A 72,089-nucleotide genomic window follows, 5' to 3' on the forward strand; every position below is an offset into this window, starting at 1 on the left:
CTCATGGGAACATTTCTGGAGCTGCCTAAGGACAGCCATGGTAGCTGGTAAGTCAAGCTATCCCTGTGACCAGAGCAAGGGGAAAGCATAATAAAATGAAGATTTAGTTTGTATCGGCATTTCCCGTGCATTAAATATAAGAGAAGTGTCCCCAAATGAATTGCAGTCTTTTTGAAGATGATGCTCTAGGAAAAAGAGCAAATATTGACACTTCAATAATGTTTGCCCAGCAATCAGCGAGCTGTATACAGCACTCAGGGTATCTATGTTACTGGAATCAATTAGGAAAACGGAGAACTGATATCCTCCAATGAGAAATATATGGTAACTGCTGACATTATAGATAATGTCAGCTCTGCAAATCATCTCTGAAGTCACAGGTCTACCTGACACTATCATCAATGCTTAAGCTGATCTATCTGAGAACATAGATCTTACTGTAGTTATGCCGCTTGCTGCTCTGACCAGACACTGTCTCCTCCAATGTGCAACTTCCATCCCCTGCAACTTATACTTCCTATTCATTCATTCATTCATTCATTCATTCATTCATTCAACAGACTTGTTGAGAACCTATCTTGTGCTAACCCTATTTTAGGATAGACAAAATCCCTGGTTCCATGGAGGGGGCGAGGTGGATAGAAACAATGAAAAAGTATAAAGTAAGATATTTTCACATAAAAATGAAAATGAATGAGTTGTGTGAAGATTTAAGTAAAGAACATTTCATTTAGGGGATCAGCAAATGCAAAGGCCTTGAGGTATATTCACCTGCCTTCTCCTTCCTCGTCCAGTATTTTCAGTTGTTCTTTAGTCTCCGATTGCTTCTCAAACTGATCGCTCCTTGTTTCTTTCCTTTTTTCCCACTTTCTTCCTCTTTCTTTCCTTCCTTCCTTCCTTCCTTCCTTCCTTCTTTCTTTCCTTCTACTTTATTATTTATCCATTATTTATACTGTCAGAAGTCTTTTAAGGAAGTCTTAGGGCCATGAAGGTTTTATACCATAAAGACTTCTCTTCTCAAATAGATTTTTGTTGTCATTGCTGTTCAGATGCCCCTCTGTCTCTCTTCCCAAATAGATCTTAAGTTCCTTGAAATAAAGACACTCAAGTGTCTTAGGTTTTTATGGATGTCCCAAAGTGACCAATATAGCAAGGGGCATATAGGAGAAACTCAATATAATAAATGGTGGCTCAAATTATAATGCTTATACCTAGAGAAGTTGAGATAAATTTGCCCACCCAGCACATTTTTTGACTATATATTCCTGATCTCCCTCCTCTTTGTTATATGTATTCAGTTTATCTCCAGAGAACTAAAAATATTTAAAGTACTCTGGGGAAGAAACCCTTAGGTGTTTCTTATGTTTTTTGTTTAGCTGTGTTTGGTGTATCAATTGTCATCCTGTAAAGTAACTGATAAAGTTTTTATTGATAAAGGCAGTCCAGTAACAAGCAGTTCTTAGGCAAGGAGTATGTCTGTACAGTGTAATCGGGTGGATAATGTTGAAAGATAAAATTCATTAGCTTCTCTTCATAGGGGATGATTCCAAAGAGCCATCTGATGATTTGTGTTGTGTTTGGGAAAAGGCCCAATCCTCAACTTTTGGAGCCAGTGAAAATTTTGTTCTTCATGCTCCTTTTTTTTTTTGAGAGAGGAAAGATTTCATGCCTCTGGGTGAGATGGAAGAGGGGTGGCTAACGCAAATTCTCAATCTGTGGATTTCAGGATCATAGCTTCGGCCAACTAACCTAAAACTAGTGTAGATGAAGAGTTTTGATAGCAGCGGGTTGGTGTCATAGTGATAGGATGGTTGCTAAGGATGTCATTATCACTCTGATTGCAGGAATCCAGTGAGTTAATTGGCATGACCTCATTTAAGTCCTCAGGGCCTACCTGTTCACAAATTACAAAGGAGACAAAAAGTGGATCTTTTTATAGTGTCAGGAGGCAGCACCTGTTAACATTTAACATAGCATTTGAAACAAGCTATAACACACATTATTTATCTACCTGTTACCGTTTTTTTTCACAAGGTGTCCTCTTTCCTTCTCTTTACTACATAGAATTAAAAACATGCCTTTCTTACTTTTTTTTCTTTTTTTTTTTTCATTGCTCTATTTTTCCCATTTCCTCTAGAGAAAGGGGGAATTTTTTTTTTGGTCTGAAAATCAGCCATTAAACTGAAGAGGGCTCAAGGAAATGAACTGAAATGTCTTGTAGGAAAAAAAATAGCACTGTGAAGATGAAAAAGAGCCCAGGATAATGGAGATTGATCGCTCGGTCTATCTATGGCCTCAAATAAAACTGATTGAATTTAACATGTTAGGTTACAGTTAAAAAGCTTAGTTGTTTCAGTCAGGGTAATATAGTTTCAGATTTTCATAGGGAACCATTTATTTATTTTTGCATTTGTGAGTCATTTAGTCATTCCCCTGTGAGTGAGAATACATTTATTTTCCAACTCCCTGCTGTTAGGCGTTCTATTAATACCACACTAGTTGAAATAAATGGAGCAGTAGAAACTGTTTGGTGGTGAATTTGTTTTTCAGATTTTTTTTTTTTGATACTGCTATTTTGGTAAGTTGGCTTCCCAACCTCTCCAGTGGTTTAAATAGTCCCAACTTTTCACCCTTTCCCTCTCTAGCCTCACATTTGATTGTTGCTTTTGCTTCAATATGGACAACTTCAAGGCCACCTGAAGCCTTATAACCCAAGAAATGGTGTGTGGTAAACTAATTCTAATCAAATGACAAGATTTGATTAGTTTTTTTAAAGACAAGTTTATCTCCAAGCATTTGCAATGTACCTCAAAGGGAAATCCAGCTTAATAAAGAGGGGAATTGGTTCTACATATAAGGAAGTGGCCAGGGTCATGTTTTCCTGGATTCTAAAGGGGATTTTCAAATGTACTTTATTGTGTAAGCACAATACGGGTTTGCTCATGCGCCTTTTCAGTCAAGCTGAGCAAAGACAATATCCTTGTTTTTCTGGGCAACTAATTACTGTCAGTAATTGTTGTTTGTAATGAACACAATGTGGGATAAAGGCAGGGTTTTGGGTGGCTGCGGGGAGCGCCCAACCGGTTTTGAACCAAGTCCAGCCCTCGGAGGCTGATTGGACAGAGCCGCAGAAGGGCTCCTTGGGGGACCTGTTCAGAAAAGCCCCAAAGGGGCTTTGGAGGAAAGCACGTGGATCTACACACTTTCCAGCACTGGCAAACGTCAGGCAAATAATCGAATCGCTCTTCCTCAGTTTTCATTTCTTCACCTGCACTGACGAGGATGGGGGAAGGGAGATGGATGGAGAGGGGGTCGGTTGTAGGTGGTCCAGCCCTGGCCTAGAGAGGGGGAGGGACTGGACAAGGACATTCCATTCCGTTTGCTACTCTCACAGAAGCCTCGGGAAAGAACAAAGAAAGAATGACAAGGATACAGACATGCTGGGCACGCACGTTCCCAAATACACACACGCAGCACTTGCAAGAGGGAGTCAATAGAAGCAAGGATAATTTATGCCTAGGCTTGAAACACTGCAAGAAAACCAACACAGAAGTGTAGCATGGGGATGGAGAAAGGGATGACGAGTGTCCTTTTCGTTTCTAAGTGATGGGTGATGTTCTAGGATCTTACATTATACTACCTATGCCTGAGATCGGTATACAAGGGCATCACCTGAAACTGGCAAATGAGGAAACTGAGGCTCAGAAAAAAATTTAAAAAAAAGAAGTGAATCCTCCAGGGACACAGATCAACTACTGAAGCTCAGCTATTCAGGGAAGTAAGGCCTACAGCTCAGGTCTGTGTGGTGAGCTGGTGGTCATGACACCACAGGACCCTGCGTAAGTGGCAGCAGCTAAAACAGCGCATTGGAGGAAGGAAGACAGATCAGGAGCGCAGGTGCCCCCCAACCCCCACCCCCACCCCTTCCGTCTAATTCACAAAGAGATTCACATCTTGGCAAGGCTCTGGACTGTCTCTGATTCCTTTCACTTGTTTTATGAAACCAATAAAGTCAGTGAAACATTTTACTGGCAGTTCCGGGTGTGTTCTAATTGGCCTGTAGTTGGAATTCCCGTTATTGCCAGGGAAAAAGAAGCAGCCACTCCGATTTCCTGAAGATTACTTAGGGATAGATTGATGAGGAGGGAACAGGAATGGGGTAGAGACTCACCTTCCTAAAGCCATTTTCTTCTTTCATTTGAGGGAAAGCTTTTGCCCCAGTTTCCTGCCTACCTTCCTAAAAATTTGCACCCAGGTCCCTCCTCCACTCTCATTTTCATCACTGTACTCAAATTCTCTAAAGATCACCTTTCAGGGCCTACCTCATCCAGAGGTGACTCATCACCTGAGACAGGCCTCAGCTACATTCCATCTCTGTCCATGGTCCAGGCTGGCTGCTGGCTGGGAGAACTGGAACTCCAGTGTTTTCCCCATCCCGGCTTCCCTCAAGGTTAGTTAATGAAACTGAAAAGCAACTTGCTGCCTGTGCTGCCCAGGGCCACGGTGACTTTGCATTATGCTGGGGACAATGAGGGTAGTGTTTGCTGGCTATGGCGCTCACAAGCAAATGTCACCGAATACATTTGGAAGGAGCAGACCTCGTTGGACACTGTCATGCTGTAGGAACCAAAATCAATTGGAAAAGGAAGACATAATGTAGAAGAGATTTATTTCTTAAGCTTAGTGTCTGCACTTGGACCTCAGTTCAAATCTCATCTAAAGTAGGTTTTCAATTGTAATCAAGTTATTTCACCTCTTTCGTGCCTCAGTTTCCTTATCTGTAAAAAAACAAAGCAAACGTAGACTTATAATAGTACCTAATTTACAAGTTTATTATGAGGATTCAATTATATTATTTGTGTGAAGCAATTAGCACAGAGCTTGAAACATAATGAGCACTTGTCAAAGTCAGCTTAACAAGCCTCACTCCCTACATGTTCCCTGGATCTCAATTTGTAGAACTTAACTAATTAATACTTTATAGGTAGAGTCATTCTGAGGAAATGAGGATCAGAAAGATTGATCTTTCGACTTTTGTTGTTGATGTTTTTTTGTTTCTTCTAAATGCCACCAATTGAAGCCGTTAGAAAGAATGACTATTGCAAAATGAAACTTTTATAAAGTCTTACAAATGTTGACCTTCCTATTCTGTTTAATCTTATGATTTGGTACAATCCAATGTAATACCTTGGGAATGATGGGGTTGTCATTACTAAATAGACATTGTCAAGTGCCCATGTAGCCCCCACATATTTTTAATGTTTTAGAAGCTTTGTGGTCAAAGCGAATATACTCCATTTTGGTGGGGTGTGGAAACACCCAGTCTCAATTTAGACATGACTCCATTTACCGCAGGAAGTTAGAGCAAGCAGGAGGCATCCAGCCTGCTTGTGGGTGTCTGGGCAGATTTTTCAGGGGGCAGTCCAGCTGCTGAGCTATGAAGCAAGTCTGTTCTGGCTGGCAGGTGGCAAATAACAGCCCAACCATTTGCCATCACTGGAGGGGTTAACAGCGTATCACCAGATGACACCATGAGAGGGAGGAGCCCAGGATTAGAGAATTCAAAGCATGTCAACTTCCTGGCAGGTGGGTAACATCAGAGATGTCTTTGGGGAGACAGCAGGGCCACAGGCATTGGGTTCGTTCCCAGGACAATGGGTTGAGATTGTAGAAAGAGTCTAGTCTAGGTCCTAGTTCTAGAAAAACTAAATACTAGGCAAGCTATCAAGACCAGGGCTTCAGGCCTAGGGTTAGGAACTAGCTGCCAATACTGGAGAGCAGGCAGGGATCAGATCTTAATGACAACAGTAGGAGCAATAATAGCACACACTTATATAGTACTGACCACATAGCTGACACCAATCTATATGCTTTAGCTGTGTCAACTAATCCTTACAATAAGCCCAACGGGTAGGTACTATTATCATTGTACCCATTTTTTAGAGGAGGAAACTGAGGCTTAGAGAGTAACTTGCGCAAGGATACACAGCAAGTAGCAGAATTGGGATTAAACCCAAGCAATCCAGATCCAGGGTCCATATTCAACCAGTGCAGCCAACGGCCCCTCAAAGCAGGTGCTTCTTTAAGGTTATAGGGCCAAGACCTTGGCAAAGGCTGAGTCTGTGGGTAAGCCTGGAGAGTCTCCAGCTATGGGGTGGGTGGAACCCAGAGTGTAGGAGTTAGGTTTGGCCTGACAGTATGTCTCAGTGTCCTTTGGAGAAAAGCATCCCAGCTCTTCCCAACCAAGGGCAGTTTATGTTCTAGTCAGGAGTTCCTCTGCTCCAGTTCAGACCTAGGAATTTTGGCTCAGTCCTCAGGCCTTTCTCACCCAGAGATCCCCGAGGAAACCAGATAATCTCTGGCACTGATCTGTAGAATTTAAGGCTGCTCTATTAGATTCAGAGGCCCATATCTGCCATGTGGTCAGACCATAGTGGAGTTTTAAGAGAGAAAGTGAGCAGTATTTGTCTGCTTTCCAGTGTATAAATCCTTTTCTTTGAAGAAGAGAACTTGAATTTATTGAGGACCCTCTATGGGCTTTACATAAATAATTGCTTTGAATATTTGCATGAGTTAATTTTCCAGGCTAGTATAAAAGTGCCATAAACTGGGTGTCTCAGAACAATAGAAATGTGTTGTCTCACAGAGCTGGAAGCTGGAGGTTTGAAATCAAGATGAAGGCAGGGTTGTGCGCCCTCTGACTCCTGTAGAAGGATGCTTCCTTGCTTCTTTCTAGCGTCTGGTGATTTGTCAGCAATCTTTGACCTCCCTTGGCTTGTAGATCCATTACTCCAATCCTCCATCTTCACATGGTGTTCTCTGTGATCATCTGTCCGTGTCCAAAAATCCCCTTTTTATAGGGACAACAGTCATATGGGATTAGAGCCAATCCTAATGATCTCATTTTAACTTGACTATATCTACAAAGACTCTCTTTCCAAACAAAGTTATATCCTGAGGTTCTAAAGGTTACAAGTTTGGGATGGGGGGGGGGGNGGGGGGGGGGCGGGGAAGCACATATAACAGCCCTATTCGATTGGAACCTGCTTCTCTTTCCAGACAAGGAAAATGAAGCTCAAGGTCACTCAGCTAGTAAGTGGTGGAGAACAAGGATCAAGTGAAGTCTAATTCCAAGGTCTACACTCTTCCTATCCACATCACGCTGCCTTCTCAGGAGAGTAAGCAGTTTGCTGGGCTCCTTACGTGACACAGGTACCCTTTAAGAACCAATGTGTCTGTTTATGACATGTCTCTATCTTGCTAGTGACCTGGAAGGTCTGGTACCTATTCAATGCTGGTTCTTTAAACAAGCCTCTTGTCCCTTCTGCTGAATAAACATGATGTGCACCCCACGTTATCCAAGGGAATCATAAAGAACATGTGTTGGGTACCTCTAATGGTAGATGCTACATCTCAAGAGGTCTGCACAGTCCGGGGGAGTTTCTCTGACTGTTTAAACAGCAGATGTCTTATGATATGTTTTATCCTGGAAAGGTTTACTTGCTGTACAAAGAGTCAGAAACTTGGAGAGAGAATCCTATCTTGGCACCTGATGCCTCCAAATGAAATCTGTGGCTTGGGGTGACTCACTTACCCTCCCAGACGCACCACCTGGGACCTGGAGGTAATGATGGCCAGCTCCTTGGGGCATCATTTGGGCAGCTTCAGAAATAGCTGAAGACTTTGGCAAATGGAAATGCTGTGCTGATAGCAAAAAAAACAAAAAACAATGTTAACTGAAAATAATTGGTATTTATAGAATGCCATTCTTAGGGATCCCACATTTCTCATGGCTGCTCTCCATTCCCAGGCCTCAGGAATTAGAAGAATTGGCCTGGAATGTTGTTAAAATTTAACTCCTCCCCGATCTTCCTTACCGTTCTGTTTTCAGTTAGAATCACAATTTGAATTCTCGCTGGAAACTGAACACTGGGTCAAGGGGAAGATTTGGGATTATTAACTCCCATCCATCTTCTGAGAGTCAATGTGTTTCTGCATCAAATTCTTCTTTCGATTTTCTTCTTTGATAAAATGTCTTCAGCATCCAGTCTCCTCTCCTTTGGGCTTTCTGTCTCATTCAAGGTTATTTAATTATATTGTTTTCACTATCCCTTACTGTCTGGCTTTTGGGTACCCGTGTAATTATCAGATTAGCTCTTATGCAAAATCCTTGCTTTTGGTTTTTCTTCCAATATGCTAAATATACGTCTTGTGGCAAAGAGCTGGCACTAGTATATTAAGTAGCTCAGAATAGAGTGGAGCCAGATGCAAAGGGGTCTCATCTCACTTTTTATTATTAGAACTCCAGAGCTAGGGAGACTCTTGCTCATGTTGAAGATCTGCTTGGAAAAAAAAAACACATCAAAACACTATTTTGCAGCACAGGTCTCATTTATTAATAAACAGCACAGATTCCAAATAAAGAGGGCAATGCCATCCCATTACAATAATTGTTCCCCATAATGAATAGGAAGATGACTAATTAAAGTTATTTGAGGTGCCACCTTTGACGTTCCATCTGACCTTTCTACTTGCTTAGGGTTCATGCCCTTCTCAGGGTCTCTATTTGTTTTAAAAGAAGACCAAGATTTGGAGCTGCCGGACTTGCATAGGAATGTTCTTAGCCTGAACATTTCCTGGCAATCAGCTATATCTGGTCAGAAACATGGAGCTGTTGGATCGAGTATTTAGTCCTCAAATGATGGTCACGTTTGTGCGAACAAAGAGAAAACAATTTCACTCTCACAAATGCCACTGTTCACTCACTCATCTGCAGGAAACTTGTTTCAAAACCTGTAGAATCACTTGCTAGATCCCACTGCTGTATATAAAAGCATATAAATAAGCCAAGAGAATCTACACGGGAAACTGTTTTCTTCAATTCTAGTTTGCTTTCTGCTGCTGGACTTCTTCAAGAACTTGAAAACATACCTTCTGACCAGACCACTTTTTAAAGTAGAGAGAATTGTTAGAGGGACTCCAATTGCTGTTTATTTATTATCTTAAATATACAGGGTTGAGACAATTAGTGAAGCACTCTCAACCTTGTAAGGCCCCTGTTTTATTTTATTATTTTATTTCATCTTATTTTCTTTTGTTTCTGCCTTGGTCCCCATCCCCTACCCTCCCCCTCCCTGGTCCTCCTGTCATCGCCTTATCAAGAGTGGTTTACATAGGTTCTCCTAATCCACATTTCATATGTTTATTTAGAAAATTGTATGTCTCATTTACATATGCTTTTTAAAGTTATGTAGATAGTAATGTGGTATAAATCTCAATCTCTTTCTTATTTTTTATTGAACAAAGTGCTTTTGACACCTATACATTTTTCTCATTGCTTCTTAGTCCTGCAGGCTATTCCAGTACATGCATATACCATTTCTAACTCTTGCATGTTGCACATTTTACTTATTCATTTCCCGGTGGATAGCTAGTAGATACCTAGATTCCCTAGTGGATACCAAGATTGCTTCCAACTTTTGGCACCACAAGTTATGCTACAATAATCCTCTATCACCATGTTTCCTTGTGGATCTCTGAGCAACAGATTTTCTAGAGTTTATACCCAGGAGGAATAGAATTTCTGAGTTGTGAGGGTATGCACCTATTTTATTTCCCTTTCAAATTGCTATACAGAAAGAATGTTTGCACCAATTTATAATTTCACTACCAGTGACGGTAAAACTTCCCCACATCCTTGCCAGCACTTTCTAATTTTTGCCCATCTGGTGAGTATAAAAATGGTATCTCATTTAAAAAACTTTGCATTTCTCTGATTACTAATGATTATGTATATCTTTTATATACTTAGTAGCTGTTTCCATTTCCCCATCTGTCAATTGCCTGTTCATGTCCATTGCCCATTTTTTCTTCTTTTGGATTTCCTCTCTTTTTCTTGCTCATTTACAAAGTTCTTTATATATCTTATACATCAATCCCACATCACTTTTGCAAATACCTTTTCCCCAATATTTTGCTGATTTGTCTATTGAAAAATGAAAGTCTTTAAATTTTATGCGGTCAAATCCACCCTTTTTTCTCCCATTGCATTAGCCATTCCTATATAAAATCCTTGCTTGATTTTTCTTTCTTCAGCTATGCTCATTCACTCTGCTAGTCAACCTACCCATTGAGTTCTTGATATTCTGAACTCTAACAGTTCTCCAATTGGACATTTTGTTTCACATTCCCAGTGGTCTACTGGCTCCATTACTGCCCGAGACTATGCCACCTCTGACTGACATGCGCCTGCTTTCCGGCAGCAGTGTGTGAACAGGGATTGGCCAAGACAACAAACATGGAGCAGAGGAAGCTGTTCCCCCATCATTCCCTTTCCTTGATCTCTGACCCATTTTCCAACGCTGTCTTTGCCGCTTTTGGTCTTCCCAAGGGCTACTTGCAGTTAGTGGTAAATTACCAAGTTTCTGTGTTCCGTTAGCTTCTTATACTCACATGTTGTGTCTCCAAGTTTGAGTTGCAGCGGGGAAGCCAATAAGCTGTGCTAACTCGCTATCTTGTCCAGTGTTAAACCCAGAGAACCATTTTGTTTTTCTTGTTTGTTCTAGGACTTTCATTATGTAATCTCATTAAGCTCTGTTTTCTTCTTCTATATGTAAATTGAGTGTGGTAATGTTCTCAACTTTATAGGAATCTTGGGAAAATTAAAATCATAAGATTGAGAATTATAAAATACTTTTGCTGCGCCTGGAAATGGTTCTGATTTTAAAAATTCCCAAGAATTTGTTTTCTTGATGCTAAAACATTAGAAAAAGAGGCTCTATCCTGGTGCTAGGTTTCATTTTCACGTCAGGAGCCTACGGGGTGTTCCATGGGAGGCATAGAAGTTAGAGCCTAGGCTTTGAGGACAGATGGACCTGAGTTTAATTCATGGATCTGCCAGTTATTACTCTATCTTAGTTGTCTTTGTATCTCCAGGGCCTAGCACGGTGCCTGGTAAATCTTCAATAACTATTTATGAAACATAGTTATTCAGTATCTCTAAGCCTCAGTTTTCTTCTCTTAAAAAATAGGGAGAATAAATTGCTAACATAAAGCTTGGCAAAGAGTATGTGTGCAATAAATATTAGCTCCCTTTTCTACTTCCTTTCCTTTGGCCTCAGCCACTATGTTACCAAAGTAGCTTGTTATCTGAGCACCCAAGGAAGCCTGTGCTAACTTGCTGTTATTACCTCATAATGTCACCTATATTACCTATTCTTAGAGCAGAGCAGGGCGGATGATTTCCTCCAGCTGTTATTCATATAATAATTTCCTAAAAGTAAATTATGAATGAGCCCAAATTACAAAATGGATCCTAGAGTCTGAATCAGGTTAGAAGACACATTAAAGATAATGAAATACTTAATTTGGAACAGGTTTTGAAATTTGCAAAGCTAGAGAATTGGCATGGTCTGATACAGAATTCAAAATTCATCTCATTCATAATTTCCCAATGTTGCCTCTTGAAGGGACACTGATGAAAAATATCAGATGAAAATCTAACTTGGTCTTATTTTTTTATTAAGTGATGTATTCTATTTGCTTTTTATATCAGAATTGGTTTGGTTACTGAGACTACCATCTAGGTATAAGATGCAAAAAGGCAAATACTAGAGAAGTTTAAGTCTTGACTACTTCTTCAAGAGATTTTGTGACTAATTATGAGATTCCACTGTAATTTTTTTCTCCCCCAGATGTTTCTAAAACGAAATACGGGAGAAATGAGAGCAAAGCAGAAGTTTTAAAACAAGTCATCCACATCCTTGGCTCAGTCAGACCTTGGTCTTAAATTAACATCATTGCTTCCAGTTCATCTTAGTGTCTTAAGATCGTCTACTAAAGTATGTGGTTGCAAGCAAAAGCAATGGATTCTGGCTAACCTATTTTTTTTATTAATTTTTTTTTCCTAACTTAACAAAATAGGAATTTATAAAGGGCTGGGGAACCATTGAGGAAGGCTCATAGAGTGAAGGGAATACTGAGGAACTGGACTAAGGAGGGGGAAAAAGGAACCAGATTGCTGTAGAGTTCTCAGTTTCAAGATATACTCAACCACCTCACCAGCCACCACTGCCAAGATGGGTACATGCCACCCTCAAGGTATTTAGGAGGGAGGCTCGGACTGACCTGGCTTTGGTGACCTGGCTTTTCTGTCACTTATTTAAGGGAAGCTGAAGAGTCTTTATTTACAGTCTCACCCAGATTATACACCTTGAGGTAAATATACTTTCCCCAAAGGGAATTGGGGTGGATTCTAGATAACCAAGAAAAAAAAGAACTGTTATCCACTATATGTGTATCTCATTCCAAAATGCAATTTAAAAGAATCTTTTAAAACCAGAAAGCTTCTCCATGAGTCCATTTGTGAATTTGAAATTCAAATGTCAACCAGTTATGACTTAAATTTAGTGTTTTTTTATTTGAGTTATTGGGACTAATTTGAGAAAATACCATAATCTTTATAGATTGGATTGAAGATGGGAGTAATTTCTGTGAAGAATAATTTCCAGTGGAGAAAAAAGAATTGTACTTGTAGTGGTGAACAAGTTGACCTTCTGGGCTTGCCTACTAATCTACTATACAATCAACCCTGAGTAATTCAATTTACTCAGCCTTGCAAATCATGGATAGATAGGTGATAGATAGAGAGATAGATAGCCAGCAAAAATTCCTCTGGGCCTGCAAAATGTGCTTGGCTGTCATCCGTATTGCCAATACTCTTCTTGACCCCTATGTCTTCTCTCATGGACACACAAACTCCAATATACTCAAGCATACTTAAACATCTCGCCTTCATGGCTTCCAGGGATCCAACCCTTCTACCAACACACACACAAAGCAAATGGAGATGGGTGGGGGCAGCATGTGGAGGGAGGGGAGTGATTGTTTTCTCATGAGGCTTAACATAATTTCTTTTCCACCCAGAGCATATGGCAGGAGGTGATTTTTTGCAAATAAATTAAACTCTGTGCTCCTCAGGGTCAATAATACACTCCCATTTTACTGGGGACTCTGAAGTATTGACTGTCTTGTGTCCTCATTCCCTAGAAGCTACGTTGAAGAATTTAATGTTTTTGAAGTAGTTAAAGAAAAACAAAACAAAACTTGTTCATATCTTTTTAACAATTAGTATTTTGCTAATATTTTTTATTCATCCTTGACCATTCTGCAAAATGAGATAATGACTAAGACCAGTAATCCAATTTTCTAACGAGGCACAGAGGAGGTACGTCTGTGACTTTGAGAACAACGGGTTTCAGAATTCATAGAACCTTCTAGCACAAGCTGGCCTAGCATAGGATATATGAAGTGTCCTCCAGTCCACCATTTATGTTTCCCTGGTAGCTAATTTCTAAGACTTTCAGGAGAATCTGTCTTCAAACTGATCTCATGCCTATCTTTTAAGGTCCTTTTTTTTTTAAAAAAAGATTTTATTGGGGAGTCAGGGGAAGGGAAACAGACAAATTGCTGTCCTTTTGTTCTTCAGTCTAGTTGTGGAGGATGTTGCTTCACTGGCCCATGTTGGTATTATCATTGTGCTCTTCCCAGGTGAGGCAGATCGGTCGCCGGCCTCTGGACGGCCGCTCATGGCAGCTCTTGGCAGCTCACACCAGCTGCCGGCCACTCATGCTGGCTGCTGGCCACTCACGGTAGCTTATGGCAGCCAACTGCAGCAGGGGCTGCAGCCTACGCCATCGCTGGCAACTCACCGCAGCCCAGCTCCAGGTTGAGCTGCTGTTGTTCACCATCTTAGCTGTAGAGGGCAGTGTCACTGGCCCTCATGTGGGATCCGAACCGGGGCCCTGCTGCTCAGAGCTGGCGTCCCAAGCCAGCTCTTAACCAATGTGCCACTCGGACAGCCACTTTTAAGTTCCTTTGTAACTAGTTATGCCTTTAAAATTAAACTGAAATATTTCGAGCACTCTGAAAAAGAGAAAATAAATGATCAGACATCTCTGTACTTATTTAAGAACCTAGATATATATTTAACTCAAGAAAAACATATTTTGGAAGGCCAGGTTTGAACTCTGTTTTAAAACAAACAAACAGCAACAATAAAGTACCTTTACGAGTTGTTGAAAAAAGCATGGTGATACAGAATAAGAAGTAGCAGGCTTGGAACTCCAGGTCAAAATTCCTCTTGTTACATATTTCCTCTTATAGGTTCAGTTTTCTCATCTATAAAATAAGGAAAATATATACAGTGCAGGTTTTGCAGTAAAAAATGAGACAAGGCTAATGTATGCAATGAACTTGTGAACTCCCTACGTACAATATGAATTCAATAAATGATAGCTATTAGAAAAGAGAATCCAAGCCTAGTATGCAGAATAAAATTCTTTGGGATTTAATGTCTCTTTGCTGTCCTATAGGAAGTAGGTCACCAAATAACTTTTCCTTTGCTGAAAAGCAGATGGGTTCACAATAAATCTGCAGTGCATCGAACACCCTAAGACAACTCTCTAGGAAAGGGAGGCTTTTGCCCTCCTTTGCAAGGTTAGTCTCTTTTCATTTTTTTCCACAAATTTCTCCCCACCCACCACCCACTTTTCCTTTGTATCTTTAGTTACTTCACAGCTTTCCTTTACAGCGTTTGTTTTATTCCTTCTTTCCACCCATGCAAGAAAGATAAGCTTATTTGGTGATATTTCTCATTCACTAAAGAAAGTGCTAAGTCAAACAGCTACAGGTTTTGAAGAGGTGACACTCCTCCTATCAGGAGAGCCAATGGCTAATAGTCATCACGGTAACTTTAAGTACAGATCATTATTATTATTATTGAGCTTATAGAACCTTGGCTGTTTGCCCAGCATGTCCTTGCTAACTCAGGGTCACAAAAAAAGAGTAATTTTCTGCCACAGCTCAATAAGACATGGGATGTGCATGATTAATACGGCCTTCGCATTTGGAATCCTGAAATAATGGCCCTCCAAATTAAATTAAAAATGGGCTAGATTGCTTTTCAGTCAGAAGAATTGCCATTCCCCTGTACCTTTCTTCTTGCTCCCCTCCAAAGTCTTTATTGATTTCATTGTTGCCGGATCTGATAACATCAGTCCTATTGTTTTGGAGGAATTTAAGATGCTTACAAAGACTAACGAATTAACAGAGGGAGGTTGGAGAAACAAAGAAAATGAGGTGATTTAAACACACACACACACACACACACACACACACACACACTCATAACAGAGGTTGCTTCTGTGGTACACTTTCTTTAATAAAACCAGAGCAGGGTTTTTTGTTCAGTAGTAACTTTCTGGGTAAATGTGTTCAGTCAGGACATAGGACCACTGGCCCTTGGACGACTCAAGTTCATTTGCCCCAGAGCCACCACGGTGCCCACACAGACCATTCTGATAATTAAATTCCCAGAAAACCTATTCTGAATCACCCAATAATTGACTAAATTTGTATTTGGATGCCATCGCTGATGAGAATAAAGCACCACGCGCTAATGCTTTCAGTTTCACCATGGTTTTATTACCTTGTTGGACCACCAGGGACCTGGTACATCCCAGGGGGAATACTTTTCAATTTAATTAACCTGCAGACATTTAGCTTAAAGAGTCGTAAATGTAGACAAATACTCCCCTTTCCCTTATTTGTTTCTTATGGAGAATTACAACTCCTAATAACATAATAATAGAAATCCAAACTAAAACTACACAGCCAGGGAGGTGATTAGACAAGGAGGCAGGTGGAGACTGAAGCTGCACAGGGCTAGCTGGGTCGTCTGTGCACTAGATATGGTGAACTAGGGGACTCCTTTGCTTTAAAAGTACTAACTCTGAGACAGAGAAGAAGGAATGAGCTACTCTCATAGGTAGGATTTCGGGAGCTTCAGGAAATGGACCCTGCTCTGCACAGCCTCCTTCTTAAAAAGCACACTGAGCCTTTAACCAGACACAAAGCCATTGTTTCTATTGTTACATAAAAGGCTTGGAATGTGAGGTCTCCCTGGTAAGGCAGGGGATGATGTAAGCTCTTAACAATGAGAGGCAAATGACTGATGTCACATCCTCTCCTGAGAGTTGATTTTGATGATGAAAAGAGGGGAGAAAAGCCTGGACTTGGAAGAGGGATGGGGTCCAGGGTTTGTCAAACTTCACGCTTTTACCTAGGGCTATTTTGTTGGTGAAATATCATCCCTTCATTATCTGAAAGGAAGGCTACTGGTACGTGGGTATATAGTAAGCATTTACTAGATGCCAGGTTCTCAGAGAGGTGCTTTCCCACACAGTAGCTCTCATAATTATCACAGCACTGCTGCAAAATAGGATTCTTAATCCTCTTTTGCCGGAGAAGAAATTGAGGCTGATACGCATAAATTAATTTATCCAGGATCACCTGGCTGCTAAATGGGAGAGCAAGGATTGGAATCAAGGCCAGCCTGATTCCAAAACCCATAGACTTTGTACTCCCACCGTGATAGCTCCTAACAAAGCTAGATCTAAAGCTTGGGGATAATTTTTTTCCCCTAAAATACAAACCAAGTCAAAATTTTGCTATTAACCTTGGAATATTTTGGTGAAAAGAATCAGAAGAATTAAGTCCATTTTACAGCTGAGATTGAAAAAGAATACACGGGGACCAACCAAAATTTCTACTGCAAAGCAGAAAGTAATTAGGATTCAGTGTTCCGATGTTATACCCAATTGCCTATTTGACCTCTCCTTTTGGGTCTCCCTTAGGTACTTCAACTCAATCTGTGCAAAACTGGGCCCATCATCATCTATCAGCCCATTACCCATACCCATTTCCTGCCCTAACCTATTCCCTCTGACATTTTCTTTCTTGATTACTGGACACCATCATTCATCTTCAGTGCCTTAAGACAGGAATCTAAAAGTCCTGTATTTTCCCCTCTACTGTGTTTCCTTATTCTGTCTTCCAATTCTAATCAAGCCAATTGAGTAGGCCTTCCAGATTTCTCTTAAATCAGTTTCCCCTTTCCTTTTTCCTTGTATCCATCTTGAATGTCAACTCCTTGGTTCACGCCCCAGTGATCTATTGTCTGTGTTAATGCTATAATCTCCTAAATGAATTGGCCCCATTGCATCCTACACTCAACAAGCTCCCCCAGTCATAATCAAACTGATGACAGATTGTTTTTTCTAAAACCCAAAGCCTGGTACATAGAAAATGCTGAATAAATGAAACAATGACAAAAAAAATAAACAATAACAAATCTACTCTCAAATACAAATGCTAGAATAGCAACAAATCAGCTAGAAAAAATACAACCTGTTTGCACTTCCTTGATTTGAGATAAGATATACACACAGTGAGATATAAATCTTAAGTGTAAAGTTCAATCAGTTTTGCCAAAATATGCACCTCTGTAAACAGCACCTCAAGCAAAATATAGAACATTTCCTTCATACTGGAAATTTCCTTCATGCCCTTCCCTGGTGATTAATGTTACTGAGCATTTTTTCACATGCTTATTTGTCAACCATATATCTACTTTTGTGAAATGTCTGTTTGTGTTTTTTGTCCATTTTTAAATTTTGTTGTTTGTAAATGTGGATTTATAAGAGATTTTTATAAATACGGATGAGAACTTTGTAAGATACAACAAATGTGAATATATTTTCCCAGACTTGCCTTTTTTTAAAAAAAGATTTTTGTTAAAATATAGCTAACATACAATATTATATTAGTTTCAGGTATACACATAGTTATTCAACATTTTTATACCTAAAGAAGTGATCATCGTGAGAAGTCCTGCAACCAGCTTACACAGTAGCATGCTATCATGTAGTACTGACTATATTCCCCATGCTGTGCTTTACATCCCCATGACTTATTTGTTTTATACCTGGAAATTTGAACCTCTTATTCCACTTCTCCTTTTCCCCCCTTTTAAAAATTTTCAATTACAGTTGACATTCAATATTATTTTATATTAATTTCAGGTGTACAGCATAGTTGTTAGACATTTGTATAATTTAAGAAATGATCCTTCTGATTAGTCTAGTAACCACCTGGCACAATACATAGTTATTGCCGTATTATTCACTATATTCTCTGTGCTTTACTTTACATTCCCATGACTATTTTGTAACTACTAGTTTGTACTTCTTAATCTCTCCCCACTTTTCACTCACCCCTAATCCTCCTCCCATCTGGCAACCACCAAAATGTTCTTTGTATCTAAGAATTTGTTTCTGTTTTGTTTGTTTATTTTGCTCTTTAGATTCCACATATAAGTGAAATCACACTGCATCTGTCTTTCTCTGTCTGACACTCCACTCAGCACAGTACCTTCCAGGTCCATCCATGCTGCCACAGATGGCAAGAACCGATTCCCTTCCATGGCTGAGCAATATTCTATTATATATATATATTTGTACCACCTCCTCTCTATCCATTCTTCCATCGATGGACACCCAGGCTGTCTCCACATCTTGGCCATTGTAAATGATGCTGCATGAACATATGGATGCACATGTCCCCTCGAAGTAGCATTTGGATTTCTTCAGATAAATACCCTGGAATGGGATTACTAGGTCCTTCTTTGTCTCTTGTTACAGCTTTTGTTTTAAAGTCTATTTTGTCTGATATAAGTATTGCTACTCCAGCTTTTTTTGTTTTTTCCATTTCCATTTTCATGAAATATCTTTTTCCATCCCTTTACTTTCCATCTGTGTGTGTCTTTCATTCTAAAATGAGTCTTTTGTAGGCAGCATATATATAGGGTGTATTTTTTTCTTATCCATTCAGCTCTCCTACGTCTTTTGAGTGAAACATTTATCCTTTTACACTGAAAGTAATTGTTGATAGATATGTAGCTATTGCCATTTCATTATTCACAATTTTGATCTTTTCTTTTCTTCATCTTAAATCAGTCCAAGATCCTTTGGTGATGATGAACTCCTTTAGTTTTTTCTTGTCTGGGAAACTCTTTATCTGTCCTTTGATTCCAAATGATAGCTTTGCTGGGTAAAGGAATCTTGGCTGTAGGTCCTTGCTTTTCATCATGTTGAATATTTTGTGCCATGTGCCAATCCCTTCTGGCCTGCAAAGTTTCTGTTTAGAAATCAGCTGACAATCTCACAGGAACTCCCTTATAAGTTACTAACTGCTTTTCTCTTGCTGCTTTTAGAATTCTCTCTTTGTCTTTAACCTTTGTCATTTTAATTATAATGTGTCTAAGTGTGGGTCTATTTGGGTTCATCTTGTTTGGGACTCTCTGTGCTTCCTGGACTTGTAAGTCTATTTCCTTGTCCAGGTTAGGAAAGTTTTCAGTCATTATTTCTTCAAATAGGTTCTCAATCCCTTGCTTTCTCTCTTCTCCTTCTGGTACCCCTATGATGTGAATGTTGTTATGCTTCATGTTGTCCCAGAGGTCTCTTAAACTATCCTCATTTTTTAAAAATTCTTGTTTCCTTTTGCTGTTCTGATCACATGTTTCCTAGTATCTCGTCTTCTAAATCATTGATTCTATCCTCTGTTTCATCTACTCTGTTTGTGATTCCTTCTAATGCATTCTTCATTTCAGTTATTGTATTCTTCACTTCTGACTGGTTCTTTTTTATGGTTTCTCCCCGTATATCATTTTTAATGCTTTCTATTTCATTGTTGAAGTCCTCACTAAGTTCCTTGAGCATCCTTATAACCATTGTTTTGAACTCTGTATCTGGTAGTTTGCTTGCCTCCATTTTTTTTAGTTCTTTTTCTGGAGTTTTAAAATTTCAGACATATTTCTTTGTTTCCTCATTTTGGCTGCTTCTCTGTTTGTTTCTACTCTATTAGGTAGATCTCCTATGTCTCTCAATCTTGGCTGGATGGCATTATATAGTAGGTGCCCTGTCTAGTCCTGGCACAGTTTCCTTGATCACCTTCTCTGGGTGCTCCAGGAGTGTCCCTTGTGTGGGTTGTCTGTGTCCTCCTGTTATAGTTGAGCCTTTATTGCTATTGGCATGTCAGTGGGTAAAATTGACTCTCACACTGGTTGGCTATGGGATTTGGCCATGTCCACAGCTTATGGGTTGCTGTGTGGGGGGGTTTACCCCATTGTGTGAGATTTGCCAGGTTCTGGTGCCTGCTGAGACTGCCCTTTGTGTTTGCCACTTGTGGGGCTAATTGGGTGGTGCTCTGCTGTGGTCTGAAGCCAACCTCCAAGTATGTTGGTTCTGGAGCCCCTTGGGAGGGGCTCTGGTACGGGTCCAGGTTACCCACTGCCTGTGACTGGCAGGGGACTAGTTGGTAGGAGCTACAAAGCAATCCACAGTTGTTCACTGCCTGTGCTGGACCTGGAGGCATGTGGGAGAGGCCATGCTGCAAACTGAGGACAGCTGACACCAATACTGAGCCTGGGGTAGCTCCACAAAATCCAGGATAACCTGAAGCCTGCTGCCACCTGCTGGGTTCCTTATGGTTCACACCCTTATAAAGCCTCGTGCAGTACATGAGTTGGGTGAGGCACGATCTCAGGGAGTCACTAGAGTGGGAAAAGTTGTGGTCAACAGGTTAATGTAGACTCTGGTTTTGTGCCAGCACTGAGCCTGGAGCTACTTAACAAAAGTCTCAGACAGAGCACACTGAGGCCAGCTGCTGCCTGCCTGGGTACTGCAGACTTCGATAGTTTTTTTTAAAAAAAAGAGCAATGGGAGTGGGGCTGGCTGCTCTTGGAGTAAGTGCTTCTGGTGTTGTGCAAATTGAGTGGGGCGGGTTCTCAGAGAGTCAGCAGGGTGGAGCAGTGGAGCTCACCAGGCCAATCAGATTCAGATTTGGCCTTTGCAGGGAGGGCTCAAAACAGGTAAAATGGCATCAGCCTGCCAGCTGCAGGGGAGAAGGACCCCACATAGGAAAAATGGTGCTGTCCTCCAGTCCTCACCCGAGTCACACACCCCAGTCTGCCCCCCATATGTCTCCAACTCCCCCTGAGTTACCGTCCCTCCACCAGAGCCTAAGGTGAGTGCCTACGAGTAAGAGAGTCTGTGCACGGGCCTTTTAAGAGAACAGCTGGGTTTTCTGCATCCTTCTGTCCCACTCAGATGATTAGAATACCACTGTTTTTTGCAGTCAGATGTTGTGAGGGTTCTTCTTTCCAGCACCAGTACCCTGGGCTGAGGAGGCTGGTGTGGAGCTGGGGTCTCTCACTCCTCCAGGGGAAAAAAAAATCCATGGCCCAGATATCCCTCCCAGCTCTCAGCCACTAAGAGAGGTTCGGGACAAGCCCATTTCTGGTCTCCACCCTTCCTACCAGTTTCTATGTGGCTGCTTCTTTATATCCTTAGTTATAAAACTTCTCTTCAGCCAGACTTGAGATGGTTCTCCAGGTTGATTGTTCTATAATTTTGTTATAATTTTAATGTGCTCATGGAAGGAAGATGGCACAGTGTTTATCTACTCCATCACCTTGGATCTCACAAATTCACAGACTTACCTTTTCACTTACTTAATTTCAGTGTTTAAGGAGGGGGAAATTTTGAATTTTAATGAAGTCCATCTGATCTTCTTTTTTTCTTTTATGGTTAGTGTTTTTTGTGTCTTGTCTAAAGTCTTTGCCAACATGAGGATTCAGTGATACTCCTGTTTTTCTCCTAGAAATTTGCAATTGTAGCTGTTATGTTTAGGTCCAGAAGCCATTTAAAATTAATTTTGTGTGTTGTGAGAGGTAGGAGGGGGTCACAGTTTTGTTGTTGCTGTTTGTTTTTATTTTCTCAAGTGCATATCCAGCATCATTTTTTGAAAATATTTCCTTTCCCTATTGAATTGCCTTGGTCTTTCTCACTTCCTCCCTCCCCCTACATGCACACACATACACCATTCTGCAAATTCTGATTACTACTGAGTCTTCTAAAGTGGCTAAGACTTTGACTCCAATGGTATTTTAAATTTTTTCATGAGTTTCCAACAATTAAAAATTTGAGAAGTTTGACATTCAAATCCAGAGTTTCTACTTCTATTTAAAAATGGAAAGATCAGGTAACACTCAATGACCATGGCAACAGTAGCCTGGAGCAGAGTAATGGCTGTTTTCTTTAGAGAGAATATGTGCCTTTCTTGAAAATCAGCTTACTTTACATGTGTCTATTTCTGGATTCTGTTGCATTCTAATCTCCTAATACCAATTCCACACTGTTGATTAATGTAGTTTTATAGGAAGCTTTAAAACTGGTAGTGCAAGTACACCAACTTTCTCAAAATTGTTTTGGCTAGTCTGCCCTTTGGATTTTCCTGTAAATTAAAAAAAAAAATTCTATCAATTTTCACAAAGAAAAGCCAGTTGAGATTTTGATTGAGATTGTGTAGAATCTTTAGATGTGTTTGAGGAGAATTGACATCTTAACAATAGTGATTTTTCCAATCCATGAGCAATGGTATATTTCTCTATTTCTTTAGGTTTTATTTATTTTCTCATAGATGTAGGTCTTGTACATCTTTCATTAAATTTATTCTTATTCATTTGATGCTTTAGATACTATTTGAAATATTGTTTTTTTAATTTCATTTCCAATTGTTTACTAGCATGTAGAATATATTTACAATGTTCTACATAATAATCATGTAAATATATGAATAAACTTAATTTTGTTTTTTCCTTTTCAATCTTTATGCCCTTTATTTCTTTTTCTTTCTCTTAACCTTTTTGTTGTGATGGTTGGATATATCTGAATGAATATATCAAAATTTTTATACATAAAAAATAATGTCATTTATATACAAAAACAGCTAAAATTATTATTAAATTCATAAAATAGTCAAAAAATCAACTTTTTGTTTTTTTGTGGATTTCTGACACATATTGAAAAAAAAAACAAGGCTTGACATCAATTAGCACAGCGAAAGAGTTAAGACTCCCAGTGCAATTTGAGAACTGATGCAATTTGCATGCTCCCAATTTTAGAGAGAAGAAATTCAAGGATTCACCACTGAACATGATGTTAGCTTCAGGCTTTTTGTAGATGCAGATGTAGATCAGGCTAAGAGAGTTCTCTTATAAAGTTTTTATCATGAATGAGTGCTGAATTATGTCAAATATTTTCCTGCCTCTATTAAAATGATCACACAATTATTCTCTCTTTTTTACCTGTTAATGTGTTTAATTATGTTGAATGATTTTTAAAATATTAAACCAGATTCATGTTTCTGTGATAAACCTCACTTGGTCATGATGTATTATTCTTTTTCAATTGCTAATATTTTATTAAGCATTTTTATATCCATGCTCATCAGAGATATTGGTCTGTAATTATCTTTACTTGTAAAGTCTTAGTCAGAGTTCCACATCAGGGATATATTGCTATCATAAAATGTGTTGAGGGGTCTTTGCTCCTATATTTCTCTCCATTGCCTTAGAAGCACATCTTTATAATTTTTTTGGTTTGCTTTTTGTTGCTCTAAGGCAGTGATTCTCAAACCATCTAAAGAATCTGTTAAAACAAAAATTGGTGGGCCTTTTCCCCAGAGTTCCTGATTCAGTAAATCTCAGCAGAGACCAATAGTTTGCATTTTAAAAAAATTCTTAGGTGATGCTTATATGGTTAGTCTGCACACTGAAATTTGAGGATCACTTTTCTAGGGGTTAAAACATCCATCTTTAATTTATCATAATTTACTTAGAGTTACTATTGTACTACTTTACACAAAATGGGTGAAAGTTTCAACACTAAAATTATGTTTAATCACTATCTGTTGTGCTTTTGTCATACTTTACATGTACCTAAATAATAACAAAATACAATTTTATTATTTTTTATTTAAAGAGTGAATTTTCTTCAGCAAAATTAAGAGAGGAAAAACATATTTTTTATATTTAATCCCATATTTTCCATTTTAGGTTCTCTTCATTCCTTTTAGTAGGTGCAAATTTCTAACTGGTATTATTTCATATAGTTTGAGAAATTTCCTTTAGCATGTCTTGTAGTGCCCACATGCTGGAATTCTCACAACTTTCATTTATCTGAAAATGTCTTCATTTCACCCTCATTTTTAAAGAATATTTTCACTAAATATACATTTCTAGTAGAGAGTTGTTGCTGTTGTTGTTTTTACCACTTTAAAAATGTCATTTCATTGTCTTTTTACATCAATTTTTTTCTGGTGAGAAATCATCCTTTTTCACATTATTCTCTTGAATGTAAGATATCACCTTGTTTCTTCTGGCTACTTTTAAGACTTTCTCTTTATCTTTGGTTTACAGTAGTTTGTTGTGATGTGCCTATATGATCTTTTTAATTTTTTTTGTTGCGTTTGTCAAGCTACTTGGATTTATAAATCAATATTTTTCTCGAAATTGAGGAAACTTTTGGCATTAATTTTTCATATATTTATCTGCCCCGTTCTCTCTTGTTTTATATCTCCAATTACACATATGTTAGACTGTGTGACATTGTCCTATAAATCAATAAATCTTTGTTCATTTTTTACCCTCTGTGTTTAGACTGGATAATTTCTCTTGATCTGTCTTCATATCCATTAACTCTTTCTTTTGTAGTTTCCAATATACTGTTAAGCCTACCCAGTGAATTTTTTGTTTTAGAATATGTACTTTCCAGTTCTAGGATTTTATTTATTCTTTTTATAGCTTCCATTTCTCTGTTGAGATTTCCCATTTTTTCATTTCTGATCACCTTTGCTTTTAATATATTTAAACATATTTATAATGTTTTTTGAACATACTTATAATAGCTGCTTTCATGTTCTTATCTGTCTTTTTGAGATTATCTAGGGATGTTTCCTTTTATTGCTTTTGTTCCTTGTTATGGGTCATATCATTCCACTTCTTCCCATATTTCTTCATTTTGTATTGTATGATGGACCTTGTGAATGCTTTGTTATAGAGACCTGAATTATGTCATCTTCTTTTAAAGAATGTTGAGTTTTGTTCTGGGAGGCAGTTAAATAACTAGAGGATCTTTGAGGTTCTGTTTTATTCCTTTTTAAGAACAGGAATGTTTTAGTTTTGACCTTAATCTTCTGGTGTGGCCCTTACTCTAGAATATGCTTGATCCTTACTCCTGAACTGTGTGGCCTTTTAGAGTTCTCAAGCGCATGCCCAAGGTGCTCACCAGAGAGGCCTCTCCATTCTGGATGCACCAGATCTTCGATGTTTCCTAGCTTCGCACAACGTCTTATTTCTCCATCCAGCTGTCAGCTGTGCAGCTGCTGCTCTCTACCAGACTTTGTTGAGTCTTGCTCTGCAAAGCCTCAGCCCAGCCTTCAGCTAAGGACATAAGGTGAATCCCCACACAGACTTTGGAACACCCCCCCTTTGGGTGCTCCCTCTTTTCTAGTACCTTGCCCTAAAAATTTCAAGTACTCTTGCAGTCTGAAATCTCTGCCTCTTCAAGCCAGCAAAACTGCCACTCCACTTGGGCTCCAGTTTTCTACATTGTGGCAGGAAAGCCACAGGTTTTCACCTTGCATGTTTCTTTCCTCTCAGAGATCACAACTCTTCACTGCCTATTGTTTAATGCTTGAAAACAGATACCTTGTATACTTTCACCATCTTTATAACTTGTTTATGATAGGAGGGCAAATCTCCATAAAGGAGTACCAGTTACTCCCTTATGGTTGAGAGAAGAAGTTTGAAAGTTGTTTGTATTCTTAGTAAAGATTTTGTGACTAGCCACAAATCTGTTTGGCAAAAACAATGCAGTAGAAACTGAAGTCTTTCTCACTTCCTCCCTCCCCCCATATGCACACACATACACCATTCTGCAAATTCTGATTACTACTGAGTCTTCTAAAGTGGCTAAGACTTTGACTCCAATGAGTTTCCAACAATTAAAAATTTGAGAAGTTTGACATTCAAATCCAGAGTTTCTACTTCTATTTAAAAATGGAAAGATCAGGTAACACTCAATGACCATAGGGCTGTTTTCTTTAGAGAGAATATGTGTTTTCTGGTCTTGCAGAGTTCCAAGCCAGTCCTTTTCACTCAGTTATGTTGTCTGCCTGAGCCTGGTAACTATTTATATATGTGATCCTGGCATGCGAGCAGATAATCTTACACTAAGTAGCATGCCCACAATATTCAACGTGATACCACTTTCCTCACGATAGCTTTAGTCCATGAATACACCCGTTTTCAGAAGCTCCTTCTGAAGATGTAAATATCTCATTAGAAAGAGGGTGAGAGTGAGAACAAGAGAGAGAAAAGACGGAAAGAAGAAACAAAGGAAGGAAGGAAGGAAGAAAGAAAGAAGGAAAGAAAGAAAGAAAGAAAGAAAGAAAGAAAGAAAGAAAGAAAGAAAGAAAGAAAGAAAGAAAGAAAGAGCAGAGATATGGAATGGAGTTAAATTTGGCTACCATACCCTGGTCTTCACGCAGGTAGAAATTCATCAGTAAGTGGTAAGGGGCCAGCCATGCTGTCTGCTCCCATTCTGATTCCAAAGGTTAAGATGTGTTTATGCCTTTCAGCCAACAAACCTCTCTCTTGCTTAAAAGCTTCTCAAATATTACTTTCCTGGAAATTCAATTTGGCCCTGCTCTGAATTTTTATACCCACAGTTTTGCTTGAAAACTTAAAAAAATGAAAAACCCTAATTGTTTTGCTTATGCAATAGGAAAATGATATTTATGTATTATAATCAAAACGTTTTTTTCTTGAGTGTGTGTGTCTGTGTGTGTGTTAAGGGATAATAATATTAACCTGTTTGGATACTTGCTATGTACTAGGCATTCTGCTAAGCATTGTATATGAAAGATGAAAGTTTATCTTCAACAATAATCCTGTGAGGTAGGAATGAATGTTCTTGTTTGACAGATGAGAAAGGGAGGCACAGAGAGGTTAAATACTTTGCCTAAGATCAAATGGCAAGTAAGTAGTGAAGTTGGAATTTGAAATCTCTGGATTGAAAATGAAATATCTGAACCAAATGCTAACCAGGCTGTGTTCTTTGGCTCCTCGAGTATGATGATTATGAGCAAGAAAGTCAAAGTCGTGCTGCAGATTCACCCGCCACCAGTCCTCAGGTTGCACAACCCACAGGGTGCTTTTATACCTAGAGTTAGGTTGCATGGCGGCTCTGCTGACATAAATACTCATTCTGAAAAGGAGCCCCTCAAAATGCATGCCTCTTTCGAGTATAAGTCAGCAACCATGTGGAATGAACCACAAAATGACACAATGGAATGTGAACATCACATAAGAAGTAAATTATTACTCCCTCGTGCTCTGCACTGACTTTACAGCTCTTCCCTATGCATTGATGTCACAGCTCTTAGACTCATAAAAAAGGAAGGACAGGGTCTTAAAGAAAACCCCTTCCAGGGTTCTCAGGGCCAAAAAATCCCTGGAAGGCCTTGGCTGAGGAGACCAGGTAGACCTTGAGGATTGTTCCCTCTTCTCACTCAGAGTCATAAAACATAAAAGCTGGAAGGAGACCAGGTAGATATTTTTCTCCAGATTTTGGTTGCCCCATTTATGAGACAAGAGACCTGAGGAGGACACACGGATAGGCAGTACCTCACTTGTTTCAGTACTTTGGCATGGTGCTTGCAGCTTGACACTCTTTCATATGTAATGTCTTATTGTCATAGAATGTAAAAAATGGGCTTGTGGAAATGAACTGATTATCCTAAGTTTGCATATCTACTAAGTTCAGAGGTAGCACCTAGGACCTCTGCATTATCAGTCATTTTTTCTACTGGATGTGCAACCATCATATAAAACATCTCTAAACTTAAAGAGAGACATCAGTATGGGGAGCCAATTTTGAGTAGTGGCCAGAGCTGGGATAGTCTATCCCTACACAAATATAGGCTGACTAGCTGTATGACTATGGCCAGCCACTCAACTTCTCTCAGCTGTCTTTTTCTCATCTGCAAAATAACAATAATAATAGCTTTCTCATGAAACTAATGTAAAGATGACATGGTTATTCCTACATCACATAGAGTGGTTTTCATGTAGTAAATGTTCAAGAAATGTTAGAGCTTGTTCTCCTCAATATCCTCTGTCAACACTCAAAATATTCAAGAGCAGCTAGAACAAAGGATCTGTATAATTGGTTAGGAATAATCAAGATATCCACAGAAATAGCTAACCAAGACTGCAGTATGGCCTCTGATCAGTCTTCTCCATGAAGAAGCCTCCACAGTTAGTTACTCCCCTCTTTTTGTGACTTTTCAGGTATTCCTGTTGGCATGTAGTAAGGCAGAGTATGGCTTTTTAGCCTTTCCCAAGCCTCCCTATTGAAATCCTTCAGATAAAACTCTGTCTCTGCTAACTTTGATATGCTCATATAGTATGTGTATGGGTTTTAAAGAGAGAATATTTGAAAAGAATATAGGCTATAAGATAGGCCCATCTTCTGAGGCTATAGACTTTAGTACATCCTTATGTCTATTGCTCTCAGGTTTTCCAATAGAACTAGCAAACAATACGTAGTCATGGGATGTGGAGTACAGCAGAGGCAATAGAGTCGATAGAGTTGTAATAGATATATATGGTGCCAGAAGGGCAATAGATTGGGAGAGGGAGGTTATCACTTTTTGAGGGGTGAAGTGTCTAACTATTACATTGTTTTGTACACCTGAAACTAAAAAAAAGAAACCCCAACTATAAAAAAAAAAAGAAATGGGAAACAGTTCTGAGAGGTTGAGTTGTACATGTCAATGATCAATCATAGACTCTAGTTAAGAAAAAGGATAGCTTTTATGGATTCGTGACCACAGAAATGATCATAAGTGAAAGTATTTAGTAAACTGCCAAGAATATAATAAATTATAACCAGATTTTGTAGCAGAAGACCTTTCAGTGTGTCTGCCCAGCCCCCATTTCACCACCCTTCTAAGAACTGTTCACCAAAACAAATGGGTGGGCTTTTGTAACTACATTTATGGGTACTGATGGACACTTCTTTTACTGGTCATAGTTGATTGGATCAGAGATGAAGAGTGGACCCAATGTGGGCCAATGAGATTTTCTCCTAGGAACTTGGATCTAGGGCGCCAATCAATTAGTTGGAAGCCTTGATGCCAGGAGGTGATTTGCTTCTACGACTGAGCCCATAGTGTTCCACCATCTGCAAAAGGAGCTGGTGTGAAGAGAGAAAAAAATAGAATGGGCACTTGGAAAGAAGTAGAGGCAAGTGATCCCCCAGTCATAGAAAGATTGGCAATAGCTCCCTTGTTTCTTATGGATTGTTCAGTCCCTGTTTCCTTTTTTCCCCAGAGCCTAAGGGTTGTTGAGTTCTATGAGATACACCTAGGTCCTTCCAACAAATTCTTGTTTTGACACGTGTGAGTCTGTTTGTTACTTGTATTAAAAACCTCCATATTGAGGCAGTGTCTGTAATGATCAAGTGGTCAAGGTTATTATTCAGCCACTCTGTATAGGCAGTGTCTTATGGGGAAGGATGAGTTTCTCATGTAGCAATCCTAGGGAGCAGGGCATCTGCCAGGATATAGCTATAACAGTCTCTTTGTTCAAATTCACCTGCCCCGTAGTTCTATTTTCCCTTCCGTGTATATGCATTCTCCCCAACTAAACTGGAAGCTCTTCTAGGGAGATAACTCTCCTTATTCATCTTTTCATTCCCTGTAGCACCTGGACTGTGATGCTATTGAATTTGCTGATGGTGTTTATGTAAAGAGAAAAAGAAAAAAAACCTTTCTGCTTCAATAATTTTCTATTTGGGCAAAATTCCTCTTGCTTTGATTTAGGAAATAATCGCATCTTTCTTTTTATTCTTTTTTTCCTGTCTTTTTGTTGTTGTTGTTGTTGTTGTTGTTGTTGTTGTTGTAACCAGTCCCTCATCTCAGCTTTGTGTCAATGAGGAGATAGGTTTATTTAGTCAGTAATTTCCACTGCAGAAAATCTTGGGCCCAGATTGCCCTGCAAAAGCAATATGTTCTGTTTTATTTTTATATTACATTATATTTATTTTAATTTCATTCTCCATCTGGTCAAAGATAGCATTAGGCACCATAGATAAAGAAAAGGAAAAAGAGATATCTAACCATGATAATAACTGGGATTATTACTTTAAAAAATCATTCAGGGGTACTATAGTCTCCGGGCATAAGGCAAAAGACAATAGCCCTTATATTAGCGAGTTCTAGAAAGATTCTGGAGAGGAAGTGAGAGGAAGAAAAAAAGGACTAAATCAGAACTCCTGGGGTCCCCTGCATGGCCCAGAGAGGTCTCTTGCACCCAGCCCACACCTGGGACCAGTTCTAGGATGGCGTGGGCCATGGTGTAGAATGATGATACATGTAACCCCTAAGCTATCTTGAGCACTCTTACTATTTCCAAAGTAGATTCAGCAGGTTAATGCACAGTTTCAATTACATGTTTTATTAATAAACTTTAGAACAGACAGATCCACATGGGAGAGGTCATTTTCTTCCCGTTTCAGGAGATGCTTCTGCTAAACTCTACTAGCAATTGGAGGTCTCCCAAATGAAGCTGATATGTCAATGATTTAGTATACCAGAAGTCAAATCCTAAAATTGGATGCCTGCAGTGGATGGCTAGGCACTCAGCTTTAAAGTTAGGATGCTGTATGAGGGGTTATCAGGGATGCTTAATTCTCTATTCTTGCTTTTAAATCTGAACAAATCATGGGACTAAAGGGGAGGGTTTACACGTGAAAGTTTGCCAAAGATGAGTGGGTGGTGACATTCCCTGACTATAATCCATTCTTCCTCCCACTCCTCACAGGCTATCACTTAGGACAGTTTATGTTTCAGAAAACAAAAACCCATTTGAAACTGGCTTAAACAAATAATGGAATTTGTTCACATACTGACAGGTTCGCGGGTATATGGCTTCCTATGTGGTTTGATGCAGAGATTCAACATAGTCTCAGGGGTTCCATTGATTCAAAAGCCTTTTTTCCACCTTTAAAGTCAGATCTTTTCTTCAGGCTTGTCCCAGGCTCAGATTCCAGAAATGATTTTACAGCTCCAAACATCGCATCCTTTCCCCATGCCAGTCAGAAAAAGAGAAAGCTTCTTTCGTAGTCTTTCATAAAAGCAAGGAAGCATTTTTCTCTAAAACCCTAAGGGAAAGTCTCCTTGCATTTTATTGGCCCAAATTGGGTCATGTACTTATCTCTAAGGCAATCCTTGTACCCGGAAGGGGCGGATGGGCTTTGCAGATTGGTCGAAGCTTATCAGGGCTCACCCCTGGAACAGAGAGTGGGATCACTTCCCCTGGGAGTAGGGCTTTTCCCCAACGGAAATCTGGGACGCTATCATCATGGAAAAGGAGGAAATGGATACAGGCAGCAAAATCCCAGGTACCTACTACAATATTCGAAGCCATAATAAGTACCACTGTCTACCTCTTGTCCTTCATAGGCCCCTTTCATGTGACAGTTACTACCCTTGATGCCAATTTCAACATATTTTGCAGAATAATGAAAAGCAAATACAATAATAAAATGCAGAAAAAGACAACTGGTATTCATCAGGTATGGGATTTTGTGTTCTCTGAGGTCTGATAGGAATTATCCTTGAAAGAGCATGCTAGAAAAAGGAAGATGGATTTAATAATTAGAATCGAAGAAGGCTGTCATCCTACACACAGTTGGTGACCCCCCACCACCACCACCCCATCCCTCTTACCAGTCTCAGGGGCCTTTCCCCAGCTGCTGTCAACGTTGGCTGCTAACAGCTTAGTCATCCTGTTCTCCAGAGAACTTACTGTTGGCTGATGAGAGCGACCTTGCACAGGAAGTTAACCCTGTCTTCCTCACTGCCCCCAGCCAATCGCTGACCGATGGAATACAAACATCCCACCCCCTTTCCTAAAGCTAAGACAAAGCTGCGGTGCAGTTTGTCTCCTGAGCCCTCTGCCTCTGCCCAAGGTTTAGACGTTAGCTGAGACCACCTCCTTGCTCAGCCCATTCCCCTTCCTCCCTATTCCCTCCCTCCCTATGGCTTCTTCCTAAAGAGCATCCCCTCAGTAAATTACACCACCCAAATCTCTGTCTTGGGCTCTTGTCCTAGAGAACCTGACTTAAAACAGAGGCCACTTCGTATAGAATAGGAAAAGTGAAGCACAAACTGACAAACAAATGGGAGTTAGGAGTCTGGGCTCAAGGTTGGTTTGGGGAACTAATGGGTTACAAGAGTTGGAAGGTACTTAAACTATTAGAACTTTGCTGTTTCCAAATAATAGAACACACCCCCTCAAGTGACTTAACTGTAAAAGGGAGGATGTTTTACACAGAATTGGGTGCCACAGAGGACCTAAGGGCTGCAGGCAAGCCTCAGTAGAAGCACATTCACATCTCTGCACCTGTTTCACTGTTTTCTCCTCTGCTTCCCAGGCCACATGAGGGAGAAAGACAGTCATGCCAGAGCTCTGAATATTTCTCTCTTGTATCCAGGAGTCTGGATTGGACTCCAGTGTCCCAATGTTTTATTACAAGATTGGACCACTTGTATCATGTAAGCCCTGGACCAATCAATCAGAGCCAGAGAACAAAGGTTTGGGGTGGATGTAGCATTATACAAACATGCCTTGGAAGCCTTCCCTGTGACTACATGAAAGAGAAGAGACAGTTCTCCAAGAAAGGCCACTGGTTGGATAACATGATGGGTGGCCACGATACTAACGAAAGTGACGTGCCCAGAGAGTGTCATTCCATGAACTCCACCACGCTGAAGGTGATTTCTAGCTCTGTTCTAGTCACAATAGTTACTGATGATGGAGGTGGTGTACTGATTGGATTCAGGGGATACTTCAAGCTAGGAGAAATAGCTAATATGTTAGTTGACAAAATAGGGATATGGAAGGAGTTTGGTAGACTTAAATAGTATTCAAAACAATAAGGTTATAGGTAGTGGGTTAAATAAAGAAACTTTAATTAGGTTAATAATTTAGTTTATAATAATAGGGAGAAACCTCATTTGACAATGGTTAGTAAAAAAAGAAAGAACCTAGGAATTTTGGTTGACAGTGAGCTTGTTGTAGCAGGACTTGGCTTTTAACAAAGTTTTCGCCACCTTAGGCCACATTTAACTGAATGTTTCCATGTCAGAGTAGATGCCAGAGGCATGGGAGAAGGTAGATTCTGCTGCACTTGCACTTGTCAGACCAGAGGTTTCCAGTTCTAGACTCCATACTTTAAGGCCTTAGAAACCTGAGCTCAGGAAGTACAGGAAAGCATATTTATTTAGCAACTACTACTTACTAGATGCAACAGACAGAGGGCTTTTAAAATACATTTCCCAGGTTAGATAGGTTATCTGGAAATACAATCTTATAAGAAATGGAATCAAGAGTGTTTTGACCAAGGAGAGAAGACCTCTAGAAGTAATGGGATAACTGGGTTCAGATATTCAATAAGTTGTCATGTGAGAGATGAAATGGGGCTAGTTTTTGCCATTCAAGAGAGTAATAGAAGTATATAAAGTTTTGAGTTGAGAGAGGCAATGGCAGATTTGTGCTGAGTAAGAAGGAGCTGGCTATTGATTAGGGATGTACTATGTCAGTTAATAGGTTTTCTTCCCAAGAGCCTCCACAGTCCTTGCAAGTGTCCAAGAAGAAACTGAAGGTTAACAATGAGATTACTAGCTACCATTTGTTGAATACAGTCGTCCCTCTGGATCTGCAGGGAATTGGTTCCATGATCCTCCTCGGATACCAAAACCCACAGATGCTCAAGTACCTCATATAAAATGGTATAGCATTTGTATATAACCTACGCACATCCTCCCGTATACATTAAATCATCTCTAGATTACCTATAATACCTAATACAATGCTCATGCTATGTAAATACTTGTTATACTGTCTTGTTTAGGAACTGACAGGAAAAAAGTCTGTACCTGCTCAGTACAGATGCAGCCATCATAGGTCTAACTACATAGGGTTAGGGTTAGGGTTTGTTTTTTTACTGGGTTGTATGTTTTTTTATAGAGTTCCATTCCTAAACTACTAGAGTTTGGACCAGATGATTTTAGATGTTGTTCCTAGTCCTGTGCATTTAAGCTTAAAAAACAACAGAAGAAAATGCTTATTGCAGATCTGGCAGCTGACTCAATGCAAATGTTACTTTCAACAGGAACCACATAAAAACCTGGGTTGGTAACATGCTCATGTAAAATATGTCTCAATATCTTTCCCACCAATCTTCCTGTACTGGCCTGTGAAACTTGTCTCATGCTAACATCCAGATATTGAAAAACTGCAGGCTTGCACATCCTGGAATGGTGTGATGTGGGTTTTCCTTGTGAACCCAACTCTATACTTCTCTCTCTGATGGAGGAGAAAGAACATTGCCCCACATGCTTGCCGAATTTGAATGAGGTGCTTTTTGGGTTTGTACCACTTCTGCACAATGGAGACACCTTTTTTGGTGAATAACTTGTATAATCCTGGCAACACTTCCTGTATCTTCCTGGCTGATATTTACAAGTTTAAATATGGCTAATGATATAACATTTCTGCCAGATGGTCAGCAGAAACCACACATGGATTCAGATATTTGAGCATCAGACAAATGCTTGATTCCTTTGATTAAGCCTCAAACATAAAGCCATTTTTGGAAAATAATTTACTTCTGAGGATTCATAAATATTATAAGAAGTAAATAGAAGTGACCTGTGCAGATAAAACAAGAATGAGCTTGGCGTGGACCATGCATTCTTCTCACCAGCATTGGTAACTGGTGTCTTTTCAGGGCTGGTCCATGTCTTAGGGCTCTATTTGTGTGTTCTGTCTGCAACACCTGTTATCACGTACGATGCAGACAGGTAACACACATTTATTCTGTGATTGTCTCAATGTTTGCCTATGTTGTGTATAGAACTTTTCTACCTTAGTATAACTATTTCAAAGTTTTCATTTTCATCACCTCCATGCTCTCCACTGAACTCCTCTTATAAAGCATTCTTTTGCGGTAATCTGAACATTTTTTCTCATGCTGCCCAGAGGAGTCTTCCTTTTACTCTGGCTCTCTGCTGAGTCTCCACTGAGCTTGTCTGTCTGTTTTGTAGTCCTCCCAGCCTTTCTCTCCCTGCCTCCCTCCCCTGATTCTTGATAGTGCTCCTTGAACTGTCACCAGCCATGCTGAACTGTCTGGTTCTGTACTTGGTGAAGTTTTTCTCACTCCCTGTGGAATGAGATGAGCACATCTTCCTACTTGCCCAGAAAGCAGCCTGGTTTCTGTTAGGGAGAGCTGGCATCTTGGAAGAACGTCACCTCAACACTCACAACGAAATGTTACCTGTGGATTTTTGTTTGCTTGCTTGCTTTGTTTTCTAACCTTCGAAGCATCATTTGGCTGTGGCAGAGGCAGGCATATTTCAAGTGCTATCAGCAAAGCATAGAAACATGACTTCTGTGCATGCGTTATCTACTCTTTTCAGGCTCTAAGTGAGGGTTGCTCTTAGAATTAGCTAAGAGGGTAGAATAAAGAGGGAGTTTCATGGAAGAAAGGATTTGCAGAGAATATAGAACAGAGATCCAGGGGAAAAGGGTTAAGGAAGACAAAAAACAACTAGTTTTTTATAAAGATTAAAGGGAAACCATAAAAAGACTCTGGAAGAGTTCAAAGACATTTAAAAGCTGGCTCCTTTTTTTTTTTTTAAGTATCATTTTCTTTTGCACAGATTTCCCAAGCAATCCACCTGGCTGACCTCACTGCTCTCTCATCCATATGGAGGTCTCTGGCAGAGTCCAAGGAGTTATAAACAAAAACATATAAACAAGAACCCTGGAAATAGAGATTCAGCTATGAACACATCCAGTAGATGATGTGACATTACTGAAGAGTCACTGCAGTCCACCTGACCTTGATCTTATCGGGTTCCTTCATTCCTATAAATGTGCCTGTGTAAACCAGCACCTCAGCCAACAGCCTCTTTCAGGGGAAAGATATTTATTTGCCTGGCATCTCTCTCATTCCTCTGCCCTGAGATGTCATTGTCAGGTCTTGGGAATTACAGTATCGGTCTGCCTCACTAGCAATGCTGTCAGCGCGAATACATTTCTTACATGTGTGTCACACACAGTAATTCTGCCAATGGCCAGTATTCTCCTTTCTTCCCCCGCCTCCTCATTATCCCCACACTCCCATTCTCCCAGCTGCCTGGAATCTGGGGCCAGCCTTGGGAACAGCCCTGCCTCTCAGGAGAGAGACTGATTTGCTACGCAATTCACCCTAAACAAGGAGACCTTTCCTTTAAAAATGAAAAGTGTTTTATATCCCCCTGAATTAGGATAATGCAATATTTCTTGTAAACCTGGAAATTAAAATGCAGACAATACACGCCCTTCAATTTCTTTTATGGTCTTCAGAGGTGAACCCAGGAACAGTTGTAAATACGTATCAGGGTAGCTATCAGCCTGGAGGTATTGAAACGCCACTGTCAGCAATGCCAAGTGTCGCTGCCTGGCACCGTGAAAAGCCCCAATAAATTTGTCCCCACCCTTCATCTCACTTCCATTTCTCTACCCTGTCTACAATGACTTTGAGACTGGTAAGAAGCGTTTCGAGGTGCCACTCGAGCAGCCGTGTGGTCTGGAATGCGTTATAATGTTATGTCTCAATTACAATATTCTTTGGTTGATGCGGACGGCAGGCACAGCCGGGATCCAGCCTTAGAGTGCACTGCCACCTCCTGGAAAACCCTCCATACAGGAGGCCAGCTGGCATGGCTCTTCTCATGCCACCAACCAAAAAGCAAGACCTGGGTCATGATCTGTCTGTAGCACCAAATATCTGGGTGCACAGAGCCATCTCTTCCTGCCCCTTCTGATTGGAATACACCAATTCCTGAAGGAAACGTAGGTGTTGTAATTGTCATCTTAATTAAAAACAAATAACGAGGTTGGGGAGGCCACTGGTGCCAACGCCTGCCTTCTGCTCTCGAGGCTGGTAACAGACGCTGCTTCCTGTAAATGAGGGCCTGGCACCAGTACAACCCTGCCCTCGGGATCTCCTGAAGAAGCTGCAACCTTATTTACACCATAAGCTGGTGCTGAGGACGCGGGGCAGAAGTCACCTGCTCGGGCACAGCATTGGAAAGGGGACGGTCCGAGATCTTCAGCCCGCTTGCTCCATCGCTGTTGTTTATTGAGATTCCACCTTACAGGTGTGTTGGGATAACTAGTGAGGTATTTTCAGAAAGCAATGATTACCCAGAAAAGCACCTCTGAGCCTCCATGTGAACTCAGCATATGAAGGCCCGCACACGACTGTGTCTTAGGAGCACAGTGGGTTTTCTAAAACACAGCTTTGCTGATTAGATAGGAAAAGCTGGTTCGTTCTCAGGTTTTGGCTGGAACAAAATGCATTTGGGATGATATCAGCCTTGTCGTCATGAACAAGAATGGGGTAACGGATTTCTCTACCAACAGCTTTCCTTTGAAATAACAAATACATGATTATCTGCATAAAGACAAACAAGAAAATATTCTCATTACTGAAGTCATTGATTTCAGTTAATTAACTGAATTGCTTAAAATCAACTAGTGTCCCTCTAAATCAGTAGTTCTTATCTTTTGGAAGATACTTTGAAAAATTTAAAAATTGATGTATCCTTTCCCCAGAAAAATGCGTATACATTCTGATTTAATAAAGTCCAGATGGCTTCATCACCACCATCGCCCAAGCCAAAGTGATCTTAGCACTCATTGAAAAATGACTTTTGCAGCGAGACTTCTTTGCAAGCCTGGGTTTAAGGTTTGGGCCTCCTGGTTATTTTAGGGGGAAGTGGGGGCCACAGGGATATTTGCAAATGAGCTGACCCCTGGGTTGGCACATACAAGGAGTGGTCAGGGGTATTCCCCCTTCTCTTCCATTCCCTGGTCTCATATTGAAAGCAGGTTTTAAATGTTCATGCTTAGAAAATCCTGGCCTTGCAGAGGCACACATCTGAGAAGCTCTGATAACAGCTTGCTTCAGCCCAGCTCCAGGAAAACAAAGCTGAATCAAGCGTTCTGCCGTGGCACCTGTGTGGACTTGTCCTTTGTCTTTACCCGTGGAGAACATCCCTAATGAAAGTGACTTGGAAACACAGCCTTCCACATGGCAGCAGGATCAGACACCACCTCTTCTGACAAGGTCATGGTGGTAGCCCCACACCCCTCCCAGGGGAATCTAGTGTATGACACAAGGTACAGATCTCATGGCAAAGAGGTGAGATGAACTGGAAGAACTATTGTGCATTAAAATGGCAAACACAGACATTCAGGATTGATTCCAGGGACTCAGGCTTCTAACCCAAGGCTTGTGTCATTGGCCCCTCATTTTCATCTTTGTCATCAGTTCCCGGAAGGAATCCTTTTGTCTCCCTTTCCTAATGTGTTGGCAGAGGCTGTGTGGTTACATTGGTAGTTTCTGGTTTGAGTTTCCAAAAAATTTTCACCCTCCAGTTTTTCTTCTGCCTGAGCCACTGCAGCAGGTCACTTGAAACTCAACTCTTATTTCTTTCTCTGAATGTGATGGAAATAGCAGAGTCTCAGGTTTATATAGTAATTTTAATATTTTTTGGAATCCCACCAACTTAAAACCTCATCTCTTTCCACTTAACAGGAGGAAAAACTGAAACACACACAGATGAAAATCATAAGCATAAACTCCTGGTACACAGTAGTAATAATAACAGGCACATGCTGATTGGTTCCTGTGTATCAGGCAGCTTATTCAGCACTTCACATGCATTATCTCATTTACTCTTCCCTACAACCCTATAAAAAGGTACAGTTATGATCTCTTCTTTTCAAGTTATTTGAGAGAAAACTCAGAAATTGAAAGAAGATCCAGTTAGATATTTTTGCAATAACACTGTATAACAAACAATTGCAAACTCTTAGCGGCATACAACAGTAAGCACCCATTTAGGCCATACATCTCTGGGTTGGCAGGAGGTTGGCTGTACTAAACTGGACTCAGCTGGAGTGGTTCTGTTCTAAGAGTCTTTTATTCTTTTTTGGACCAGTGGGCTAGCTGGGACATGTTCTTCCCCTGGTGGTGGTGGAGATGAAAGCAGCAAAGTGAAACACATGTGACCACTTAAGTCTTAGGCTCAGAACTTGCACAGGGAGACACTTCCACCTACATAAAAATTAGCCAAAGCAAGCCTCATGGATGAGCCCCAAATCAAGCAATGGGAAAGTACACCCTGCCCAAGAAGAAGCCATGGCACAGTGAATGTAGGTAAGAATAAGGAACTAGCTAACAGGCATTTAAAACAAGGCAGCCTGGTTTTAAAACCCAAGTTCTTTTTTTTTAAATTATTTTTTTATTATTAGTTTCAAGTGTACAGAACAACGCAATAGTTATCTTTTCACCCCTCACAAAGTAACAACCCCCCTCCCCCCAAAACCCAAGTTCTTAATTACTGTGTTACATCATGGGGACTTAACAAAGGGCCAATATCTTTATATTAAAAAAAACTCAGCTTGTCCCTCTGTAGATTGGGTGGACTAATGTACACAAACAAATGAAAATAAGAGAGGAAAGCTATTGAGAGGAAGAAATGATGAAAGAATGAGAAATTGGACAGAGAGGGAAGTTGTAACTGTAGCAATAAACCACACTTGCCAATGTTCACTGTTTACAGAATACTTGCTCATATTTTATTTCACCATTTCCGAGCAAATAAACAGAATATCCCATTTTATCTTCTGAGCATCTATATTGGCATGTGTCAAATGTGTTGATACTCAAAGTCACTTTTAAGTAGTAATTTGGGAGCCGTATCCCATTGTAGTAGTATGCCTAACTATAGACAGGTCAAGGTCACTGTGCTCTCTTGGAAAGGGTGCAGGGGCCCAAAACATCAGGGTCTGACCTCAGGAGGAGCAGCAGATCTATTGAAGTGGCCCACAAATTTGTGGTTTCACATGCTTTCCAGATGTGGATACACTGGACAAAGGGATGATTCTGTCCCAGGTAGGACAGAATGGGCCAGATTCCATCATGCCACTTAGAATGGCGTGCAATTTAAAAATGCATGAATTGTTTATTTCTGGAATTTTCCATTTAATATTTTTGGACCATAGTTAACTGGGGGTAAATGAAACTGTGGAAAACAAAACTGCATTATAGGACTACTGTACTTCCTGAATTTTCAAGGTCATCACATTACCCAGGGATCTTGTTAAACCTAAGTTCTGATGCCTAGGAACTTGAATCGTTAACAAGCTTTCAGATGAGATTGATGTTACTGGTCCATGGATAACACTTGGATAGCCAGGGCTTAGAAAAATAAACACAAACAAAAAGTGCTTCGGGAGTGCAGGGCAATTGGAGGTGGGGCAAGAGGGGTAACTCCAAACCCACTACCCATCTCTCTCCCCAGAGCAGGAGCAATTCTGTTTTTATCTGATTTATATGTCAGACTTTAAGGAAAAATTTTTTTTAAATAAGAATTCTGCTACAAAACAAATCTTTGAAGCAACTGCATCACAGAAAGCAGTCAACCTTTAAAGTGATAGACTTGCAAACCTAATTATAAAATAAATGTCTTAGGGTACCTCAGTGTATGTACAGAAAGAAGCTGGTGGTTATTATATTTTTTACTTTTCAAAAACTTCTGCCAAATTTCCATATTGAATGAAATTTTGAAACATGAGATTGAAATGAAGGTTGCTTGTGAGGAGAGACCTGATTTAAATTCAGAAAACAAATGCTAAATTTCAACCGACACTTCAATGCTACAATTTTGCATTTCCTACTTCCTGTCTGGAACTAAACGGCCCCCCATTTTTCCATACCGCTCCCCTCTGGCTCCATGGATCTGTAACTCCATTTTCAGCATTTAAGTAGTGCACCTTTCTAGGTAAAGATGAAAAAAAGATGACTTAAAGCAAATTCTTATGGGGCCTGCCGAGTGGCGTGATGGTTAAGAACTGGCTTGGGATGCCAGAGGGCACCGGTTCAGATCCCACATATGAGGGACAGTGACACTGCCCTCTACAGCTAAGATGCTGAACAACAGCTCAACCTGGAGCTGGGCTGCCGTGAGTCGCCTGCGACGGCGTAGGCTGCAGCCCCTGCTGCAGTGGGTTGCCACGGGCTACCGTGTATAGTCAGCAGCCTCAGTGAGCGGCCGTCCAGAAGCTGGCGACTGATCTGCCTCGCCCGGGAAGAGCGCAATGATGGTGCCAACTTGGGCCAGTGAAGCAACGTCCTCCACAACTAGACTGAAGAACAAAAGGACAGCAACTTGTCTGTTCCCCTTCCCCCAATTCCCCAGCACTGTTCCCAATTCCCCAATAAAAATCTTTAAAAAAAAAAAAAGCAAATTCTTATGATTTTACAATACTGCATTTCTTCTAATCAGCCCTCACGATAATTCAACACTCCTTCTTTCACCTCTCCATACTCAAACAGACCGCACATTGACTCTTTCTAAAAAACATCATTTTATTTCTGTCCTTTTGTTTCCACTTTCATGGCCACCAACTTAAGTCTTATTCAACTTATATGTGCATAGTATAATATTTTCTGAATGGTTGGCCTCAGACTTCTTCCCTCCAACTGTCATTGTAATTCATCCTTCCAGACTAATCTTTACTCTCCCTGTACAAAAACATGGGTTTTCCCCACAGTCTCTAGGGATAATGTCTAAACTCCTGTCTGGCATTCAGGACCTTCAACCACCTGACTGCAACTTGACTTTCCGTTTCACCTTCTCAGGATCCTGCACCTTAACAACTGGGTTTCTTTTCTTTTTTTCTTTTTTTTTTTTTGGTAGGGTGGGAGGATGGGGGTGTTCAATCCCATGAATACACATTACTCTTTGCTTCCTTTGTGTTTCTGTAGTTGCTTTTGCACCACCTGTGTAAAGAGAAAAGACACTGTTCACCTTTGATTTGCATCATTATTTTAGAGCTGACTTGCACAAATACGTTTTTAAAAAATAACAAATTTTCAGGAAAAAAACATAGTAAGAGCTCTATGGGAAAGGAATACACAGATAGGAAAGGAGTTAATACACTCACCATTTAAGCTCTTTGTAGCATTATTATTATTATTATTATTATATCATTATTTTAAATAAATGACTCCTTAGAAAGAAGTAAAATTCGTTTTTCATGGTAGCTAAGGAAAGACTTGATTGCAGCAGAGTAGAAAACTGTTATAAGTGGCTATTATTTTCTCATAGTCTTACCATAACATCAAATACTTCAAAATTTACAAGTCCATAAGGCTCATCTTTATTTACTGTGCTTTAAAAGAGACCAAACTGGAAATGCATATGTTTTCCTGAAGTAAAAGTCTTACCTGGAACAAGATTTCTCACATTCTATAATGATAACATTTTCAGAATAAAAATATTTCTGTCCCTGTGACATTGCAATTCCCAGGCATATTCTGAATATTAAATAATAGTAATACTTTTATTAAAAATAATTTAAGGAAATTAAGAACGTATTGTTTTGGAAATAATTCCCAAGGAGGTCGTCTTCTATTGACTTCTCCGGTGGTAGACCCAGAATTGAGGATTCATGTATAAGTGGTTTATTCAGGAGGTGATCCCAAGAGAAATTGGTAAGGAAGTGGGAACCCCACGACAGGGAAAGGGAGGAAGTTATCCCACAGGATCTCTGGAATATGAGTTATACTTTGGAGTTTTCCCCGACCCACTGTAAGGGGACTGGGCTCTCATATTCCTGAGCCCATCAGTTATCATCCAAGAAAGCGCTGGGGGTTTCTGGTGATGGATATAACTTCCACACACTTTTAGCTGTCTGTGGCCACAGGCAAAGTATGTGCAGTAGCGCAAGTGCAGTCATTGAAAAAAGAGTCACATATGTGTGAGCTGTTGGAGGCTAAAAACACATCAAAGACAGAGGGAGATGCAAGAGAAGGGGCCTGAGGAGATCTGGATGAAGCTCTGGCAGTGGCCACTAGACAGTATTTCTGATGCCCTCTTCCAATAAATTATTTGACCAAGCAACAATTATTAACAGAGTGACCATAGGCACTCTACTCCCCTTCTCTTTGTCTCAGCTTCTTCAACAAATAAAAGTAACTAACTCAGGATTTTTATAAGTATTACACATGGTAATACACATAAAGTATTTTGATTACAACGTGTAGTATGGAAATTAATAATGAATTAATTTTAGTGTTTTTTTAAAAAAACTCTTTTGTCGTTAGTATCACAATTTTACATAGTTGGGCAGTGGGTTTCTCTTTGTGCCATAATAAATTTATGCATGATTCAAATTATATGCAGAAATTAGAATAATACTAAGGTGATATGAAAAACGTATTTTCAGTAACATATCAGAAGATTGCTAAACTGCATAGAAAAAGGAATGAAAACAGAAGCTTGGTCATATATAGTGGAAACAAAAATAGAACTCATTTTCACACTGATGTATAAGAAATTAGAGCTAAAAGCTTGGATACCATTTGAATTTATCATTCTGCATCATTTTAAACTCTAAATTACCTATAAGTCAAAAAGACCTAGATCATTTATAGGAATAGTTATGAAAAAAAGTACTGACAGAGTTTGGTGAAAGAAATAGCAACAGAAAACGCAGTATATTCAAACTTCCTAAAAAAAATTTTTAAATGCATCATGAAGATACCTTTATTAGCCCTGAAATAATATTATGTTGAACCATATAAAGTCACCAATACTCGGACATTTTTTACCTATGGCAACAGCAATTTCATATGTTTCAGCCTAATACATAAAGCCTGTTGGGAGATAGTCTTCTATGCGCCTCTCTTTATTCATTTTGCTGACAATGCCAAGAGTGCGAGGCCCTGACCACTCTTTACCTGATCCACTTCTCAAGAGTTGTGTTTGCAGCAAGAAAGCAACCATAAGCAATGAAGAAATGCCTCCTTCTAAAATAAAGATCAGGCTTGCTTACTGCTTACTATAAAAGCAATGAAGTCCTCAAGCTCAGTGTTTCTGTCCTGTAACACAACTCACTGAATTTGTAGGTGTTACCTGGACTCTGCATCACCTGTTTGGAAGTTGGGAGCAAGGGAAGCCAACGTAAACATACTGATGCTTATGCAGTTTACTGGGCTGTGAGTAATAATGTCCTTTGTCTCTGATTCAGGAGTATCATGTCTCCTATTATTCATGAAACAAGTTGCAAGCTAACTTCTTAGCTTTAAAGTAGGGTAAAATAAAATCCAAGAAACAAAAATGCCACACCACAGGATACTCTCAACATTGCATTAGTTGCATCAGTTGTGAAGTTTTTCAAAACTATTGCCATTTAAGACCAGGAAGTTGAAAACGTCTTTAAGAAAGATCAGAATGGACATGCATCGCCTATCTATCCTTGCTCTTAGGATCCTTTCACAGGATGTGAAAAACACATCATGGTCCTTAGTCGCCTATACTCTTAGAACCATGGGAAGCCTCCAAGAAAGCTATGATTGTTTCCTTGATTCTTGGAAGAATCCAAGTAGAAGATTTTAGGCAAGTTGATTGCTTGTGTTTCCATCTGTTCTCTTCCAATTTTATTGGCTATGGGTTTACTCTTTAGATGTGCATTAAGCTTTGTAAATCTGAGCTCCTATAGAACTCAGAGCTCCAAATTGTTAAAGACAGTCTTAGAAACTAAAACACAGCCTCAATTAAAGCTGATAACCTGAGCCTCAAAGCGCAGCTCCTCTGCTTTCTCCCTGAATCTGGCATTGGTGGTCACACTAGTTTTCTTCCCTCCTAGGCTGACCATTGATGAAACCCAACCATGTTTTCCTGACAATGCCACAATGGTGGAATTGGCATTTTTATGTGAACAGCTGTTCTCAAATTCATTAAGCCCCATTGCCCCTGACATTTTTCTTCCTGACTCTTATCAGCCACACACTGGCAAAACCTGAAGAAATAAAGAGGACAAAGAAAGGCAATAGAAGGGTTACAACCAAGAAGCGTATTGTGACTGTGACCAACAAGGAAATTTAGAAATGGGTGACTGAACACCCAAGGATGCCCTGTCAGCCAGTCATAGATACAACATTTGTTCAAAGCCTGACAAGTGCTTAGCACCACGTCAAGGTGTCACATGGAGATAAATAGGAAATGACAGCCATCGATGTTACCTTAAGAGCACTTACAGTTTAATAGACAACATAGCACAATTAAATGCCTGTGTACCTGTAAGCAGCCAGTCTGGCCCTTGTTTACCTCTCTAATTACTCTTTATTTCTCTTCTAGTACCTGTCACAAGCTGCAATATTTAGCTTCTTTGTGCTCTTGATTGTTATGGCTTCCCTGGGCTGAGATTTGCCTAGTATGCAACAGTGTGCAGATTCCAATATTTACAACTATCACCTCCAGCCTCGACATTGGACTAGAAATTCCAAGAGGACAGGGACTATGCCTGCCTTATTCCCCATTATAATCCCAGAGTTTAGCAAAACCCATATAGTAGAGTCTCAAAAAATTTTTTGAACAATTAAATAAATAAATAGATAAAAACAGCCATAGTTATATATAGAGAGAGATTATGTAACATATCTTCTGAACGCTGCTACTAAGTCAAAACCACAAACTTAAGTGTAAACCTGGTTCAAAGGCACAAACAAAATTTTCAAAGACTTTAGGTGGGGGAAAAAAAATCTCTAGACCCCCGGGCAGCTGCCCTAAAACTGACCTCAGGTGCATCAATGAGGTCAGCCAAGATCAGCAAAACTGACCCTACCTGACCTCTAGTTTCATGAGCCATTGAATTTTAGAGTGGTTTGGTTTGCAGCGTTGTTGTATCAATAACTAATATTGTACTTTTCTTTCTTTCTTTTTTTTTTTTAAAGATTTTTATTGGAAAATTGGGGGATGGGAACAGTGCTGGGGAATTGGGGGAAGGGGAACAGACAAGTTACTGTCGTTTTGTTCTTCCGTCTAGTTGTGGAGGACGTTGCTTCACTGGCCCAACTTGGCACCATCATTGCGCTCTTCTTGGGCGAGACAGATCAGTCGCCAGCTTTTGGACGGCTGCTCACTGCGGCTGCTGGCCGCTCACACTGGTTGCTGGCTACACACGGTAGCCCATGGCAGCCCATTGCCACAGGGGCTGCAGCCTATGCCATCACCGGCGACTCACGGCAGCCCAGCTCCAGGTTGAGCTGTTGTTCAGCATCTTAGCTGTAGAGGGCAGTGTCACTGGCCCTCATATGTGGGATCCGAATCGGGGCCCTCTGGCGTCCCAAGCCAGTTCTTAACCATCACACCACTCGGTTGGCCCTGTACTTTTTAAAAGTCATAAAAATTAATTCCCAGCAAAACAAATATTACAATGCAAACATGGTTTGTCTTTATTGAAATAGAAAGTATTTTTATTAACAGTTAAATTATTTGGTTCCTCTATGACCACCAACACCTTCCCTGCAACTGCTTCCACTTCATTGGGGCTGAGCAGGCCTGGGTAGGATGTACTTAGAGAAAACACATGAAGCACATGAGCAGGCTCAGCACCATGGTGGAGGATGTCATCTTTACAGCACTGTTTGAGTACCAGTGTTTCTCATACACATCATCCAGCACTGAGAGCACAGCAGCCATGGTCTCCTCACAGGTGGCCTGAATCTGAGCTTCTGGCAGAAGAAATCCATGTGTACCATTGTCCCTCAGCTCAAATGTATATGAGAAGGGGATCCCAATGTCCCGAGCCCAGTCTCTTGAAGACCCTGATGAAGCATCTATAATACAAATGAAACCATGAAGGCAAAGTTAGAAATTATATAGTGAAAGCACAGATTTCTATCAGCCATTTCAGGAATAAAGGTTCAATCTGGCAAAATAAATAAAGTCCTTCATGTTAGTGTCTCATGGATAGCTGTCTTCTGCCTCTCCTTGATATTAAGCCCCTGTAAGGCAGGAATTACATCTTCTTTAGCCTCTCTATCTCGCCCCATCCTCAAAGCACCTAGACTTATGCCTGGCACGTAGCAGGGGTGCGGTTAAGTTTCTCAGCTGAATCAAAGACTGGACAAACTAATATTTTAAGGCAAGCATAACCTGACATATAAAGGAACAAAATGACCAAGTAGAAAAATATTATGCAAATATCATCTAGGTGGTCTTCTGGTGGGTGCAGGGGGTGGTGGTAGGAAATGGGGAAAAGCAGCGCACTCTCCTTTTAACTAAACTCTTTTTTTTTAAGATCCTTTCTCCAGGCCCCACCTGCTCTGCTTTCTTAGCCTGATGGGTCCTCTGGGAACTGAATCCACTGACCAAGGATCACTGGAAAATGTCCTTCCTGTGCCTTCTCCCTGCCAGCTCTTTTTAACTGGAGCCAGAGAGAGTTCTGGTCTGAGCCAGTGTATTAATTTTTTTTTTCTTCGAGCTCACACCTTATCCCTAGAGAGCATAATTCTGGATTTGTACACACTCTCTTTTATCCTTGGTCATTTTGATTTGTAAAATTTCCTGGTGATCCCAGGAGCTCGTCTCTCCTTCTTCTGCCCACCCCACTCCCCGAAGTCCACTGGTTTCTTTTGTGACATAGATACTATTGAGGAGGCGAAAAAACAGATACTTACATAAAATATCTGTACTCGATCCAACTTTATAATTGGTTCCATGCTTTGCTTTCAATGCATTTGCTGCCTTCTGTCCAACTTGGATCTGGAGGTGGGGAAGGCAGAGAGAGATATCTAGTGTTAAAAATAAAACCAACAATCCAGAGGGTTTGGTGTGTTGTCCAAATCCATTTCCAGAGTTCCAGACCATCTTTTCCACTTTCCATCGGACATCTATACATAGGTAGCCTGCTGATACTTCAGAGCCAACACACTCACACCCAATTTCATCATCTTCTGCCCTAATAAGTGAGGGTTTTTCCTACTTCTGGCTTATCGTGTTCCTCCAAACACATGGAAGATATTGCAGTCATCTTTGAATCTCCTTTCAAATGGTTACCAAGCTGCAGTTCCGGGGCCATCACCCTATTTCAGTCTCATTACCTCTGAAATAGACTATTGTCACCTTCTAACAAGGTTGATCGAGGCCCTGGCATGTATGTGGGAGGAGAAGCTAGGGAAGGGACACAGGGTTGATAAGGGAAGAGTTCAATTGGAAAGAATGTCAGCATATAAAACGTTAGAATTCTTATAGCTGTTCTAATTTTCAGAGAAGTGTAGAGCAAGGCTATATATGGCTATGTTTCCCCTAGATAGTGATTGCCAAGTTGTCTATCATGCAGTATATTTATCATGATTTCTACACATCTTTGGTTTGTAAATATATAGAGACTAATTACTAGTCTCTGGTAGCTTTAAATAATGCTAGAAATGGAAACCTCCTTGAAAAGTCAGCTTGATTCTATGTGCACTCTATCAAAGCTTACCCCTAAGAACCTGAAAGCATTGCTAGCTAGCTTCAATTGAGACAAAGTGGCAAAATTTTTACACAGCCTTTTTATTGAAAATTCTTGGAGATGGATATTTATGTTAACTCTTCAGCACCTGAGACTATAAATGATACAGAATTGAAGCAATCTTTCTCAATTCAGTTTGCCAGTTTCTGAATATAGCACTAAAGGGTTGTCCGTAATTCCCATCTTGGAGTTAACTTCCCGTAATGGTGACATTAATGGCCCAGGTCCCTCCTACCTTCTTGCCAGAGGGCTCCAACTATACAGCCAATCGGCAGCACAAGACTCTCTAATCTTTGAACACAAACCTTGCAAAATGGACACATGGTTATCTGTTTTCCTGAACTAAGAAGGGAATGAAATTCCACAGACGAATACTGCGGTATATGGGCCTCTTTTTTCTGTTGGTGGGAGGCCTGTCACATCAAAGATCTACCATGACCTGTCTTTGGTGGTTCATTTGTGTTTGTCACAGATCCCTTTAAGTAGAAAGTAGACATCTATGACAAATCTCACAGAAACTGGAAAATAAAGAGGGCTCTGGGCTACTCAACTGAAATCTCTGTTTCTGCAGATTTCTTTACTGAAGAAATGGAACTTCTAGGGCTAAGACATGAGAGAGAAATAGGACACAGTGGACTGGACATCTAAACTGATAACAGCTCCTGAAAACTGTAAACACTTCCTGAGCAGAGAGAGACAGTGTGAGGTGGTCAGGTGAATGTAACCTCTGGAGTCTGAAGACATGAATTCGAGCCTGGGCTCCACCATTCACTGTCTTGAGAGGTTCTAAGAATATAGTTAACTCATGGTCTCAATTTTCACATCCCAAAGTGTCCTAAGGGTCAAATGAAACAATGGCTATCAAATCCTTTTGTAATTTGTAAAGTCCTAGGCAAATGTTAGTTATTTCCATATCTTGCAAGATGATCGTGTAGTACAGATGTCCAAAAACATTACAAGAAGGATATTGGGGTACTGCAGATATTTTTGACTGCTGAGAGAAAGACTCCCTTCAGCAAAGCTCTATAGTGGTTTTTCTTTTTGTGCCTAGACATGTGTTTTATGGGTCACGCTCCAGAGGGAGAGAGACAGGACGTGTAAGAGAACCAGTGGGTCCTCTAGCCTCTGTGATCATAAGAACAGAGTGAGCTTAGTCCCCGTCCATTCCAGCATTTGTTGAAAATGAAGTTTATTTTAAAAAATAAAAAAAGATAAGCAGAAAACAACAAGTGGTGGTCAGAACGTGGAGAAATTGAAACCGTTGTGTACTGTTGGTTGGAATGGAAAATGGTGTATCTGCTATGGAAAACAGTATGACGGTTCCTTGAAAAATTAAAAATAGAATTACCATATGATGCAAGTACCCCTGATTACATACCCCCAAAAATTGAAGTGGGATCTCAAAAGATAGTTGTACACCTATGTTCACAGCAGCATTATTTGCAAAAGCCAAAGGTGAAAACAACTCAAATGCCCATTGATAGATGAATAGGTAAAGGAAATGTGGTTTATACATACAATGTAATATTATTCAGCCTTAAAAAGGAAGGAAATTCTGACACATGATACAACATGGAAGAACCTTGAGGACATTATGCTAATTGAAATAAGTTAATCACAAAAAGACAGATACTGTATGGTTCCATTTATATGAGATATCTAGCATAGTCAAACCCATAGAAAAAGAAAGTAGGATGGTGATTTCCAGGGGTAAAGGGAACGAGGAGTTGTTGTTTAATGGGTATAGAGTTTCAATTATGCAAGATGAAAAGTTTTAGAGATTGGTTGCACAATAATGTGACTATACTTAGCACTACTGAACTGTCCACTTAAAAATGGTTAAGATGGTCAATTTTATGTTATATGTATTTTACAATTAGAAATTGAAAAAGAAATCATTTTTTTAAAAGATACGAATATTACAATCTGAAATTTACCCTCCATTAGACTTGTGTCTATTGTCCTCAAGTTCAAAAAAGGGCAAAGAGCTCAGTACTTTTTAGCAAGTCTGCCCACCAATGCTTAGGTAAACACAGCTTCAGAGAAGGACCTGGATGAGACAAAACTCACATTCCCAGCCCCTGCTTGGATTTCACTGGCACTTCCCCTTACAAATACTCCCAGGCAAATACTAGAGGCAGACTTTAGAAGAAAACAAAGCATTGTGTTTAGCAGAGAAGAGAGCAGATATTATTTAGCCATGTTATTTTAGATACGCCATATTCCACTAACAGCTGGCAAGGTCTTTAAAGCACAGTTCAAAAGCTATAATTGCTGAACGGAGCTTCAGGAGAATTTACAGAAATGAAAGCACATTCCTGCAGATTATTAACATAATCATCTCATTTATATTATAGACGAATACCTAAGATGTCTCCCAACTTGACATTTTATGAAACAGGTAGTTAATTAATGTAGGTAAAGCAGCATTTAACCTGAAACCTTCCCAGCAGGCATCTGGCAAGGTGTAAAAAGCAGGAGAAAGAAGATGAGGAAGAGCAGAGAGAACAAAAACGGGGCTGGAGCCAAAGTCTTGGAACAGGAAATCAGGGAAAGGAAAGCAAGGGTCCGACGGAGGCTTCTCCAAAGCCTCTGGTGCTCTGGGTCTTACCAGTTCTTCATAGTTACTTGTTTTATTTTTGGTATAGCCATAGGGCAGGAGAATGAGCTGTCCATAAGAGTGCATGGTCAGGTAGCATACAATGTCCTCTTTCTTGCTCTCTATAAAGCTGGAAACAGCTTTTGTCTCGGGCTCAGACACTGGTCCTGTCCCACAGAATGTTAAATCTGTGCAGTTTTTAGAGGCACCGATACCTGGAAACCACAGAGAAGGCACCATGATTTTAGTTTAGAACCGACGGAGGGCAAGGACTCCTTGCTCAGGGCATCTGTGGGGAGAATCAGGGCCTGTTTGACTTTGCTTGGCTAAGCTAGCCTGATTAACATAGTCCAGCGGTTCTCAACCTTCCTAATGCTGCGACCCCTTAATACAGTTCCTCATGTTGTGGTGACCCCCAACCATCAAATTATTTTCGTTGCTACTCTACAACTGTAATTTTGCTACTGTTATGAATCGTAATGTAAATATCTTCTTGTTTTCCGATGGTCTTAGGCAACCCCTGTGAAAGGGTCGTTCGACCCCCAAAGAGGTCACAACCCACAAGTTGAGAACCGCTGAGTAGTCCATGTTGATAGTCATTCAAGGAGCAACTCAGAAAGGCAGAAGGGCTGATACTTGGGTTTAGGAATAAACTCCATGCTTACACGGCTGGGGGGGGGGAGATGAAAATGACAGAATGGCATTTTCAGGAACCTTTTACTCAAGCTTGTGATGGGCCCTGAAACAAGTGGTTGGGAACCTAAGGTCAGACTCTGACATCGTCTTGTTGGCCTAAGTTTCTCCCTCGTTGTCTTGCTGGTTTGAGTCTCATTAGAGCTATTTTGCAAGTGTGTAAATAGTTTGTCCTCACCAAAAACGATAAGGCCCATCATCAACTGAGCCCCTTTTACATGCTGTGCACATGCTGGGCCCAGCCTCTCCTATGTGGCATCTCATTTAATCCCACAGCAACCTGCTGGTAAGACGGTACTACTGTGGGCCACATTTTAAATAAGAGAAAACTGAAACAGGAAGATGAAGCAATTTTTCCAAGGTCACTCAGCCACTAAGTCTGAATTTTAAGCGTTGCCATCTGGTTTTTAAGCAGACTGCTCTTAACCATTCCTAACTCTTTATTGACTTCCAGTTCACTGGGCATGTTGTGATTCAGAAACAAGAAAATGCCTTAAGGAGAAGATAATGTTTACCTTGTTTACTTCTGCCCTCCTGCTGTACAGTAATCTGCAAGAATGAGTCTCTGCATTTTCTTCTCTTTATGACAAGTCATATATTTCAAAACAAAGTGATTAGTTTCAAACATATTCGCACTGGTCTAGGTCTCCTTTGCCCTTGGTTGGCCAACCTCACTTGAAGAAGAGTCCTGCACTTAAGCTTTACCGCTTTTTACTCTACACATAATACGTCTCTTTAGCGGGAAGCCCAGACAGCTGTACAAAATTAGGCGTTTATTTCCAAAAGTTCTATCTCTAGTAATTCTCCTCTTTCCTGGCTTCTCAGCGCCCATTTTTTGTTCATCAATTCATCTGCTAAACATGTACTTACTGCACCAGGATGCATTGAAATTTCGATTGAGATCTGTCCCAAAACACGTGCCATTATTATGAGATGAACGGGACTTCCTCCACAGCCGATCCTGTAACAGAGGGACATAGGGATGTTGCCATTTTAAGGTCTCATAAATCACAGTGTTAGTAATGATGGGTGTTCCTCCAATATGAATAATCATTCCTGGGATTCTCTGGAAGGACTTGCCTGTAATATGATGAAGCTTGTGCTTGTGATTTTTAGTCTTGCAGATAGGCTAGCAGCCCCCAATAACAGGAACATTGTAAAACATCGAATTCGAGGCCTTTTACTCACAAGCAGATTAGCAGTGCCTGGTGGACGTGATCTGCTTAATCAGGGAAAGCTTCAGAGAGTCATTTATTTAAGTCCAAGTGATACAGGATGAAAGGGAAATAGCTTGGCAGATGGAACAAGGCTGTTCCAGATGTATCAGAGACAGTCTCTGCACAGCTCTGGAAACAGAGGACTGATGCGTGGAGATAGGAATAAAGACAAGTTTCACCAGACAAGCTCAGAGGGATGGACTTCATTCACATACTGGGAGAAAGGCTATTGCAGAGAAAGGGGTCCCGTGAAGGCCTTCGGGGGAGTGTTTGGGGAGGGGGAGGAATGAATACTCTCTAGAAAAGGGGTCTCTTATTTGTGGAGTAATATGCTTTAGAAACATTTTAAAGAGGAAGTTGTCTGCTATATAAAAAACTTTATGAGATGTTTGCCCCATGTGTGAGTGATCACAATGAAAGATGAGGACTGGGTTAGTATTTAAACATCATCTGTGCCCCTCGTGCTTCTAGAACTGATGTGAGGTGAACCAGGTGGTAGGCCACCCACAAACTTTAAGGAGATGGAGTTGGAGAAAAGTTAAGTATAACTAGAAACCTGGGAATATGTCCAAACAAACGAAGCAAACCTGTGCTGAACTTCAACTCTAAAAAGGCCTCTTTGATACTAAACTTGACTTAGATTGTTGGCTTAAAAATGTTAGGTTGACTTTTATCCCAAATAGGGTTTCTTTCTTTACAAGTCCACAAAACATTTTTATAGCTGCAATGACTGAGGTCAGAAAAATGAACCTGAGTCAAGATCTAGTTTGTGAACTCATCCCAGGACCAAGTTCGATATACTCACAGTTGTCCAACTGTAGATATAACCGTCTATGTTAAGAACTGGGAGCACATAGAAGTCCAGGTTCATAAGGAACCTTCTTATCTTTGAGTTGTCTTTATAGTTTTGTAGAACCTGGAAATTTAAGAGAAACTTTGGAATGATGCTGGAAAGAGGTCTGTTCTCTCTTCATTTTTTTAATGACTTCAACTCAATCCTAGAAGATAACGATACATCCACCCTCCACCCTCCACCCTCCAACCCATTCAGTTTGGCCTATTGGTGATGGTGGTGGTTCTCAAACTTCAGCCCGTTTCAGAATAACCAGGAAGACTTGCTAAAATATGGACGTCTTGGTTCCACTGCCACACCTACTCCCCATCCCTAGGTCTGAGGTGATCTGGAGCGGAGCCTCAGAATTGGCATTTAACAAAATCCCAGTTATGTTGATGGTGTTGGTCTAAGAACCACTTAAGAATTACTTTTTGTGGGTTAAATTCTTAATGTTTGGGTTTCTGAAAAGACTGACACAAAAAGCATCTTACATTACTTTTGAAAGTTTTTTATTCCCTCTAAGGAGGGGTACGGGTAATATGTGAAAATACACTGTGCTAGCTATTTTCCACGTGTTAATCTCTTAATCCACACAACAGCCCCCTGAAGTAGTCATTTCATAACTCCTATTGCAGTTGGAAACTGGGGGCTCTAGTGTTAGAAAATTAGTCCAGGACTATGTGAAAGAGGCAGCGCAAGGATTCACTCATCTCTAACTTCCAAGATGTATTTTCTTCTACATTTAGATATGTTTACCTTCCAATAAAAATGATTTTGTATGTACTAGAAAGAGATCAGGATACCTCATTTTTCAGCAAATCTATTTATTAATTTCATTTCCCTTGGGGAGAAGGAATAGCTCAGTAGATTTGCATTGCCAAACATGTGAATGAAGCATGCTTTCTAAATAGCCAAGACGCGACAGGTGTTTTGTGGGGTGGTTAACCATTCCAAGGGAGCTCAAGACACTTACTTCTTTCACAAACCATTGGCAAAAAGCAGGGGCAATCCATTCTCTGCTGTGAATTCCGCAGTCCATCCAAATGATCTTCTTGGGGTTATTGGATGGCAGGCTGATCTGAAGGGAACATCTGTGCTCCATTACCAAACAATCACTTATTATTGTAAGCCACTGTGCAAAGTTATCAGGTTTTTCATTTCCCTACAGGTCCCTTGCTTACTCCACTCTGTGATTTCAAGCCTGATGCGAGGATGCTGGCAGAGATACCCACCAATATGACCCTTTCAGACCCCTCCTTGGCTACTTTTGCTCCCCTGCTGGTAACCTTGGCTGTTGTTCTTAGGGCCACGTGCTGAATTCCCATGTCCCCTACCCAAAGCCTGGTAGGGAGGCTGGAGATCGGGTTATCTCCATGGCTATGCTATTATCTGGCTGTGTGACCTTGTACAAGTTACTTCATTTCTCTGGGTCTTGGTTCCCTCAACCATAAAATGAAGGAGCTAAAAACTGAAGGTTATCTATGGTTTTCAATCATTTTTATGCAAAATAAGGTTTTGAAAATGAACAATAAATATTTTTTTAAAACTCAAAATACACACATGAAAAGTGAACTGGCTCTGGTTTATGCACGAGTGAGGAGTTTTCCCTTGTGCAACCCCTCCTCTCCCACCTCTGTGAGAGCCCAGAGGCACCCAGGCCTTCACAGAGCCAGACACTCAGCCAGAATGTCTAAGTTCCCATCCAGTCTCATCATCCACAATTCCAAGTTCCTCAGCTGGGGTGAGGGAGGCCCAGCACGGAGAAAACAAAGGAATAATCTCTTCTATTGGGTTGTTGGAAAAGTCATGACGTATTTTGTATATGTTTTTCAAGGGTCATTCATTTATATAAAGAACAAAGATTGGGCCAGCCGAGTGGCTCAGTTGGTTAAGAGCTTGAGCAAGCTCTGAGCAACACGGTCGCCAGTTCGATTCCCAGCCTGAGCTGAGCAGCCGCTGAGCTGCCAAAAGAAGACAGGATGGCCCAGTTAAAAAAACAAAACAAAACAAAAGAACAAAGATCAATCAATGATATATTGCCCATTTTGTTCGATAAATTTTTGCCACCTTTCAGTGAGCTTCATAATTCCTCGTTCATACAAGGACCTGTCTTTATCTGCAAAAAAATGAACAATGTGCTGATTTACAGCCTCATCTGAATTGAATGTTACACCACACAAGGAGTTTTAAAGAGAGCAAAACAAGTGAAAGTCTGACGGCACAAGGTCAGGCGAGTATGGTGGGTGTGACAACACATCCCATCCAAGCTCCAATAATTTTTGATGGGGGACCAAACTTGTGTGTGGTCTTGCGTGGTTGCAATGGAACACAACTCCTTCACAATTAACAAGCTCTGGACGCTTCTGGATGATGGATTCGTTCAAACTGTCCAGTTGCCAACAGTACACATTCAAATGTTTTGTTCCTTGGTAGGAGCTCGAAAAACATGACACCTTTAAAATCCCACCACACTGACAGGATAACCTTCCTCTGATGAATGTCTGCTTTCAATGTCGTTTGAGGCGAACCATCATGTCGGGACCAAGACTGTTTGCACACCACATTGTTGTAAACAATTCACTTTTCATTACAGGTTATCAGTCACTTCAAAAAAGGATCGTTTTCCTCAAAGTTAATGAGCATAGTGCAGATGTTTATAAGCGCCATCAAATGAACTTCTTTGAGTTCATGTGGAACCCAAATATCGAGCTTGCTTATGTATCCCAGCTTCTTCAGGTGGTCATGAATGCTTGAATGATAGATGTTCAATGTTCCTGCAATCTCTTGTGTTGTGTAACATTGGTTTGACTTGATCAATGCCTTTATTTTGTTGTCATCAACCTCGGTGGGCCTTCCTGACTGAGGAGCATTGTTGAGATCAAAATCACCAGCATGGAATTTCGTGAACCATCATTGGCACTGATGTTCTTGTAGAGCATTGTCACTGTAAACTTTACACAACTTTTCACAAGTTTGATGTGCGTTCTTCCCTTTATGGAAGTAAAATAGTAAAATATGACAAAAATACACAGTTTGGTGTTCCATCTTCCACTTGTTGTAAAATCTCCAAAACTCAACCAAACTGCTCAATTTTTTTTTTAGAATGAAGCTAGAATGGCCAGCTGTCAAATGACATAGCAATAATATAGATGCGAATGACTGTAGTACTTCCAAAAATGAACTAGTGCCATCTGTTGCAAACATGCATCATGACTTTTCCGACAACCCAATATTTGTAGGTCTTAACTGTTTTTAAGTGCTACGTCCATGATCCCACCTGATTATCCCGAATCCTCTTTACTCCAGCTCTTGATTCCACTCAGATGATTAACATTAAGTCTTTCCAAGTTTTGAATTTTAAAAGCCCAGTTTGGGGTAGAAAAAGCAGTCTTTCTGTACTGCCTTTTCTAACATTGTCTACATTTCTGAGTAGAGCCCCTCCCTGAATAGTAAACAAATGTCCTTGGATTGGGTGGGAGAGACCCCTCTTCCCCAGTAGTAATTGTCAGCCTTCTCACTCACCTTCAAATAATACATGGGCCGAGCCTCATAGGTCATCCCTAGGAAATTTTGTGTCACCACTTCTGTGTACTGCTTACTTATCTGGCTCATCCACTGATAGATCTGAAACAGCCAGGGAAGATTGCAGGTATCATAAACAAGATTATTTGCTTGCCTCAATTAAGATAACTGCCTCTTTCCTTAAGATACTGAACTCTGTACTCTGCTCTGCTCTGCAGTAGCTGTGTGCAAAACAGTCCAAAGGACTAAACCAATGAATTATTACCCATCCTCTTCTATTTTCTCTAAAAATCTAATCAGCCATAAGTCTTAGGACACCCTACTGAACTTTACAAATCAGTTTTTGAGAATTAACAATTTCAATAGTCCACTGATAATACTTCAGAAACATTATAAAACAATGCATCCTTCAAATGGCCACCAGACTTAGATTTCATGTGGCATCCAATCATTCCAGAAATTTCAGGTCAGGCTTATTTTGCAGGATTTTCCTCAGTCTTTGTGGATTTCAGCAATATCCTTTGCTAATGTTCATGATTCCAAGATTAAGGAAGAGTTGGGTATGCCCTTCACAGAATATGCCAACAGAAATTTCTAAATCAAGCCCAAGTTAATCGTTTTGATTAAACTGGGGAGACCTGAATAGATGTTTATTTAATTACAAGTCTTACACCATGCTTAGAAGGAAAGGGTCTTACATTTTTGCCTGTAAGCCAATGACCTAGGGTTCTATAAAAGTGAATGGAATAAGGGAATTCACAAACATAAGACATGAAGACAATCATTGAGGTATAATAAGATATGTCCCATATTTTAAATTCTTTCTTGTATTATTTGAAAAAAAACTTTTAGAAAATATTAACATATTTCCAAATATTGACAGAATAAATGGTAAAGCCTATGTGGAGGACAACTCGTACGTGTATATAAAAAAAATTTAGACACGCATATCCTTTAACCCAGCAATTCTATTTTTTAAAAATTTATACTTAAAAAAAAGTTTTGCATAGTGTCCCACATACAGCCCCCCACACATATCTGTGTATATAGTAGCTAATTTTTCTTACTGTAACTAATTTTGGAAATCACCAAACTTAGTAACAATACACGTATTTCTTTGAAAAAAGTTTTCTTCTCTTAAGAACTGTTGATTATCTGTTGCATCCGACAAGAACTACCACATTTTCAGCTCAATATGATTCAGTCTGAAGGCCTTTCCACCCCACACCACACACACATTTACACATTGGCCCTGCCCTGCTTAAACTGGCCAGGAACTTGATGAACAAGAGGAAAGGTTAATTCTGCTTCACGTTCACACTAGCAAAATTGGTTGGGGTGTTCTTTTCCTCCTTTTTCTTTTTGTTGTTTATTTGCCTCTTTATTTCATATCACCAGGATTTGTAGCTTCAGTGGTGGTAGTTGGTGGGTGATATTTGGGAATCCCTTGATTTCAGTGTCCAAGTAAATCTCCATGGACATTAACAGTGAACCACCTCTGCCCATCCTAAAGTTGGTTGTGATCCCTACCACCCCCACCATGTATACTTGCTCACCTCCTCCATGGGGTGGTATCTGTCATAGGAATAGGTCTCCAGGCTCCTCGATGGAGTCACTGTCTTGTCCACAGCCTCTTGACTGTGTTGTGCTCGTGATCTCCAAAGAGAAGAAAGTCAGATGGAAAGCAATGAAGAAACCGAGCTATCATGAAGTTTGGAAGGTTGATGAAAAAGGTCATAGAAAGCAATGTGCACAGCCTCTGGAGGATTTAAGCCATTTACCTCCTAAGGTAAATACTATTATTCCAGGTGGTTTTTTTTTTTCTAGAAGATTTTGTTACATAGGCTAAATTATACTTTTATCTCACCCTAGAAATTAGACATAAAACGTTTATTAGCCCATTTAAAACTTTTTTTCTATCTCTGATTTGGATTACAAAGAGAGCAAAATAAGTATTTGCATTATCAGGTCACTAGAAAATAATTTTAGTGCTTTTTCGGAATGAGGAGAGGAGAGGAGAGGGAATGAAGCAAATAAGGAGACCTTTTTATCCCTCTCTTCCTCATTCTTTGAACTGGGTGTCCTGCCTGCTATGTCCTGCCAGGAAATGAGATCATTGGAAAGGCTTCACAACAGTGTTGGGACCAGGGATGGTGGCTGTTCAGAGCAACTCTGCTTCTTCCTTCGTGCAGTTGAGCAGATGTTTGGGTCTGACTTTATCACAGTTATGTTCTCAGTGATAGGAAAGTGAGTCCACGAAAAAGCAGGGCTGGCACTCGGTGAATTCCTGTTTCCATTGGGCTAGTGTTCCCTGGCAACTACATGTATAGAAAGGGATAAATTAAAGGTAACTGGACACTGGCAAGCACCAACATTTGTCTTTCCCCCAGCTAACGTCTGCAAAATGTGTACGTTGCCTCCTAAGGCCGGCATTGAACCACTGGATCCACGGAATATGCAAAAAAAGTGAACTGTCTGGAATTTGAGTGAAAATGCATGACATTAAAAGTGCGTATTGGGCCGGCCGAGTGGCGCAATGGTTAAGAACTGGCTTGGGATGCCAGAGGGCCCCGGTTCGGATCCCACATATGAGGGCCAGTGACACTGCCCTCTGCAGCTAAGATGCTGAACAACAGCTCAACCTGGAGCTGGGCTGCCATGAGTTGCCGGCGACGGCATAGGCTGCAGCTCCTGTGGCAGTGGGTTGCCATGGGCTACCGTGTGTAGCCAGCAGCCAGCAGCCAGCGTGAGCGGCCAGCAACCGCAGTGAGCGGCGGTCCAGAAACCGGCGACTGATCTGCCTCACCCGGGAAGAGAGCAATGGTGGTGCCAACTTGGGCCAGTGAAGCAACGTCCTCCACAACTAGACTGAAGAACAAAACGACAGCAACTTGTCTGTTCCCCTTCCCCCAATTCCCCAGCACTGTTCCCATCCCCCAATTCCCCAATAAAAATCTTTAAAAAAAAAAAAGTGCGTATCACTTTTACATGAAATTAAAAATAACAGTTAAGCCTTAGAAACCCAAATACTTAGTTCAGGCAATGTTTAAACCATATACTTAGAAAAGGCAGTCCCCTGTTTCCAGATAATTTCTTGCACTATACATAATACATGTGGGGAGGGAAGGAAAGAGCTAGGTAATCCCTCAAATTATCACCAGTCTCATCTCACCGATCAAATGAATAGATTGTTGTGCTTTGTGTATTCTTTATAAATAAGAATTCATAAAATGACTAACAGAGAAAATGATCCTTTGGGGTACATTATTAATAAATACTGAAGATCAAAGATTGATGAAATTTTGACTGGAATGTATAAAGACACAAAAAAAAACCCTAATGAATAGTGAGGCAAATTTTATATTTTACACACTTAGCAAAGAAATGGTTTCATAAGTATTTCTTGACAGTAAAGTATTTTTTAACTTTTTTCCCTGTTTATGAAATTAGCATATGCTTATAGTGAAATATTGCAAAAGCATAGAGAGAAAAAGGAGGAGAAAAAGAGAAAAGAGAAAAATGAATCTTCAATAATCCCACCTCCCTGAATTAACCTGTTGATATTTGGCATGTTTCCTGTCAATTTTTCATCTGTGCATATTTTTTTTTCTTAAACACAGTACAGATTATATCTATATATATTTTGTATTTACTCTTGGGTATTCTATATTCTACCAGAGACATTTCCTCAAACCAATAAAAACCCTTCATACACATTATACTTAATGACTGACTGATATTTAATAGGAAGTATACATTACATGATATCATTTATTTAAATATTGTTATCTGTACTGCATATTAAAGCTGTTTCCCCAGATGGATTTTTGCTATTGTAAATAATTCTGGAGTTAATGGCTTTTTGCATACATTTTTATGCACATTTCTTATTATTTCTTTGAGTTACATTCCAGGAAGAAGAATTAGTAGGTCAAACAGAATGAACATTTTCAAGGCATCTAATTCATATTGCTAAAGCCCAAATGATTCAACAGACTTATACTTTTATTGGGAGGATGTGATATGTATGAGAGAAAGAATATGAAGTTTGTCATCTTTGTTAAGTGTAGATTTTCTAGACTATCATTACATCAATCTTAGTGAATAAAGAGCATCAAAATGGCAGCTAATCTGTGTTTTGAGTTGGTAAGAGCCATATAAAAATGGACATTATTTTATATCAGTAAATAATAATGAAAATGGAAACAGCCAATCAGAATCAGGACTAGCAGATTCAAAATGTTTTTCTCAGGTGTAGTCATAAGGAGCTATCCAATGGAAGCTGTCTCATCTGAGTCCCACTGCCTGAGCTGAATCACTTCCATAATTTAACCTGGGCTTGGCAGGTTTTTTTAAAATAAATATTCTAATGCATCTTTATGGTAGAAAGTTTGCAAAATGAAGAATAGTTGAGAGACAGAAAAAAGATCACCAACAAAGATAACAATTATCATTTTGGTACATATTTTTTCTTATATTTTTCTAAGTATTTTATATGCTGCATCTTTCCTTTAGTGTAAAATATGTATTTTCTCATGCTATTAAAAATTTCATAATATTCTAATGGATGAATAATATTCCATTATTATATATCATATATCAATATTTATGTAACTTAATATGGTATATTTAGGTTGTTTCCAAGTGTTATAGTATTTCATGTAATATTTATATTATACATGAGGCTGCATGTTAGGGCATAAAATTCTTTCCATATAGTTTAATTCCCTAGCCTAGATTTCCAGAAGCAGGGATACTAGCTTAAAGGGTGTGTAAGTTTTAAGGCTCTTGATAGTTTTAAGCAAGTTGATTTTTTTCTAGTCAAAGCTCTATAAAAAAATGTCTTTGTCTCTAATTCATAAATGAATACTCTCAGAGGGAAGATAAATGCAGTATCCCTATGAAACCAAGTAAACTAATGGAAAAAACAAAAAGACAATGTCCAAACAGGTTTTTGTCATCACATAGATCCTGGACTCTATATATCTGAAACCAAGTTGTCTATGAAGCTAAAGAACAAGTTGAGATCACAGAGATAGTCTGGGGCAAGAATCAGAACATATTTTTCTGTTCTGTGAGAGCATTTGTTGCAAGATTCTTTAACCATGAAGAAAAAGAGGAAACACTTTATAACTATACAGTCTAGATGAGATATGAATAAATGAGCAAAATACCAAGTTACATATTAATGAGGGAAACTGTACTTTATATAGAAACTGCACTATACACACACACAGAGTTTAATATATATTATATATTTACAGAAGTTATGATTCATTATGAATAAGGAAAAAACACAAAAATAGACAAATGACACGAATGGGCAACTTATAAACCAATAATATGAGTAATAAACAAGACAAAATACTTAACCTTATTGGAAATCAACAAAATGCAAAAGAAGCCGTCTGCGGGTATTGTTCACTTATCAAATTGGCAAACAGAAAGTGCTTTCATATATTATTGTTGGAAGTGTAAACTGATGCAACTTTTCTAGAGGGCAATTTGGCAATGTATACCAAGATTCTTAATTTTTCTCAGCTCCTGACCCAGTAATTACACTTTTTATCACTTATATTAAGAACATAATCAAAGATTTGCAAAAAATATATATTGATGTGGCCAGATGCTCATCATGGCATTATTTACAAAAATAACAAAATAGAAATCAAATAAATGCCTCATAAGGTAACAATGCTGGAATATTATTAGCAGTTGCAATGTGTTTGAAATGATTATAAATGTCATAGAAAAATTTTTACCATACAATTTAACTGAAAAATTTTGGCAATAGTACTATATACATAATTAGTTAGCTAGCTAGCTATCTAGAAATATTAGCAATAATTATCTTTTGGTAAAACTATTTGGTAGTTTTAAACATTTTTTTATTGATAATTAGAAGGTAATTTACCAGTGAGAAACCATATAAATAAAGGACATAGAATTGTCATTATAATTTCCATTTTAAACAACAAAACATGACATGTCTATTGATATTTATTATACATTGTGCTAGGAAATGTTTATTAAATATTTATTCATTTATTCAAAGATTATTAATATTTAGTGATAAAAGTTTAGTGATCATTATTATTCTCATCTTATGGTGGTATGTATGGTTGGAAGAATCCAGCTGCACTCATCTTGAGTGCATAAGATGAATAAACATAAAACATAAGCTTTATGTTTAGACAGTCTAAATCACAATAGCCCCTCTTCCCACTTCCCACTCACCTATCATACCCCAGCCCCCAAGGGACCAGCATCCCCAAGAGGTAAATGGTACCAAGCAGAGGCTTCATTCTTCTGCCAACAGAGCTAGAAAGTCCTGGGTCTCTCTTGCAGGTCAATAAATCAAGTGTCTCTGAGAACGCATCCAGGGTTTGACTCCCACAATCAAGATAAGATAAGTCAGTTAATTGATAGCTCAGCAGGAACTTATATAACCAGTGGCTCCATCACGTGCTCAAACAGCTTCTTTGTTTTTTAAATAGTGGAAAACACTCCCATTTGATTTCTCATTTCTCTTCTACAACTGAATTTACACAAGCCCTTGGCTTCACCAGATCCGGAAAGAAGTGTCTTCCCTATTTCTAGGAATCCCCATCACTTGTTCTCAGGAGCTGACCACTCCCATTGTTCATGCCACAAAGTTACTGGGCATATTAGGTGATGTGTCTTCTGCTCTGGTCAAAGCAGCAGCCATGATAATGATTCAGGATCTCCATTCCGCTTCCGAATCGAAGGCTTTATTTGGAGTCAAATGCCTTCTCTTGTTCTGATGTCTATCTACATCAGTCCACATCACCAGCTTCTTAAACAAAACCAGATATCTCCAAATATGAGCAGTGAAAATATTTAAAATACTTTCCCAAGTGGATTTCCCCACACATTCCTCTCACATAAAGGACACTCTCAGACACCCCACCATGTTTTTGATCAAACCCAGGATATGCCTGAATCTTAAACCATGATCAGTAAAAGTAAAGGCTCGAGTTAAGATTGCTGCTGAAAGTCTAATTGAGCAAGGCAAAGTTTAGTGCAGAGTCCAGTTTAAATTCTTTGCCCTATATTTATTCATTCATCTATTCATTCATCCTACAAAAATGCCATGCGTACTCACTATATACCAGGCACTAGGATAAAGATGAATACATACCAAGATGGATGAGGCAGACAGAATTTTTGTTGCTATGGAACTCACAGTAGAGTTGAGAGAACAAAAACAACTACACCAACAAATAATACAATTTTAAGTAAAGGAAATCAAATTAAGGAGATGGGGGTGATCATGGGCCAAGAGTCTGTTGGGATAGAGAGGCTTCTCTTGACTAATTTCAGACAATTTTTGAGTAACATTCTAAATGATGTGGTTCATGCAAAGGGCTGTTGAAGAAGTGTTCTAGGTAAAGGCGGCAGCATGTGTAGGGGGGTCTTAGGAAATGAGTTTGGTGCCCTTGAGGAACTAGAAGAATGCCAGTGTTTGAGTGCAGTAGGAACAGGGAGTGATAAAAGATGCAGTCAGGGACATAAGCAGGAGCCAGATCTTATAGAAACCATGGGCCATAGTATGGACTTTGGATTTTATTTTACGAAATCATTGAAAAGGTTTTGGTTTTATATTTGAAAAGATTACTCTGGCTGCTGCATAGAGTGAAGGCTAGAGAAGGATAAGAATGGAAATGAAAGACCCGCTGGGAGCACACCACAGCATTCCAGGGGAGAGACGATGGGGACTCAGGCTAGCCAGTCATGGGGAAATGGTGAGACACAGTCACACTAAGAATTTATCTTAGAAGCAGACCCAACAAACTTGCTTATGGAATGAATATGAAGTGTGAGGGAATTAGGAAACTCAAGAACAATTCCTAGATTTGGGGGCCAAGAAATGGAGTGAATAGTGGTGACTTTTTATAAGGGATGAATAGGTTTGGGGGGATGAAAAGTGAAGAATTCTATTTGGCCCTGATAAGTTTGAGATGCTTGTTAGACATCCAGAGGATTGTCAAGTGGGCAGCAACTACGACAGGCTGGAACTCAGAGGGAAGGTGGAGCGATTCACGCAAACCTGTGACTCTTCAGCATGTGAGAGATGGTGTTGAAACCACATGAAGGAGCTCATCTAGGGTGTGAGTATATGTGTGGAAGGAAAGAACAAAGACTGATCCTGGAGTTGATTTAACAGTTAGAGGTCTTGTAGAGGAGAGCAATCCAGCAATGGAAATTGAGAAAGGACAGCCAGTGAGGTAGGTGGAAAACTGAGATACTGTTGTGTCCCAGCAGCCAAGGAAAGCACTTTAAGAAAGTGAGAGTTACCAGCTGGGCCAAATGTTGTTAAGTCAAGTCAGATGACTGACAACTAGCAATCTTACCCAGCAGTACAGAGGTTCCTAGAGACCTTAAAAGAGCAATTTAAGTTGGCACATGGCATGTGGTAAGAACAAAAAGCCTGACTGGAGATGGTTAAAGAAAGAAAGGGAAGTGAGAGAGTGGAAGCAATGAGTATAGAAACCTCCACCAGCATAGCTTGCCTAAGCGAATGACACCTTAAGGAAACTGCATTATTATGATCTTCCGTAAACCCCCTTGGGGTATCATCAATTTGTTAATCTTGAATTTGCATTTTGATGATGTTCAGAACAAGGGTTAAAATGCAACACCCACGACACTCTTCGCAAGTTCAGGGACAGGGCAGCCACCTCCATAGTCCTAACTCTGAAGCAAGGGTTTTAATGGAACTGTGAGTTCTATAGAGGGAGAATGAAACATAGGAGTTGAGAGTGTTTTCTTTTCATTCTCCTGCTAATTGAACTGGGATCAAAATGGATTCAAGGCAGAAGGATGCATGGGTAATTTAAATAAAAAGCAAGATTAGAATAGGCTTCCCTCCACTCCCAACAGAGATGTAATTCCATTCAGTTAGTCTGAAGAAAAAGAACATAAAATTATCAAGTACATGAAAATGCATAGTCAAATAATACATACAAATTGTTAGTAGAAACCTGCAAATAATTTTTAAATACGTTGTGACGATATTTGGCATTACCACACAGGGTTTTCTGAACAGTCACTGATAATTGGATTTTCCTCAATCCCCATGTCCAATTTCAGTGTAATATGTGGTCTCCTGCCAGCCTACGGTCCAAAGATTATCTTTCTGCAATCTTATGGAATGTAAGCAGTAACATAGAGAACTCGGGGCCAATGAACTGGAACCATGAGCTCTTCACTAACAAGGGTGAATTATTATCACATCTCTCCTGGTGATTAGATTATTCCTTATCATTGTGTTTTATAGCTTTCTAGTTAGTCTTCTCAACACAATTTATTCACAATAATAGTGTTTTTTATTATTGCTGTTTTATAGTTCCTATAGCAGTAAAATTTATTCTCAACTCTCTTATTACAATATTCAACTGCTAATAGAATTCTTGTTTTTATTTGATTGTGTTTTAAAGCCATAACAATAAAATTTACTCCCAAAAATATTACTGCAAGTTTTATGTTCTCTAAACTACTTGAGAGAATGCCTTGCAAACACATGTGTTTCTTTAAGCCCCATGAGAGGCTTGCCAAAATGTAAACATTGTCCTAAAGAAAAAAAAAAAGTAGGGGGGAATTGGTTCCCATAATGGTGAGGACCATGTTCTTTGATAGAGTCAGTAGTGGCATGAAAAAAATAAAACGGCCTTACAGACTGCTGATTTAGAGGAAGATTAAATTCTAACTGGCAGGAATATTTGTTTGAAAAATCAACCTCTTTTAATTACCTGCCAAGTCCTAGAAAATTCCACCATCTTTATCGTCCAAAATAATGTGCTCTCAAAATGATGCCCATGATTTTTCATGGCTGGCTGCCATATTAGTTGGAGAGAGGTTACTATGAAATATTATTACCCAAGGCCAGGGTCATTTGGGAGGTAAACAGTTTGTGACTTCACAATCAGAAGGCATACAGCCAAGTCAGCTCACCAAGTCTGTTGCTCCTTAGTTGTTCTCATTAACCCTGAACCTCAGGACATTGCAGTGAACCTCATCACTTGCCATGTACCTTTTATACTTGGAACACTGAGTCAAAGAGCTAGCACATGGATTATAGTCCTTCCAGAGCAGCAAAGTACCTGCAGGACTCAAGGAAGAGGTGTGTCAGGCTGGCGGAAATTAGGGTGTGGTTAGGACATGATCTCAGATGTATGATAGGTTGATTTATGATCACAGCAGGGATGGAAGCAGATTGAGTAGAGGTAATAGGCTGGTTGTCACTCAGAGGTTACGGCCTTAGTAGCAGAAGAGGCAAAATCTGCATTTGATTTCTGAGACAGCACCAAGGATGGGTTCTTGTTCTGACAGTTGCTACCATCGAAAACAAATGAGGGGATGCGTGGAGGCACGGATGCATGCACGAATCTCATGTTCCTGTCAGATGGCATAAATCCATTGGTTAGATCTAGCCTCTCACATATACAGTGAGGCACTTAGCTTTCTGTGACCATCTGCTTCCTTTGCTCAGCTGTGGCAGCTCTGGAAGAGCCCCCACTGAGTTCTCCTTTCAAGAAAGAAACTGATGTCAATCTCTGGCTATGGGTGCCCTCAGAACCTGACTCAGTACTCAAGCTGAGACTAAGCGTTGCCTGGACATCCTCCAATGACTGAGCACAGAATTGGTTGAGTACAAGGGCTCACCATTGTAGCTATTCAGGATTCTTCCATGAGCACTCTTCTTGGACTGCACCGCAGACTGAGGCTCTTTCTACCCAGCCTTTCCTTCTTCCCCATCTCTTTAACAGGTGTCAGGCCAGTATCAGTGTCTGAAGGTTGGCTCTTCTTGCATTTTCCTTCTTCCTCTCCCTTTTATCTTCCACAAAGACTAACCCCTATAAATCTCTCCCACTTTCAACTCCATCTTGGCGTCTGCTTCTCAGATGATCCAGCCAAAGCACCAACCAGACTCCAGGACAAATGAAGATAAATGAATATGATTAGCCTTGAGTTATAAGGATCTTTCTGGACTTTGAGGACAATTAGATACAAAAACAAAACTGAACTTTGGAAAAACGGGAACAATCCCACATGGCAAAGTTTTATCAGGCATCCAAAACACAGCCAGCAAACTGTAGAAAATAGCACACCATACTATTGGGTTGCCTGAAAAGTCATCATGTATTTTGTCTGTTTTTTCAAAGGTTGTTTATTTATATAAAGAACAAATATCAATCAATAATACATTGCCCATTTTGTTCAATAACCTTTTGCCATCTTTCAGTGAGCTTCATAATTCCTCATTCATAGAAAGATCTGTCTTTATTTGTGAAAAACTGAACAAGGTGCTGATTTACAGCCTCATCTGAATTGAAAGTTATATCATGCAAGGAGTTTTTAAGACAGCGAAACAAGTGGAAGTCTAACAACGCAAGGTCAGGTGAGTATGGTGGGTGTGACAACACATCCCATCCAAGCTCCAATCATTTTTATCGGGTGATCAAACTTGTGTGTGGTCTCGCATTGTTGCGATGGAATACAACTACTTTATGATTAACAAGCTCTGGACGTTTCTGGATGATGGATTCATTCAAACTGTCCAATTGCTGACAGTACACATTCATGATTGTTCGGTTCCTTGGTAGGAGCTCAAAAAACATGACACCTTTAAAATCCCACCACACTGACAGGATAACCTTCCTCTGATGAATGTCTGCTTTCAATGTCGTTTGAAGCGAATCATCACATCGGGACCAAGACTGTTTGCACACCACATTGTTGTAAACAATTCACTTTTCATTACAAGTTATCAGTCACTTCAAAATAGGATTGTTTTTCTCACATTTAATGAGCATATTGCAGATGTTTATACGTGCCATCAAATGAACTTCTTTGAGTTCTTGCGGAACCCAAATATCGAGCTTGCTTACGTATCCCAGCTTCTTCAGGTGGTCACGAATGCTTGAATGATGGATGTTCAATGTTCCTGCAATCTCTCCTGTCATGTAATGTGAGTTTGGCTTGATCAATGCCTTTATTTTGTCATCCTCAACCTTGGTGGGCCTCCCTGACTGAGGAGCGTGGTTGAGATCAAAATCACCAGCACAGAATTTTGTGAACCATCGTTGGCACTGATGTTCTTGTGGAGCATTGTCACCATAAACCTTATGCAACTTTTCACAAGCTTGAGGTGCGTTCTTCCCTTTATGGAAGTAAAACAGTAAAATATGGCAAAAATGCGGTTTGGTCCTTTCATCTTCAACTTGTAAAATCTCCAAAACTCAATGAAATCATTCAATTTTTTTTTAGAATGAAGCTAGAACTGTCAGCTGTCACATAACATAGCAATAACATAGATGTGAATGACTCCAGTACTTCCAAAAATGAACTAGTGCCATGTGTTACAAACATGCATCATGACTTTTCTGACAACCCAATAGTTGCCTTTTTTTTTTTTTTTTAGTGTTTTCCATCTCGCTGCTTGCTTGCTCTGTCTAATGTGTTCATAGTACTGTGTAGCAGGGTCAACAGGATTTTTGTGGCGATGATACACTTTGCTCTTTCTTTTTTGTGCTAAAGTATCTTTTATTTAAATTATCAAAGGAAGGAAGAAGAACAGGGAAGAAATACATGTTCTCAAGGGCCAGGAGTGCAGATGAGAAGGTAAGGAGGCTGAAGAAGTACCAGAGAGGAGCTTGGATTTCTTCCACAATCCTCAGTGACCTGCCTGGGGGTGGAAGTCGGGGAGATAGGCATAGAACCAAGGTGTGGGAGGGCAATTAGCTTGGGAATTAGCCCTTTGGATAGTTTCCATCTCTTTCCCAGTTGGATAATATCTCATTCGGCATCAGCCACCATCTAGTTTTCAAAGAGAACACTTCTGATTCATTACCCTGGAAAACTTGATAAAGAGGGTTATCATTTGGGAGCTCTGCTTCTATCTATCTCTCAAAGGTATTTAAAAGGAAAGCAAAAAATAGGGAAACAACCTAACTATCCATCAACAGATGAATGGATAAAGAAAATGGTCCAAAGATACAAACTTCCAGTTAGAAGACAACAAAGTTCTGGGGATCTTATGACAGCATGGTGATTATAGTTAATAATACCGAATTTTATACTTTGCTAAGAGTGGATCTTAAATGTTCTCACCACAAAAAAGAAATGCTAATTATGTGATGTGATGGAGGTGTTAACTAGCTATGGTGATAATCATCTTGCAACATATAAATGTATCAAATCAACAGGGTGTTCACCTTAAACTTACACAATGTTATATGTCAATTATATCTTGATAAAACTGGAAAAAATAGTGCTGGCCAAGTGGAATGTTGTTTAAGAGTTGGCTTGGGAAGCCAGCTCTGAGCATCAGTGCCCCAGTTCAGATCCCACATGAGGGCCAGTGACACTGTGCCCTCTACAGCTAAGATGGTGAACAACAGCTCTACCTGGAGCTGGGCTGCCGTGAGTCGTCAGCGACAGCGTAGGCTGCAGTGGGGCTGGCTGGCAGAGGGCGTGAGCTTTCCTGAGCTGCCATGAGTGGCCATCCAAAGGCTGGTGAGTGACTGCCTCACCCGGGAAGAGCGCAATGCTAATACCAACATGGACCAGTGAAGCAACTCCTCCACAATTGGACTGAAGAACAAAAGGACAGCAACTTGTCTGTTCCCTTTCCCTGATTCCCCAACGCTGTTCCCCTCCCCCAACTCCCCAATAAAATCTTAAAAAAAAAAAAGAAAACTAGAAAAAATAGATAAAGGGAACACAATACAATTAGCACAGGATTCCTTCCCTGGATTTTGCCCCAGGTGCATTACCCTATACCTTCTAATTTCTGTATACTATATTTAGCAAGATCATTACAGATTATTACATTCATTGTCAGAAGCTCAGTGCAACAATAGATGGGCCAAGTGCAGAGCACTGGCTTAGAAATCTGAAGCCTTGGGCTCTAATTCTGATTCCGCCGTTTATCAGCCGTGTGATTTGGGGCAAGCCTCACCTGTCTTCCTTCATAAACAATTAAACCAGCCTGGCCTCCCACTCAGAGTTGTGGAGCATAGTAAATGAAATCACGTATGTGAAATCCCTCTGAAGATTATAAAAACCATCAAATACTATATGGTGTAATTATCATTGACACTAATAACAAGTATCTATAACTAGATTACAGTTCCACACAGGAGTGCTCCGATATGATAACCACACTATATAGAACAGAAAAACAAGTCTCAGACAGAAAGATGTGGAACTGTCTTTTCTCTTTTACCATGACATTTTTTAATGTAGAGTTCACAAGAGGATTTTCCTAAAGGTGGGGTAGAGGGTGGAGGGGTTCTTAGCTTTATATATACTAGAAAAACAGATTTTTGAAATGCATATCTGAAATGTAGCATCTGTTAAAAATAAGCTATATCTTAGCTACTAAAATCAACTGTATATAATCTTAGCTTTCTGTTTATAAAATGAGAACATTTTCTAGCATAATTGACTCCTTATACAAAATATCCCTGATTTAATGTATTCCTGTATTCTTATTTTTGTGAATTTCCCTATATCTCTAAAATAACTTCCATAAAAGGATAGCAGTGAGACTTCTACTTTATCTCATAAATTGGGATTAGTTTTATACACATAAAAGCAATTGCTACTAACGGGGTTTAATAAACCCAAATACATTCAAAAAGTTCAATTCCACACTTGTACACTGAGATCACCAAAATTTCACAAGACTCCTGCTTGTTATTTCGGTACATGGAAATAATATTGTCAGTGAAGGGTGGATCTTCCTTACCCTAGCTTTCCTGTGTTCTGCTTGCTTATATTAGCATTTCCTTAATGCCCTAGAAGGATGCCATGCTACTCTGATGGGAGGTCTTTTAAAATGTGAAGCACACAGAATTATAAAGAAAGCTTATAAAGTTGTTACTATGTCCAAACACTGTGCTTTAATGCACACAATCTTTATGTAGTAGGATTAATTATTGACCCCAATTACTGAAAAGGAAA

The 72,089-nt window shown here is 39.9% G+C and overlaps 1 protein-coding gene and 2 long non-coding RNA genes across 3 annotated transcripts; all 3 read right to left on the reverse strand.

The window, feature by feature from the left end:
• Window positions 1–4,946: 4,946 nt before the first annotated feature.
• Window positions 4,947–13,739, reverse strand: LOC109388300 (uncharacterized). Its single transcript, XR_002125179.1, has 3 exons — window positions 13,710–13,739; window positions 7,595–7,704; window positions 4,947–6,850 (listed from the first exon to the last, which is right to left on the reverse strand). It is a non-coding gene; the product is annotated as an uncharacterized LOC109388300 (long non-coding RNA).
• Window positions 13,740–13,791: 52 nt separating this feature from the next.
• On the reverse strand, window positions 13,792–31,611 carry LOC109388325 (uncharacterized). The gene is made up of 3 exons (XR_002125188.1): window positions 31,537–31,611; window positions 14,064–14,178; window positions 13,792–13,923 (listed from the first exon to the last, which is right to left on the reverse strand). It is a non-coding gene; the product is annotated as an uncharacterized LOC109388325 (long non-coding RNA).
• A 14,616-nt stretch (window positions 31,612–46,227) lies between these two features.
• CPO (carboxypeptidase O) lies at window positions 46,228–63,440 on the reverse strand. The gene is made up of 9 exons (XM_019652943.1): window positions 63,336–63,440; window positions 58,655–58,754; window positions 57,099–57,200; window positions 54,550–54,654; window positions 53,547–53,657; window positions 52,395–52,485; window positions 50,844–51,046; window positions 47,397–47,481; window positions 46,228–46,553 (listed from the first exon to the last, which is right to left on the reverse strand). The coding sequence occupies exons 1-9, from the start codon at window positions 63,401–63,403 to the stop codon at window positions 46,291–46,293; spliced, it is 1,128 nt and encodes a 375-aa protein (XP_019508488.1). The 5' UTR covers window positions 63,404–63,440; the 3' UTR covers window positions 46,228–46,290.
• Window positions 63,441–72,089: the final 8,649 nt, after the last annotated feature.

This window comes from Hipposideros armiger, unplaced genomic scaffold (genome assembly GCF_001890085.2).
Source record: "Hipposideros armiger isolate ML-2016 unplaced genomic scaffold, ASM189008v1 scaffold_190, whole genome shotgun sequence".
In the NCBI taxonomy this organism is placed as follows: domain Eukaryota; kingdom Metazoa; phylum Chordata; class Mammalia; order Chiroptera; family Hipposideridae; genus Hipposideros; species Hipposideros armiger.

Excerpts from the sequence above, each read along its gene's own strand:
- CPO (XM_019652943.1), bottom strand. The coding sequence starts at position 63,403 with ATGAAGCCTCTGCTTGGTACCATTTACCTCTTGGGGATGCTGGTCCCT. Across the intron at positions 58,755-63,335 it reads TGGGGGCTGGGGTATGATAG|ATCACGAGCACAACACAGTC; the intron begins GTGAGTGGGAAG and ends TTCTCTTTGGAG. Across the intron at positions 51,047-52,394 it reads TTTCAATGCATCCTGGTGCA|GTATCGGTGCCTCTAAAAAC; the intron begins GTAAGTACATGT and ends TGTGGTTTCCAG.